This window comes from Staurois parvus, unplaced genomic scaffold (genome assembly GCF_062004578.1).
Source record: "Staurois parvus isolate SC_StPar_1 unplaced genomic scaffold, SC_StPar_1.0 ptg000951l, whole genome shotgun sequence".
In the NCBI taxonomy this organism is placed as follows: Eukaryota; Metazoa; Chordata; class Amphibia; order Anura; family Ranidae; genus Staurois; species Staurois parvus.
The window spans coordinates 529,615-601,703 of record NW_028318747.1 but is presented as its reverse complement, the minus strand read 5'-3'; positions in this window follow the sequence as shown (position 1 = coordinate 601,703).

Below are 72,089 nucleotides of genomic sequence, written 5' to 3'. Positions count from 1 at the left end.
GTCCAGGTTCCTCTGGTACTCATCTTGAATTTAACTGCTCTTCTGCTCCCCCTGCTACATCCTTCTTTGTTCCAGATTCTCCATGGTTCACAGGCACGTGTTTTAACTATCCATTTCTACCCTCAGCTGTGTTTTGTACCTGTTGGGCCATGGCCAAGTACATCCGGAGCAATGTTTCCTCCTGGATATGACCTGAGGCCTGACCCTGACCAAACTCTTTCAAGATGAATCTCATTCCTTGATGGCTTGTTCAACTGACATGGCTCCCTCAATTCTGTTTGGAATCCTCTGGTGCTCATCTTAAGTCTAACTGCTTTTCAGATTTCCCTGTTAGGTCCTCCTTTACTTCAGATTCTCCTTCATGGATCAGGTGCTCCAGCATTCCATTTCTACCCTCAAGTATGTTTTCTACCTGTAAGGGCATGACCAAGCACATCCAGAGCACTATCTCGTCCAAGATATGACCTTAGGCCTGACCCTGACCAAACTGTTTCAAGAGGAATCTCATTCCTTGATGGATTATTCTACTAACTCACCTTCCCCAATTCCTTTCAGGTTCCTCTGGTGCTCATTTTGAGGCTAACTGATCTTCAGTTTTCCCCATGAGGTCCTCCTTTGCTCCGGATTCTCCTTCATGATTCATAGGTACGTGTTTTAGCATTCTATTTCTAGCCTCAAGCGTATTTTCTACCTGTGGCCAAGTACATTCAGAGCAATGTCTCCTCCTGGATATGAACTTAGGCCTGACCCTAACTAATCTCTTTCAAGAAGAATCTCATTCCTTGATGGCTTATCCTACTGACATATTTCGCTCAATTCTGTTTGGGTTCCTCTGCTGCTCATCTTGAGTCTAACTGCTCTTTTGCTTTCCATGTTAGGTCCTCCTTTACTTCAGATTCTCTTTCACTGAGCAGGTGCTCCAGCATTCCATTTCTACACTCAGGTGTGTTTTCTACCTGTTGGGCCATGGCGAAACACATTCAGAGCAATTACTTCTCCTGACCCTGACCAAACTGTTTCAAGAGGAATCTCATTCCTCGATGGATTGTTCTACTGACACATCTTTCCCAATTCCTTTCGGGTTCCTCTGGTGCTCATCTTGAGGCTAACTAATCTTCAGTTTTTCCCATGAGGTCCTCCTTTGTTCCAGATTCTGCTTCATGATTCATAGGCGTATGCTTTAGCATTCTATTTCTACCCTCAAGTGCGTTTTCTACCTGTTGGGCCATGGCCAAGAACATCCAGAGCAATGTCTCCTCCTGGATATGACCCTGACCCTGACCAAACTGTTTCAAGAGGAATCTCATTCCTCGATGGATTATTCTACTGACACATCTTTCCAAATTCCTTTTGGGTTCCTCTGGTGCTCATCTTGAGGCTAACTAATCTTCAGTTTTTCCCATGAGGTCCTTCTTAGTTCCAGATTCTTCTTCATGATTCATAGGCGTATGCTTTAGCACAGCAATGGGCAAACTACGGCCCGCGGGCGTATACGGCCCGGCGGACCTTTTAATCCGGCCCGTGGAGCGTGATACTGTCAGGATGGCTGTTAGGATGTGTGTAGGCGGGGCAGCGTGACGAACGTGAGGGGAGCTAGGCTCCTCTCACAGTCCACCCTGAAGACCGGAACGGAGCGGGAACACGGCGAGAGGAACGCGCGGAGCAAAGGTAAGTAAATTGACACAGGGGGGACTTGGGGACTTAATATGGGGGATGAATTAATATGGGGAATGAATTACTATAGGGGGGATGAATTACTATAGGGGGGATAAATTACTATGCGGGATGAATTACTATGGGGGATGAATTACTACATGGGGGATTAATTACTATGGGGGATGAATTACTATATGGGGGATGAATTACTATATGGGGGATTAATTACTATGGGGGATGATTTACTATATGGGGGATTAATTACTATGGGGGATGAATTACTATGGGGGAAGAATTACTATGGGGGATGAATTACTATATGGGGGATGAATTACTATGGGGGATGAATTACTATATGGGGGATGAATTACTATGGGGGATGAATTACTATATGGGGGATTAATTACTATGCTTACTATGGGGGAATATTACTATACTTACTATGGATGACACATACACATCATTCATCTACTCTTGGTCCGGCCCCCGGGTCCAATATATGAACCCATTGCGGCCCTCAAGTCAAAAAGTTTGCCCACCCCTGCTTTAGCATTTCATTTCTACCCTCAAGTGTGTTTTCAACCTGTTGGGCCATGGCCAAGCACATCCAGAGCAATGTCTCCTGGATATGACCCTGACCAAACTGTTTCAAGAGGAATCTCATTCCGCGATGGATTATTCTACTGACACATCTTCCTTTTGGGTTCCTCTGGTGCTCATCTTGAGTCTGACTGATCTTCAGCTTTCCCCATTAGGTCCTCTGTTACTTCAAATTCTCCTTCATGGTCCGTAGCCACATTTTCTACCTATAGAACCATGGCCAAGGATGGCCTTAGACATGACCCCAACCGGAGACTCTTCTGGGAAGTTGATGCTGGCAGTGATGTCACCAGCACAAGACAAGAGCAGAACGGGTTCAGACTTTTTGCCATAAGCATGGTCAGGACTTTGATGGACCTACAGAGAGGGTTCGAGCTCCACCAGTGTCTGCAGGTCACTAGCTTCTGTTTAAGATGCAAAGCTGATTGTCAAATCTCTGGGTCAAGAAACAAAAAAGAGAAAAAATCCCCACCGAATCTTATGGGAAAAATTCTGTGCGCTGCTAATTAACAACCCAAATATTAATATTCAAATACTTTTCCCTACAAGAGCTAAATTTCCTTGGCCTCTATATTTTAATTTAACTTGTAGCCAACAGCAGAATAATTAAAAGATTATTATTTCCTAACAAAACCGTGACTGCTGAGGCCGATTTTCAGATTTAAAAAATTAACATGGTTAGCGGTTCGGTCATTGCGTGGCGCGCTCACGGTGGACTGACCGCCGGTTGACCTCCGATAAACAGCAAATCAATTATACGTTTCATCGTTCCAAGGTAAACCGTGACTGCTGAGGGCGACTTTTAGTTATAGAAAAGTTACATTCGTTCTAGTAGCTGCGCGGCGCGCTTGTGGCACAAAGGCCGAGGGATGACCTGCGATAAGAAGCCGATAAATTCAAAGGTTGTCACCATTGCTCTGAAAGTGAAGCAGATTTACCTGAATGCCAATACGGCTAGGAATTGGGATCATGTGACTCACTCCTGTCCTCCGGTGTTTGATGATAGGCCAACCGGCATCCATCACTGCCAGAGTGGAGGAGAGACCAGAGCAGGGGCGGACTGACAATTCATGGGGCCCCCGGGCAATAGGGGATCATGGGGCCCCTGTGTCCTTGCCCAAACTTAAAAAAGCCTATGAAAAAGGTACCAGGGGCATCTCATGGGGCCCCCTACTGACCCCGGGCCCTCGTGCAGTGCCTGAGTTTCCAAATGGTCAGTCCGCTCCTGGACTACACCTATCTAGCACCCTAACATTAGCTCTTTCTATAACCCTCCCTGTAACCCCAACACTAACCCTCCCTGTAACCCCAACACTAACCCTTCCCTGTAACCCCAACACTAACCCTCCCTGTAATCCCAACACTAACCTTCCCTGTAACCCCAACACTGACCCTTCCCTGTAACCCCAACACTAACCTTCCCTGTGACCCCAACACTAACCCTCCCTGTGACCCCAACACTAACCTTCCCTGTAACCCCAACACTAACCTTCCCTGTAACCCCAACACTAACCTTCTATGTAACCCCAACACTGACTCTCTCTGTAACCCCAACACTGACCCTCCCTGTAACCCCAACACTAACCCTCTCTGTAACCCCAACACTGACCCTCTCTGTAACCCCAACACTGACCCTCCCTGTAACCCCAACACTCACCCTCCCTGTAACCCCAACACTAACCCTCCCTGTAACCCAACACTAACCTTCCCTGTAACCCCAACACTGACCCACCCTGTAACCCCAACACTGACCCTTCCTGTAACCCCAACACTGACCCTCCCTGTAACCCCAACACTAACCCTCCCTGTAACCCAACACTAACCTTCCCTGTAACCCCAACACTGACCCTCCCTGTAACCCCAACACTAACCCTCCCTGTAACCCCAACATTAACCCTCTCTGTAACCCCAACACTGACCCTCCCTGTAACCCCAACACTGACCCTTCCTGTAACCCCAAAATTAACCCTCTCTGTAACCCCAACACTGACCCTCCCTGTAACCCCAACACTAACCCTTCCTGTAACCCCAACACTGACCCTCTCTGTAACCCCAACACTGACCCTCCCTGTAACCCCAACACTGACCCTCCCTGTAACCCCAACACTGACCCTTCCTGTAACCCCAACACTGACCCTTCCTGTAACCCCAACACTGACCCTCCCTATAACCCCAACACTGAACCTCCCTGTAACCCCAACACTAACCCTCCCTGTAACCCCAACACTGACCACCCTGTAACCCCAACACTGACCCTCCCTGTAACCCCAACACTGAACCTCCCTGTAACCCCAACACTAACCACCCTGTAACCCCAACACTGACCACCCTGTAACCCCAACACTAACCCTCCCTGTAACCCCAACACTAACCCTCCCTGTAACCCCAACACTGACCACCCTGTAACCCCAACACTGACCCTCCCTGTAACCCCAACACTGACCCTCCCTGTAACCCCAACACTAACCCTTCCCTGTAACCCCAACACTAACTCTCCCTGTAACCCCAACACTAACCTTCCCTGTAACCCCAACACTAACTCTCCCTGTAACCCCAACACTAACCCTCCCTGTAACCCCAACACTAACCCTCCCTGTAATCCCAACACTAACCTTCCCTGTAACCCTAAGACTAACCCTCCCTGTAACCCCAACAGTAACCCTCCCTGTAACCCCAACACTAACCCTCCCTGTAACCCCAACACTAACCCTTCCCTGTAACCCCAACACTAACCTTCCCTGTAACCCTAACAATAACCCTCCCTGTAACCCCAACACTAACCCTCCCTGTAACCCCAACACTAACCCTCCCTGTAACCCCAACACTGACCACCCTGTAACCCCAACACTGACCCTCCCTGTAACCCCAACACTAACCACCCTGTAACCCCAACACTGACCCTCCCTGTAACCCCAACACTAACCCTTCCCTGTAACCCCAACACTAACTCTCCCTGTAACCCCAACACTAACCTTCCCTGTAACCCCAACACTAACCCTCCCTGTAATCCCAACACTAACCTTCCCTGTAACCCTAAGACTAACCCTCCCTGTAACCCCAACAGTAACCCTCCCTGTAACCCCAACACTAACCCTCCCTGTAACCCCAACACTAACCTTCCCTGTAACCCTAACAATAACCCTCCCTGTAACCCCAACAGTAACCCTCCCTGTAACCCCAACACTAACCCTTCCCTGTAACCCCAACACTAACCTTCCCTGTAACCCTAACAATAACCCTCCCTGTAACCCCAACACTAACCTTCCCTGTAACCCCAACACTAACCCTCCCTGTAACCCCAACACTAACCCTCCCTGTAACCCCAACACTGACCCTCCCTGTAGCACCACACCTGAGCGGAATCCTGTGTGAAGAATAAACACATTTCTATTGTTCGTATTTCTCAGAATCCTTTGAATGGTTTTGTTTGTCTTCTGACAAGTCCAGTCAGGTCCCAGGAAGACAAAAGACGAACGCTTCCCCGCGCCTGATCACAATTTGCTGAGCTCAGCCTTTTTGGATCCCGCCAATCATGCACTTCCTGTCCCAGAGTGACAACGTTCACTTGCTGCACTGTGAGCGTTGTCACCCTTGGACGGCACCAGGGGTGGACTGACAACTCATGGGGCCCCCGGGCAATAGGGGATCATGGGGCCCCTGTGTCCTTGCCCAAACTCAAAAATTTCACATTCACGCATTTTATGACACGCTTATTTCACGCCATTCCGATTGTTTAAGATGTTTCTGGCGCTTTAATAAAGTTTTAAAGAATTCGCCCGTGCGTGTATCAGGGGATCGAACGACGCAAAGATAGCCGGGTAATAAATTCGAGGGAGTGGGCGGGCACATTTCAGGAATGTGTAATGAGGATTCTGTAGGCATCAGCCGTGTGCGGAGACATGATGGTGTCATTAACATGTCACTGACATGACAAGGGCTGCTGTCTTCCTACATGAAGCCAGAGGGGGGAGGGAGGGGATCTGCTTCTGTATAGACAGAATTTTTGTCTGACCGCCAACATGACTTTATAGAGGTCTTCCGGAGTCTGTTCAGGAGAGGAGGGTATGGTGTCATGCCCGGAACGCCCGCCATCCACCATTGTGTCCCCTTACTGCCTATAACTATCGCATTTGGGGGTTAGAACATACCCTAGGCCAGTGGTCTCCAAATTGCTGACTGGGGGCCGGATGTGGCCCTTTGTTTGCCTTTGCCCGGCCCTTGGGGCACTATTTCATTCACTGACACCAATAATGGGGCACAGGTCCTCCCACTGACACCAATGATGGGGCACTATTCCTTCCACTGACACCAATGATGGGGCACTATTCCTCCCACTGACACCAATGATGGGGCACTATTCCTCCCACTGACACCCATGATGGGGCACTATTCCTCCCACTGACACCAATGATGGGGCACTATTCCTCCCACTGACACCCATGATGGGGCACTATTCCTTCCACTGATACCAATGATGGGGCACTATTCCTCCCACTGACACCAATGATGGGGCAATATTCCTCCCACTGACACCAATGATGGGGCACTATTCCTCCCCCTGACACCAATGATGGGGCACTATTCCTCCCCCTGACACTAATGATGGGGCACTATTCCTTCCACTGATACCAATGATGGGGCACTATTCCTCCCACTGACACCAATGATGGGGCACTATTCCTCCCCCTGACACCAATGATGGGGCACTATTCCTCCCCCTGACACCAATGATGGGGCACTATTCCTCCCCCTGACACCAATGATGGGGCACTATTCCTCCCACTGACACCATGATGGGGCACTGTTCCTCCCACTGATACCAATGATGGGGCACTGTTCCTCCCACTGACACCATGATGGGGCACTGTTCCTCCCACTGACACTAATGATGGGGCACTATTCCTTCCACTGATACCAATGATGGGGCACTATTCCTCCCACAGACACCAGTGATGGGGCACTATTCCTCCCCCTGACACCAATGATGGGGCACTATTCCTCCCCCTGACACCAATGATGGGGCACTATTCCTCCCACTGGCACCAATGATGGGGCACTATTCCTCCCACTGACACCCATGATGGGGCACTATTCCTCCCACTGACACCAATGATGGAGCGCTATTTCTCTCATTGACACCAATGATGGGATACTGTTCTTCCCACTGACACCAGTGATGGAGTTCTTTTCCTTCCGCTAACTCCAATGATGGGGCACTATTCCTCCCACTGATACCAATGATGGGAGGAATCATTGGTGTCAGTGGGAGGAATAATGCCACATCATTGGTGTCAGTGGGAGGAATAGTGCCCCATCATTGGTATCAGTGGGAGGAATAGTGCCCCATCATTGGTGTCAGTGGGAGGAATAGTGCCCCATCATTGGTATCAGTGGGAGGAATAGTGCCCCATCATTGGTGTCAGTGGGAGGAATAGTGCCCCATCATTGGTGTCAGTGGGAAGAATAGTGCTCCATCATTGGTATCAGTGGGAGGAATAGTGCCTCATCATTGGTGTCAGTGGGAGGAATAGTGCCCCATCATTGGTGTCAGTGGGAGGAATAGTGCCCCATCATTGGTGTCAGTGGGAGGAATAGTGCCCCATCATTGGTGTCAGTGGGAGGAATAGTGCTCCATCATTGGTATCAGTGGGAGGAATAGTGCCCCATCATTGGTATCAATGGGAGGAATAGTGCCCCATCATTGGTGTCAGTGGGAGGAATAGTGCCCCATCATTGGTGTCAGTGGGAGGAATAGTGTCCCATCATTGGTGTCAGTGGGGGGAATAGTGCCCCATCATTGGTATCAGTGGGAGGAATAGTGCTCCATCATTGGTGTCAGTGGGGGGAATAGTGCCCCATCATTGGTATCAGTGGGAGGAATAGTGCCCCATCATTGGTGTCAGTGGGAGGAATAGTGCCCCATTGTTGGTGTCAGTGGGAGGAACAGTGCTCCATCATTGGTATCAGTGGGAGAAATAGTGCCCCATCATTGGTGTCAGTGGGAGAAATAGTGCCCCATCATTGGTGTCAGTGGGAGGAATAGTGCTCCATCATTGGTATCAGTGGGAGGAATAGTGCCCCATCATTGGTGTCAGTGGGAGGAATAGTGCCCCATCATTGGTGTCAGTGGGAGGAATAGTGTCCCATCATTGGTGTCAGTGGGGGGAATAGTGCCCCATCATTGGTATCAGTGGGAGGAATAGTGCCCCATCATTGGTATCAGTGGGAGGAATAGTGCCCCATCATTGGTATCAGTGGGAGGAATAGTGCCCCATCATTGGTATCAGTGGGAGGAATAGTGCTCCATCATTGGTGTCAGTGGGGGGAATAGTGCCCCATCATTGGTATCAGTGGGAGGAATAGTGCTCCATCATTGGTGTCTGTGGGAGGAATAGTGCCCCATCATTGGTGTCAGTGGGAGGAATAGTGCCCCATCATTGGTATCAGTGGGAGGAATAGTGCTCCATCATTGGTGTCAGTGGGGGGAATAGTGCCCCATCATTGGTATCAGTGGGAGGAATAGTGCCCCATCATTGGTGTCAGTGGGAGGAATAGTGCCCCATTGTTGGTGTCAGTGGGAGGAACAGTGCTCCATCATTGGTATCAGTGGGAGAAATAGTGCCCCATCATTGGTGTCAGTGGGAGAAATAGTGCCCCATCATTGGTGTCAGTGGGAGGAATAGTGCTCCATCATTGGTGTCAGTGGGAGGAATAGTGCCCCATCATTGGTGTCAGTGGGGAGGAATAGTGTCCCATCATTGGTGTCAGTGGAAGGAATAGTGCCCCATCATTGGTGTCACTGGGAGGAATAGTGCCCCATCATTGGTGTCACTGGGAGGAATATTGCCCCATCATTGGTGTCAGTGGGAGGAATATTGCCCCATCATTGGTGCTTCATTACAGAGCGGGGTGCTCTATCACAGGGACATTAGGTGCTCTATAATGGGGGGAAGGGGCGCTCTAATACAAAGTGGGGTGCTCCCACACAGAGGGAACCTCGAATAATAATCCTGTAGGGGTTGCTTGCACAAGCCATTAAATTCTCTTGTGATTGGCTGATTGGGTATAGACCGCCCCCCATCCCCCCACCCCATCACCACCTCTATGAATGTATGTAAGCAGGGCTGATAAAAGGTGTGACACCATGGAGGAGACCCAGACAAGAACCGGCACGACGGGACTGAGCAAACACAGCAGAGATCTGAGCGCCATCCACAGCGGCACGCACCCCACCGCCATGGAAAGTTCACGGTCGTGCACAGACGTGTCCGGGGCCCAGAGGTCTGCACACACCTGTACATTCCACAGGGGGAGACACTGCGGAGGACTGAGAGACGAAACATTCCGAGGGGTGGGGCACCTATAAAACTGGGGAATTATCTAAAAAAAGAAAAAAAAGTGGACACATCATCAAATATATGAATTCATCTTATGGTGTCAGTGTGCAAATTTCAGGTCCTTATAACCTTACACAGATCACCGAACCCCCCCTTCCCCCGACATTGTCTTCCCCTGATTTCTTGCCAGAAGGACGGCACCATCTTTGTCCAGGCATCCACCACCATCTATTTCCTGGACTTAGATGCTAGCACAGAGGTGACACAATTATGAAAAAACCTGGTGCCTGTGCAGTTCATGACACAGATCAGCCCCCAGCTGCAGCCTCTCTCGGCTTGTGACTCCTTACAAGGTTACAATGTACAGTCTGAGTGATCATTGTGGGACAGGAAATGCTTCCTCTTGCCTACAGCGGAATGATGACATCATCTCAGCCAAGGCAAAGTCACTGAAGGTTGACTTAAAGCGTGCTTTTTTAATGATAGAAAGGCGGAGCTTCTCTGGAAAGTCGTACTGCTGCTGTGTATGATGAGGACACGTCAGGAATGTATTCATGTCGATTTGTATAGTTAATGAAAGGTTCATTTTAGATTGAAATATGCTATTTAAATAAGTTAGAAATTTTTTAACAGGTAAATTTCTAGTAGTGCAAAAAAAAAAAAAAAAAAAAATAGAAATAAAAATAATGAAATAGTAATAATAATAAAAAAAAAAAAAAATAATAAAAAAATAAAATTTATATATATATATATATATATATATATATATATAATTTTTTATTATTTAATTTTTCATTATATATATATATATACTACTACTGTGCTGCCTATGAGGGCTGTTCAAAAATGTTAAAAAGTTTGTGCACTTTTAAAAAATAAGTAAAAAAATTATATATATATATATATATATATATATATATATGCTATTTAAAATAAGTTAGAATTTTTTAACAGGTAAATCTCTAGTAGTGCAAAAAATAATAATAAATAAAGAAATAAAAAAAAGTAAACTAATAATAGTAAAAAAATAAAAACAATAAAAAATAAATAAAATTATATATATATATATATATATATACAAATTTTATTTTTTATTATTTAAATTTTATTATATATAGACTACTACTGTGCTGCCTATGAGGGCTGTAAAAAATTGTAAAAGGTTTGTGCACTTTAAAAAAAAAAAAAAAAAAAAAAAAATATATATATATATATATATATATATATATATATATATATGCTATTTAAAATAAGTTATAATTTTTTTACCAGGTAAATTTCTAAAAAAAAATAATAAAAAAAGTAAAATAATAATAATAAAAAAAATAATAAAAAATAAATATATAAATACAAAAAGTAAAATAATAATAATAAAAAAATAAAAAATAAAATTATATATATATATATATATATATATATATATATATATATATATATATATACACAAATTTTATTTTTTATTATTTAAATTTTTATTATATATAGACTACTACTGTGCTGCCTATGAGGGCTGTTCAAAAATTTTAAAAAGTTTGTGCACTTTTGAAAAATATAAAAATTACACACATATATATATATAAAACATTTATTTTTTTTTATTTTTATATATATATATTTGTGCAGAAGAAAATGTACATGCACTTTTACTGGGCCGTTCGCTATCCTTAAATAAACCCCTGAGAAAGGGAAAGCTACCAATAGGAGCTGATTGGATGCTGCCAATTTAACAATGGGAACTTGCTGAGAGGAGGAGAGAGCAGGGTGACCCCTTCATTGAGTCTGTAGGTTGGAGGATGGTGGTAGGGAGGTGACCAAGCTGTACAGCTCAAGGAAGGTGAATGTCGTGTGGCTTGGAGCATGAAAATAACTGAAATGCGGACGGTAGTCGTCTCCCTTACACGGGTTGTCAGACAGTTCACTGATTTGTATGAATGTTTAAGGACGACTTGTGATGGGAAATGTCCGGAATTTCGAGGACCTAAAGAAACACTCCGGAAATAAAATCCGGACAGGAATGAAAGAACCGCGACATTATCCAGAGAATGGAAACATGACCGAATGTCATATCAGATACTGAACAGCCAGGAACAGAACGAACATCTCCATGAAAGGAATTACTGGAAGAGAGTCCATACATACAGAAAAAGAGGAGATACCGGGAATGACACCCGGCATCCAGGACAGGAGAAGTGGGACTGTGCAGAGTCCATACATACAGAATAGGGACAGATACCGAGAATGACACCCGGCATCCGGGACAGGAGAAGTGGGACTGTGCAGAGTCCATACATACAGAAAAAGAGGAGATACCGAGAATGACACCCGGCATCCAGGACAGGAGAAGTAGGACTGTGCAGAGTCCATACATACAGAAAAAGAGGAGATACTGAGAATGACACCCGGCATCCAGGACAGGAGAAGTGGGACTGTGCAGAGTCCATACATACAGAATAAGAGGAGATACCGAGAATGACACCCGGCATCCAGGACAGGAGAAGTGGGACTGTGCAGAGTCCATACATACAGAATAAGGGGAGATACCGAGAATGACACCCGGCATCCAGGACAGGAGAAGTGGGACTGTGCAGAGTCCATACATACAGAATGGGGACAGATACCGAGAATGACACCCGGCATCCAGGACAGGAGAAGTGGGACTGTGCAGAGTCCATACATACAGAATAATGGAGGTTCTTCCTATAGATTAGGGACCTCTCACTCTTCTGTAGTAATTGTTACATTTGCCTTCATATTAAACATATATGTCAATATTTCGGTGATATGTTCCCCCCCTGGGTGTCACCCCCCCCCCCCCCGGTGTCCCCCCCCCTTCCCCCGGAGTGGATGACACGGGTGCTTGGTCTCTATAATTGCAGTTGTGATATACAGGAGGGATCATCAAATATTCTATACATTGCAATCTGCTCCCGGGGGGGGGGGAGGGGTGACTTTCGCTGGGTCGGCCATCATGCATTATTTATGTAGGACACGCAATGCACCTCCATGGCAGCCTTGTACCTGTCCTCTCCATGAACTTCAAAGGGACCAATGTGGTCCTACACCGGCTTTGCTTGCCAAGTTGTGAAATCTCAATCCCCAGCTTTGTTCCTTTTCCACCTTTGTGTGTTCCAGATCTTCCTACATCAGGGATGGTGGGAACCCCTCATAATGGGCGCGGCGCGTGTACAGACCCGGGGAACTCAGCACAGGGATGGCGGGAACCCCTCATAATGGGCACAGCGGGTGTACAGACCCGGGAAATCGGTGCAGGGATGGTGGGAACCCCTCTTAATGGGCACAGCGGGTGTACAGCAAATTCCCATTGACTTCAATAGAGCAGTTCTAGTGACAGGTTCTCTTTCTCTCTGCCATAGACAGCAATGTATCTTCCGTCTTTCCTCTCCTTCCCAATCACTTTCTTTTTTTTCCTATCACTGGCAGCATAATAACGATGCCTGGATGTAATTTCTACTTTGTGGATTTAGGGAGAAGTCCTATAAATAGAAAGTAATAAACATCTGCGCGCACGCTCCGCACCGAGCCACGAGCGCGGCCGCCGTCCCCAGATTCCACCAAAATCCCATTCCGCATTGTGTTCCCTCCGCGTGTATCAGTAACATGTACACGGCTGTTTGTGTGGCTCCCGTGTTCCGTCTCGTGTCATCGGCGGGGCCGCAGCACTGGTGGTCTGTCGTGCGTGCGGCCCGGAGTGGGGCTCAGTACTACGCGCCATGGGTGCAGGGATGGGACGGCGGGAGTCCAACACACACTATTATCATACATTTATATAGCTCTGACATATACCACAGCGCTGTACAGAGAACACTGAGCCAGTCACCCCAGGAGCTTACACTCTAGTGTCCCCTCCCCTGCAGCCACATCAGTCTCTGTACCAAAGGAGCTTACACTCTAATGTCCCCTCCCCCACAGTCACATCAGTCACTGTACCAGAGGAGCTTACACTCTAATGTCCCCTCCCCTACAGTCCCATCAGTCTCTGTACAGAGGAGCTTACACTCTAATGTCCCCCCACAGTCACATCAGTCTCTGTTCCAGAGGAGCTTACACTCTAATGTCCCCTCCCCCCACAGTCCCATCAGTCTCTGTACCAGAGGAGCTTACACTCTAATGTCCCCTCCCCCACAGTCACATCAATCTCTGTACCAGAGGAGCTTACACTCTAATGTCCCCTCCCCCCACAGTCCCATCAGTCTCTGTACCAGAGGAGCTTACACTCTAATGTCCCCTCCCCCCACAGTCCCATCAGTCTCTGTACCAGAGGAGCTTACACTCTAATGTCCCCTCCCCCACAGTCACATCAGTCTCTGTACCAGAGGAGCTTACGCTCTAATGTCCCCTCCCCTACAGTCCCATCAGTCTCTGTACAGAGGAGCTTACACTCTAATGTCCCCCCACAGTCACATCAGTCTCTGTACCAAAGGAGCTTACACTCTAATGTCCCCTCCCCCACAGTCACATCAGTCTCTGTACCAGAGGAGCTTACACTCTAATGTCCCCTCCCCCACAGTCCCATCAGTCTCTGTACCAGAGGAGCTTACACTCTAATGTCCCCTCCCCCACAGTCACATCAGTCTCTGTACCAGAGGAGCTTACACTCTAATGTCCCCTCCCCTACAGTCCCATCAGTCTCTGTACAGAGGAGCTTACACTCTAATGTCCCCTCCCCCACAGCCACATCAGTCTCTGTACCAAAGGAGCTTACACTCTAATGTCCCCTCCCCCACAGTCACATCAGTCTCTGTACCAGAGGAGCTTACGCTCTAATGTCCCCTCCCCTACAGTCCCATCAGTCTCTGTACAGAGGAGCTTACACTCTAATGTCCCCCCACAGTCACATCAGTCTCTGTACCAAAGGAGCTTACACTCTAATGTCCCCTCCCCCACAGTCACATCAGTCTCTGTACCAGAGGAGCTTACACTCTAATGTCCCCTCCCCCACAGTCCCATCAGTCTCTGTACCAGAGGAGCTTACACTCTAATGTCCCCTCCCCCACAGTCCCATCAGTCTCTGTACCAGAGGAGCTTACACTCTAATGTCTCCTCCCCTACAGTCCCATCAGTCTCTGTACAGAGGAGCTTACACTCTAATGTCCCCTCCCCCACAGCCACATCAGTCTCTGTACCAAAGGAGCTTACACTCTAATGTCCCCTCCCCCACAGTCACATCAGTCTCTGTACCAGAGGAGCTTACACTCTAATGTCCCCTCCCCCACAGTCACATCAGTCTCTGTACAGAGGAGCTTACACTCTAATGTCCCCTCCCCCACAGTCACATCAGTCTCTGTACAGAGGAGCTTACACTCTAATGTCCCCTCCCCCACAGCCACATCAGTCTCTGTACCAAAGGAGCTTACACTCTAATGTCCCCTCCCCCACAGTCACATCAGTCTCTGTACCAGAGGAGCTTACACTCTAATGTCCCCTCCCCCACAGTCACATCAGTCCCTGTACAGAGGAGCTTACACTCTAATGTCTCCTTCCTCACAGTCACATCAGTCTCTGTGCAGAGGAGCTTACACTCTAATGTCCCCTCCCCCCACAGTCACATCAGTCTCTGTACAGAGGAGCTTACACTCTAATGTCCCCTCCCCCCACAGTCACATCAGTCTCTGTACCAGAGGAGCTTACACTCTAATGCCCCCCCCCCCCCCCAGTCACATCAGTCTCTGTACAGAGGAGCTTACACTCTAATGTCCCCTCCCCCCACAGTCACACACTATTATTATTATACATTGTTATAGCTCTGACATATTCCGTAGTGCTGTACAAGGTGCCTCTTCGTAGGGTATTGGGGTTGGCACCGTGCTGTGTAGGTGTCACCCGCCGCGTTCTGTAAAATCCATTGTTTGCTGGTAACCAGCCGCCACTTCCCAGCCTGCCCCTCACACAAGAAATCCTGACCCCCCCCCCCCCCATCCTTCCCATCTCCCGGCCTGGAGAGAAGCTGAGCGAGCTGCACGGTGACACAGCTGTTCAATTACTGCAGCTCTCCCCTCAATTCCCTTCAGTGTTTGCTCTCTGCAACAATATATGAATTTACTGCAAAGGGGGCCGCGTGTCAACGAGCCTGTCTGCGTTAACCCGTCCCTCGCCAAATCCACCGCCGATCACACAGACCAAAAGGGAGAGAACTACAACTCCTGCCAAACTTTTTTTGGACAGATTGGGGAAGGGTTGGAACCTCCGATAGATTCCTATTGGCCTTCCTCTAACTATCAGGCTGATATTTCTTCCTTGCTGTCTGGTCAACGAGACAGGAAGTGAAGAAAGTTCCTCAAATGGGGGCTCAGATAGAAATAAAATGTTGCCTCGACCACTGGGCCACCCTGGTCATATCATGCCAAGCTTTGAAGTCCTACCAGAAGTGTGGTTTGAACCCATACAGATATTCTTCCATTGGATTTTGAGTTCAGGAAGATGCTAATAGAATGTTCCCCTAACCACTGGGCCATCCTGCTCACGTTAGACCACCCTTACCAGTCCTACAAGGAGTAGGGTTTGAACCCATACACATATTTTTCCATTGGACCTTGAGTTCTGCAAGACACTGATAGAATTTTCCCCTAACCACTGGGCCATCCTGCTCACGGTAGACCACCCTTCCTAGTCCTACCAGGAGTGTGGTTTGAACCCATAGAGATATTTTTCCATTGGATTTTGAGTTCAGGAAGATGCTAATAGAACATTCCCCTAACCGCTGGGCCATCCTGCTCACATTAGACCACCCTTCCCAGTCCTACCTGGAGTAGGGTTTGAACCAATATGGATATTCATCCATTAGCTCTTAGGTAGTCTTGTAGTCCTACCAGAAGTGTGGTTTGAACCCATAGAGATATTCTTCCATTGGATTTTGAGTTCTGCAAGATGCTAATAGAACGTTCCCCTAACCACTGGGCCATCCTGCTGACGTTAGACCACCCTTCCCAGTCCTACCAAGAGTAGGGTTTGAACCTATACAGATATTTTGCCATTGGACTTTGAGTTCTGCAAGACGCTAATAGAATGTTCCCCTAACCACTGGGCCATCCTGCTCACATTAGACCACCCTTCCCAGTCCTACCAGAAGTGTGGTTTGAACCCATAGAGATATTTTTCCACTGGACCTTGAGTTCAGCAAGATGCTAATAGAATGTTCCCTTAACCACTGGACCATCCTGCTCACAGTAGAACACCCTTTCCAGTCCTATCAGGAGTAGGGTTTGAACCCAAACAGATATTTTTCCATCGGATCTTGAATTCTGCAAGATGTTAATAGAATGTTCTCCTAACCACTGGGCCGTCCTGCTCACGATAGACCACCCTTCCCAGTCCTATCAGGAGTAGGGTTTGAACCCATACAGATATTTTTACATTATATCTTGAGTTCTGCAAGATGCTAATAGAATGTTCTCCTAACCACTGGGCCATCCTGCTAACGTTAGACCACCCTTCCCAGTCCTACAAGGAGTGTGGTTTGAACCCATAGAGATATTTTTCCACTGGATCTTGAGTTCAGCAAGATGCTAATAGAACGTTCCCCTAACCGCTGGGCCATCCTGCTCACGTTAGACCACCTTTCCCAGTCCTACCAGAAGTAGGGTTTGAACCCATGTGGATATTCATCTAATGGAGTTGAAGAGTTAGGACTTCCATTGGGTTCTTATTGGAGATCCTGGCAGGGAAGAGAGTCTTTCCACTGGAAGCACAGATGGTAATATAAATGGCCCTAACAACTTGGCCGTCCTGGTCACATCATCACCAACTTTTCTAGTCCTACCAGGCGTAGGGTTTTGAACCAATACGGATATTCATCCATTAGCTCTTAGGTAGTCTTGTAGTTCTACCAGAAGTGTAGTTTGAACCCATACAGATATTCTTCCATTGGATCTTGAGTTCTGCAAGATGCTAATAGAATGTTCCCCTAACCACTGGGCCATCCTGCTCACGTTAGACCACTGTTTTTTTTTTTTTTTTAAGTCCGCAAACGTGGAACTATAACGTAAAAACCCGTAAGTGTCCGCAAAAAAGTGCAAGTGCAGAAACACACACACGAAAAACGTGCACTTAGGGGTGTGTTTGTCCTACCCCCGAAAGGGTTGGACCGTTCACCCGATCCCCCGGGGCACGAAGCTCCTGACAGGGACAAGGTTCCCATTTGGTCCTCCTGGCCAAAAGGCCTGGTGGACCACCGTTCCTTATGCCCAGCCGAAGCCGGACATCCAGTACTAGGCAAAGGGGTTCTCCCGAAGAGAAAACCCCCTAGGGATCAGGGGAGGAAGGAACCGTATGGCCACACATCCTCCCCCTAGACTTCAGGTAAGGCCCGAGGACCCACACCCTCCATCCGTGAAAAAACACACACATAAGAAAGCAAAAAGTGACAAAACGTTAGACCACTGTTTCCTGTCCTACCAGGAGTAGGGTTTGAACCCATGTGGATATTCATCTAATGGAGTTGAAGAGTTAGGTTCTTACTGTAGGCCCTGTACCTATTAGGGAGATATTCTCTTCCTTCCTGTGTGGTCACCATGACAGGAAATGAAGAAAATATTTCCAATGGAAGCACAGATGTTAATAAAAAATTGCCTTAACCATCCTGGTCACACCATACCAACATTTCCAGTCCTACCAGTAGTGGGTTTTGAACCCACACAGATATATATCCATTAGATCTTGAGTTGAAGAGTTGGGTCCTTATTGGAGTTCTTGTAACTATTAGGGACATATCCCCCCCCACCACACACACTTTCTATGTGGTCACTGAGACAGGAAGCGAAGAAAAGCTCTCTCCAGCCAGTAATAAATAAGTGCTACTGGACCAGCTTGATCACATCATACCAAGTTTTGAAATCCTACCAGAGGGGATTTGAACCCACCCACATAGATATTCATCCATTGTATGCTCTGTTTAGATCAAGAGTTGGAACCTCCAATTGACTCTTATTGGGGATTCTGTAATTATTGGGGATATATTCTCTCCCTTCCTATGTGGTCACCGAGATAGGAAGTGAAGAAAACCTCTTCGATGGGGGCGTAGACAGCAGTAAACATTGTCTTAACCATTGGGCCACCTTGATCATATCATGCCAAACTTTGTAGTCCCACCAACATTGGGGTTTGATTCCAGACAGATATTTATCCATTGGATCTTGAGTTCAAGAGTTGGAACCGCTACAAAGTTATTTTTAATGTTCCTGTAATCATTTGATATATATTGCTTCCCTTCAAAAAAGTGGTGATTGAATTTTCCCTTAATCAACGGGCCACCTTGATCACATCATACCAACCTTTACGATCCTACCAGAAGTAGGGTTTGAACCCATGCGGTTATTCATCTATGGATCCTTGAGTTGAAGAGTTAGGACCTCCCTGGGTTCTTACTGGAGCTCCTGTAACTATTAGAAAGATATTCTCCGCCTTCCTGTGTGGAAACCAAATCAGAAATGGAAGAAATTCTGTCCAATGGAATCATAAAAAGTAATAAAAAAGAGTTTTAAGCACTTGGTCATCCTGGTCACAGCATTTCTGATCTACCAGGAGTGGGGTTTGAACCCACACAGCTATTCATTGATTACATCTTGAGTTCAAGAGTTGGAACCACCATTGGGTTCTTTTTTGAGGTCATTTAACTATTATGGAGATACTACCTCCCTTCCTATGTGGTCACCAAGAAAAGTGAGGAAAACCTCTCCAAAGGGGGCACAGCCAGTATAAAAAAAATATTGCCTTTGTCATTGGACCAGACGGGTCACATCATACCAAGCTTTGGAGTCCTGCCAGGGGTAGGGTTTGAACCCATGCGGTTATTCATCTATGGATCTTGAGTTGAAGAGTTAGGACCTCCATTGGGTTCCTACTGGAGCACTTATAACTACTAGAAAGACATTCTTCCCCTTCCTGTGTGGACACCAAGACAGAAATGGAAGAAATTATCTGCAATGGAATCATAAATAGTAATAAAAAAAATAGTTTTAAGCACTTGGTCATCCTGGTCACAACATATCTGATCTTTCAGGAGTGGGGTTTGAACCCACACAGATATGTCATCAATTAGATCTTCAGTTCAAGAGTTGGACCCACCATTGGGTTCTTTTTTGAGGCTATTTAACTATTATGGAGATACTCCCTCCCTTCCTATGTGGTCACCAAGACAAGTGAGGAAAACCTCTCCAGAGGGGGAACAGCCAGTATAAAAAAAGATTGCCTTTGTCACTGGACCAGTCTAGTCACATCATTCCAAACTTTGCAGTCCCACCAGGAGTGGGGTTTGAACCTACACAGATATTTATCTATTGGATCTTTAGGGGGGATTTATACTAGGAGGCAGGATTGGGGGGATTTATACTAGGAGGGGTGATTGGGGGGATTTATACTAGGAGGGGGGATTGGGGGGATTTGTGCTAGGATGTATGATTGGGGGGATTTAAACTAGGAGGCAGGATTGGGGGGATTTGTGCTAGGAGGTATGATTGGGGGGATTTATACTAGGAGGGGGGATTGGGGGGATTTGTGCTAGGATGTATGATTGGGGGGATTTATACTAGGAGGGGGGATTGGGGGGATTTGTGCTAGGAGGCGGGATTGGGGGGATTTATACTAGGAGGGGGGATTGGGGGGATTTGTGCTAGGAGGCGGGATTGGGGGGATTTATACCAGGAGGCAGGATTGGGGGGATTTATACTAGGATGCGGGATTGGGGGGAATTGTGCTAGGAGGGAGGATTGGGGGGATTTATACTAGGAGGGGGGATTGGGGGGATTTATACTAGGAGGCAGGATTGGGGGGATTTATACTAGGAGGGAGGATTGGAGGAATTTATACTAGGAGGGGGGATTGGGGGGGATTTGTGCTACGAGGCAGGATTGGGGGGATTTATACCAGGAGGCGGGATTGGGGGGATTTGTGCTAGGAGGTATAATTGGGGGGATTTATACTAGGAGGGGATTTATACTAGGGGGGGGATTGGAAGAATTAATACTAGGAGGGGGGATTGAGGGGATTTGTGCTAGGAGGTATAATTGGGGGGATTTATACTAGGAGGGGGGATAAGGGGGAAGAGGATTTGTGCTAGGAGGAGTGAAGTAGAACTACAGGGGAAGTTTTATTTTTGGGGGGGAAGTAGCTGGTCTTGCCCGGGGCACACAACAGTCTAGCACCGGCCCTGTGTGTGGGTAGACACATAGGCTAACAAAAGACGTGCGTCTACAGGCTAAACAAAAAAAGTCCAACGCCTGTAAAAGCCCCATTTTTACGTGGTGTGTGCACAGGGCCATGGTGCATCTTTTATCCTGCGCACATAAATCGCGTTGGTGTGAATGGGCCCCGCAAAGTGCATCCACGCCAAGACCGGCGCAATGGACAGTGATGGAAGGAAGAGTTGTATGCACAAACAGTAAGGGTGGTAGCGATGATGGCGGCCATTGGAACGGCTTGGTACAGATGCAGATATTTTCTCATCTCGGTGTCTGGCTGGTTAAGCGCGCCGAGCTGAGCGAGTGTCTGGGCAACGCACGCTCACCGGGGCTGCCAAATCATTTCACTGGAGAATGTGCTCTGCTTCTACAGAGAGAGACTTAACCCCTTGCCAGCAAGATGTAAAGGGAAAACGCCATGCATTTCCAGCAAATACACGGTTTAAAGTGGCTGTAAACCCTTCCATATACCCAGTGAGGTGACCGGCTTGAGATGAAGGCAATCCTCCTATGTAAGTTGTACCTCTTTATCTGCAGTATTCTCTACTCTGCATCCATTCAAAGTGCAGAATATGCACAGGATCTCTCAGCTCTGAAAAGCAGGGGGCGGGGAGCTGTAGTTACATCAGTGAGGAGAGCTCTGAGATCTGATTGGAGGGAAGGGACACACACCCCCATCACAAAGCACTCAGGAACAGAGCAGAGGCTGTCAATTTGCAGGAGGTCCTTCCCCTGTCACCATTTTTCTCTTGGTGTCAGGAAAACTTGTCAGAAGAGACTCATCCTGATAGCAGAGGAAGCAGACACTTAGTGCTCAGGATTGAGACAAGTACACATTATAGAGCACATGTGCCAAACACAAGGCCCATGGGCCGATCCAGCCCTCCAGGCCATTTCATGTGACCCTCGCACCTCTCCTGCAGTTGAGGCAGCCCCCTCGTCTCCACCCTCACCTTGTCTCAGCCATCGGCAGCAAGGAGGCGCACGGAACTCCTCCTGCAGATCCTGCACCTCTCTGTGCAGCCGCAGCACCCCCTCGTCTCCACCACCCCTGGTCTCAGCATTCAGAAGATTCCAGCCCTCCTCTGGTCCTCCTCCAGACCCCGCACGTTCTGCTTTACAGCTTTGTCCCCGGCCCCCCAGCTTCTTCCTGTCAGCAGCACAAGGTAAGGGATGAACCGTGATGTTATGCTCCGTTCACACCAATGCATTTTTTTAGTGCTTTTTGCAGAAACGCGCTACAGTCCATTTAGCATGGTTTCCCATGGGACACATTCACATCTGCTTTTTTGAGCTGCTGCGTTTTTGGAAAGGGTCAGGGACAGGGGCAGACTGACCATTTGGAAACTCGGGCACTGCCCGAGGGCCCGGGGTCAGTAGGGGGCCCCATGAGATGCCCCTGGTACCTTTTTCATAGGCTTTTTTGAGTTTGGGCAAGGACACAGGGGCCCCATGATCTCCTATTGCTCGGGGGCCCCGTGAGTTGTCAGTCCACCCCTGGTCAGGGACATTTTTAAGGGCTAGTTCACAGTAGATGCAGTTCAGTGCGCTTTTTTTTTCTGCATCAAAAATGCATGCATAGTGTTTTCTATGTATTCCTATGGCCCCGGTTCACACTAGTGCAGTCAGTTTCCGGTGCAGATGGGCTGTTTTACTGCCCATCAGGGGCGGACTGACAACTCATGGGGCCCCTGGGCAATAGGGGATCATGGGGCCCCTGTGTCCTTGCCCAAACTCAAAAAAGCCTATGAAAAAGGTACCAGGGGCATCTCATGGGGCCCCCTACTGATCCCGGACCCTCGGGCAGTGCCTGAGTTTCCAAATGGTCAGTCTGCTCCTAGACTACACCTATCTAGCACCCTAACATTAGCTCTTTCTATAACCCTCCCTGTATCCCCAACACTGACCTTCCCTGTAACCCCAACACTGACCTTCCCTGTAACCCCAACACTAACCTTCCCTGTAACCCCAACACTAACCTTCCCTGTAACCCCAACACTCACCCTCCCTGTAACCCCAACACTCACCCTCCCTGTAACCCCAACACTAACCCTCCCTGTAACCCCAACACTAACCTTCCCTGTAACCCCAACACTGACCCTCCCTGTAACCCCAACACTAACCCTCCCTGTAACCCCAACACTCACCCTCCCTGTAACCCCAACACTGACCCTCCCTGTAACCCCAACACTGACCCTCCCTGTAACCCCAACACTAACATTCCCTGTAACCCCAACACTAACCCTCCCTGTAACCCCAACACTAACCCTCCCTGTAACCCCAACACTAACCCTCCCTGTAACCCCAACACTAATCCTCCCTGTAACCCCAACACTCACCCTCCCTGTAACCCCAACACTAACACTCCCTCTAATCCCAACACTAACCCTCCCTGTAATCCTAACACTAACCTTCCCTGTAACCCCAACACTCACCCTCCCTGTGACCCCAACACTAATCCTCCCTGTAACCCCAACACTAATCCTCCCTGTAACCCCAACACTGACCCTCCCTGTAATCCTAACACTGACCCTCCCTGTAACCCCAACATTGACCCTCCCTGTAACCCCAACACTAACCCTCCCTGTAACCCCAACACTGACCCTCCCTGTAACCCCAACACTGACCCTCCCTGTAACCCCAACACTAACCCTCCCTGTAATCCCAACACTAACCCTCCCTGTAACCCCAACACTCACCCTCCCTGTAACCCCAACACTCACCCTCCCTGTAACCCCAACACTAACCCTCCCTGTAATCCCAACACTAACCCTCCCTGTAACCCCAACACTCACCCTCCCTGTAGCCCCAACACTAACCCTCCCTGTAACCCCAACACTAACCCTCCCTGTAACCTCAACACTAACATTCCCTGTAACCTCAACACTAACCCTCCCTGTAACCCCAATACTCACCCTCCCTGTAACCCCAACACTAACCCTCCCTGTAACCCCAACACTCACCCTCCCTGTAACCCCAACACTAACCTTCCCTGTAACCCCAACACTAACCCTCCCTGTAACCCCAACACTAACCTTCCCTGTAACTCCAACACTAACCCTCCCTGTAACCCCAACACTGACCCTCCCTGTAACCCCAACACTGACCCTCCCTGTAACCCCAACACTAACCCTCCCTGTAATCCTGTGTAAACGCAAACAGTTGAGCTGCTGGGTGTAAAAGCAAACAGTTGAGCTGCTGTTTTACTGCCCATCTAAAGGCTCAGGGCTGGATCCAAGTTGCAGCAAAAATTAAGCAGCACGTCACATTTTGCAGGCAGTACCGACTGCGGCCCCTTCCAGTGAATAGCTGGCTCAGCATTTTGAGAGTTAAAGCAGACGGTGAGGAAGTGACATATCGATCCACCGCGGATCGCTCTCCAGAGAGGGGCGGCAGTAAGGCCACATGTATGATCGAGCCCTAAGAGCGAGTAATGACTGCTCCGTGATAAGTAGGTAGTCCGGCTTAATTGCCCACAACTGCAGCACTTTGTATGACCTTGCTGCTGATCGATCTCAGCTCTTAGAAGGATACTTCACCTTTGTATTAAAATTTACAGGGCAATAAGGTGTCCCCGGGATTTAAAAAATAAAACATTGTTCAGTGAAGAGAAATGAGACTCCTGTAGGCATAGGGTGGCTTAGTTGAAGCTCGGCCAGAAAACGACCATCGAGAGGGATCTGCAGCGTCCTGCGCAGAATGGAGGACATGAGAGCCGCTGACCATGCCCAGAGCATCTGAGGAACGCAGTGAGCTCTTCCTCACACATTGCACAACAACTTTCTCATCTTGGCTGCTGAAGAAACGTGTCCTGATATTGCTCATAGGAGAAGAGAAAAGAAAAAGGTACGGTACAGGTAAAGGGGGGAACAATAGGAAAAACAAGAAAAAGGAAAAAGAAAAGAAAAAGGAAAAAGAAAAGAAAGAGGAAAAAGAAAAGGAAAAAGAAAAGGTACCAGTAAAGGGGGAAAAAATTGGAAAGACAAGAAAAAGGAAAAAGAAAAGGAAAAGAAAAAGGAAAAAGAAAGGGGAAAAAGAAAGTAAAAAGAAAAGGTACCGGTAAAGGGGGAAAAAATAGAAAAGACAAGAAAAAGAAAAAATAAAAGGAAAAGGAAAAGAAAAAGGAAAAAGAAAGAGGAAAAAGAAAAGGAAAAAGAAAACGTACCGGTAAAGGGGGAAAAAATAGGAAAGACAAGAAAAGGAAATAGAAAAGGAAAGGAAAAGAAAAAGGAAAAGGAAAAAGAAAAGGAAAAGAAGAAAGGGAAAAGAAAATAGAAAAAGGAAAAGGAAAGGAAAAGAAAAGAAAAAGGAAAAAGATAGAAAAGGAAAAAGAGAAAAAGACAATAAAAAGAAGAAGGAAAAAGAAAACATACAGGTAAAGAGGGAAAAAATAGGAAAGACAAGAAAAAGGAAAAAGAAAAAGGAAAGATAAAGGGAAAAGAAAATAGAAAAGAAAAAGGAAAAAGAAAAGAAAATAGAAAAAGAAAAGAAAATAGAAAAGGAAAAGAAAAGGAAAAAAAAGGAAAAAGAAAAAGAGAAAAAGACAATAAAAAGAAAAAGGAAAAAGAAAAGAAAAGGAAATAGAAAAGAAAAAGGAGAAAGAAAAATTAACAAGAAAAGGGAAAAAGAAAACAAAAAGGAAAGAGAAGGAGAAAAAAAGAAAAGGAAAAAACAATAAAAGAAAAAGAAAGGAAAAGACAAGAAAAAGGAAAAAGAAAAGAAAAAGGAAAAAGAAAAGGAAAAGAAAAAAGGAAAAGAAAAGAAATTAGAAAAAAAAGGAAAAGGAAAAAGAAAATAAAATAGAAAAGAAAAAAGGAAACAGAAAAAAAGAAAAGGAAATAGAATAAGAGAAAAAAACAAGAATAAAAAAAGAGAAAAGAAAAAGGAAAAAGAAAAGGAAACAGAAGCAAAAAGGAAAAAGAAAAAAAAAGGAGAAAGAAAAAGGTAAATGAAAAAGAAAAGGGAAAAAGAAAAGAAAAAAAGGAAAAAGCAAAAAGAAAACAAAAAGGAAAGAAAAGGAGAAAAAAAAATGAAAAGACAAGAAAAAGGAAAAAAAAGACAAAAAAAAAGAAAAAGGAAAAAGGAGAAAGAAAGAAAGAATGCCGGCCCTTAAAGAGAGGAGACGCAGGTTACTCCCAAGAAGAGGAGATGCAGGTTACCCCCAGGGAGAAGATGCAGGTTACCCCCAGGGAGAAGACGCAGGTTACTCCCCAAAAGAGGAGACGCAGGTTACCCCCAGGGATGGGACGTAGGTTACTCCCAGGGAGCTGACACAGGTTACCCCCAGGGAGCTGACACAGGTTACTTCCCAAAAGAGGAGATGCAGGTTACACCCAGAGAGGAGATGCAGGTTACCCCCAGGGAGGGGACATAGGTTACCCCAAGAGAGGAGATGCAGGTTACCCCAGGGAGGAGATGCAGGTTACCCCAAGGAGGAGACGCAGGTTACCCCCAGGGAGGGGACATAGGTTACCCCCAGGGAGCGGACGTAGGTTACCCCCAGGGAGGAGACGCAGGTTACCCCCATGGAGGAGACGCAGGTTACCCCCAGGGAGGAGACGTAGGTTACCCCCAGGGAGGAGATGCAGGTTACCCCCAGGGAGGGGACGTAGGTTACCCCCCCAGGTAACAAAATAAATCATCCCCATCCATCTAACACAGACAAGGACAAGACACGGGCGGGCCAACTCTCAGGCTACCATCGTACTGCGACGCACGTTGCGCGGCGATTTCACAATCAAGCATTCTTCTGCGTCACCTGAGGGCAAAAAAAGGTGAGCGACGGAGGAAAAGAAAGACGATAAATAACGTGAACGTCCCCTCTGAGGAGGAATGCGCAGAACGGCGAGCGGAAAGAAGCTCCTCTTTGATGTTCGCCGATAAACCACTTTAAGAATCATCTCCCGGCTGGATTTCCAATTTGAGGCTGGAAGGAGGAAAACGACTCTACAAATGGTAACCTCACAGGAGGAAGGATTGGTCCCCTGAGCCCACACACACACAGATAGAATGACATGCGTCCGCCACGTCTGTGCGTGTTTAGGTGTCGTATAAAGTGCCCGTCTGCCCCGACACCCACCTCCTCATCTTCCATATACCGATGACTTTCCTTTCAATGCTGGAAAGCGACGGAGAACCCAACGTCTTGCCAATCGGTGACGCCTGACAGTAATCACGGGACGCAGGGCTTAGACAGTACATCTGGTAGTATTACTGTCGGGGATTACGGGACAGGAAGCCGGATTTGCATTCGCAAAAACATCGCTCCCCCCTCCGTCATTCTACATATCTTCGGTCCTAACGTTCTTGCGAAATGTTCAAATATTTATCCGCGGATGTTATTAAAACCTCCTTTCCATAAACTAAAAGAGGAGACGCAGGTTACCCCCAGAGAGGAGACGCAGGTTACCCCCAGAGAGGAGACGCAGGTTACCCCCAGAGAGGAGACGCAGGTTACCCCCAGAGAGGAGACGCAGGTTACCCCCAGAGAGGAGACGCAGGTTACCCCCAGAGAGGAGACGCAGGTTACCCCCCAAAAGAGGAGATGCAGGTTACCCCCAGAGAGGAGACGCAGGTTACCCCCAGAGAGGAGACGTAGGTTACCCCCAGAGAGGAGACGCAGGTAACCCCCAGAGAGGAGACGTAGGTTACCCCCAGAGAGGAGACGTAGGTTACCCCCAGAGAGGAGACGCAGGTTACCCCCAGAGAGGAGACGTAGGTTACCCCCAGAGAGGAGACGCAGGTTACCCCCAGAGAGGAGACGAAGGTTACCACCCAAGAGAGGAGACGTAGGTTACCCCCAGAGAGGAGACGCAGGTTACCCCCAGAGAGGAGACGTAGGTTACCCCCAGAGAGGAGACGCAGGTTACCCCCCAAAAGAGGAGACGCAGGTTACCCCCAGAGAGGAGACGCAGGTTACCCCCAGAGAGGAGACGCAGGTTACCCCCAGAGAGGAGACGCAGGTTACCCCCAGAGAGGAGACGAAGGTTACCACCCAAGAGAGGAGACGCAGGTTACCCCCAGAGAGGAGACGCAGGTTACCTCCAGAGAGGAGACGCAGGTTACCCCCAGGGAGGAGATGCAGGTTACCCCCAGGGAGGAGACGCAGGTTATTCCCCAGAGAGAAGATGCAGGTTACCCCCAGAGAGAAGATGCAGGTTACCCCCAGAGAGGAGATGCAGGTTACCCCCAGAGAGGAGACACAGGTTACCCCCCAAAAGAGGAGACGCAGGTTAACCCCAGAGAGGAGATGCAGGTTACCCCCAGGGAGGAGATGCAGGTTACCCCCAGGGAGGAGACGCAGGTTACCCCCAGAGAGAAGATGCAGGTTACCCCCAGAGAGAAGATGCAGGTTACCCCCAGAGAGGAGATGCAGGTTACCCCCAGAGAGGAGATGCAGGTTACCCCCAGAGAGGAGACGCAGGTTACCCCCCAAAAGAGGAGACGCAGGTTACCCCCAGGGAGCTGACACAGGTTACCCCCAGAGAGGAGACGCAGGTTACCCCCAGAGAGGAGACGCAGGTTACCCCCAGAGAGGAGACGCAGGTTACCCCCAGAGAGGAGACGCAGGTTACCCCCAGGGAGGAGACGCAGGTTACCCCCAGGGAGGAGATGCAGGTTACCCCCAGAGAGGAGACGCAGATTACCCCCAGAGAGGAGACGCAGATTACCCCCAGAGAGGAGACGCAGGTTACTCCCCAAAGGAGGAGATGCAGGTTACCCCCAGAGAGAAGACGCAGGTTACTCCCAGAGAGCTGACACAGGTTACTCCCCAAAAGAGGAGATGCAGGTTACCCCCAGAGAGGAGATGCAGGTTACTCCCCAAAAGAGGAGATGCAGGTTACCCCCAGGGAGGGGACGTAGGTTACCCCCCAGGGAGAAGACGCAGGTTATTCCCAGGGAGGGGACGTAGGTTACCCTCCAGAAAGCCGGACTTGCTTTCGCGAAAACATCGCTCCCCCCTCCTCCATTCTAGACATCTTCAGTCCTAACGTTCTTGCGAAACGTTCAAATATTTATCCTCGGATGTTATTAAAACCTCCTTTCCATAACCCATCTCCTCGTTTACGTTCGGTGACCCTTTCAGCAAACAGTAAACAAACCGTCAAATCCTCCCACCAGATTAAAACGCGTCCTCGGCTCCCCCACCCCCCGCGCCGGCCCGCCGCCGTGCCTCGTTGCCATCTTTGGCTGATCATTATGCAGGAACTCGCAGCCGGGCGCGCACAGACGTGAGAAATTAAACTTACGGGCCCGTTTTTTTTTTGATTTCCCAACGAACATAAATTCAATTCCGGGATAAGCTCCCCGAGATATAAGTGTAAGCAGTCGAAATCCTTTTTTTATTCCACGAGATTAGCGAGAAAATTATTTTCCGCCTGGCGTTATATAAATTGAATTAACTGCCGACCCACAAAGGGAGAGCGCTGGGAAGTATCGGCTCGTGATACTTCTTCGGTTTTGACGAAAGTCGTAGAAAGTCGTATTTTTGTTCGTGACATGGCGGCCGGTTACACGGCGGGGAGACCGACGCTGTTTGATTAATGGCTGGATACGGGTCGGGTGGATTTTATATCAGAATTCAGTTTTTAGATTATTGAAGGAGGAATCGGTTGCTGATAATCTTTGTTGACTTTGAGGGACGATTACCAGCTTCGGTTTTGCAAAAATGTTGGGAAAGTTTGCTTCTAATTCAGCCAAGAGCTATGGCCAAGAGATCCCAGCGCCATTGGGAACCGTGTCGGCGGATGGGGGTCTTGATGGGTTGATGATCCTACTTTGGCCATAAAGAAAGTGTTAGGGTTCGGGTCAAGGTCAGCATTGGGATAGGGCTAGTGTTAGGGATAGGGTTAGTGTTAGGGTTAGTGTTAGGGATAGGGTTAGTGTTAGGGTTAGTGTTAGGGATAGGGTTAGTGTTAGAGATAGGGTTAGTGTTAGGGATAGTGTTAGGGTTAGTGTTAGAGATAGGGTTAGTGTTAGAGATAGGGTTAGTGTTAGGGATAGGATTAGTGTTAGAGATAGAGCTAGTGTTAGGGATAGGGCTAGTGTTAGGGATAGGGCTAGTGTTAGGGATAGGGCTAGTGTTAGGGCTAGTGTTAGGGATAGGGCTAGTGTTAGGGATAGGGCTAGTGTTAGGGATAGGGCTAGTGTTAGGGATAGGGCTAGTGTTAGGGATAGGGCTAGTGTTAGGGATAGGGCTAGTGTTAGGAATAGGGATAGTGTTAGGGATAGGGTTAGTGTTAGGGATAGGGTTAGTGTTAGGAATAGGGCTAGTGTTAGGGATAGGGCTAGTGTTAGGGATAGGGTTAGTGTTAGGAATAGGGCTAGTGTTAGGGATAGGGTTAGTGTTAGGGATAGGGTTAGTGTTAGGGATAGGGCTAGTGTTAGGGATAGGGCTAGTGTTAGGAATAGGGCTAGTGTTAGGAATAGGGCTAGTGTTAGGAATAGGGCTAGTGTTAGGAATAGGGCTAGTGTTAGGGATAGGGCTAGTGTTAGGGATAGGGTTAGTTTTAGGGATAGGGTTAGGGATAGAGATAGTGTTAGATATAGGGTTAGTGTTAGTATTAAGAATGGGGTTAGTGTTAGGATAGGTGTAGCACTTCACCCCCCACCAGGAGCTGATGGGTAAGATTCTTCTGCCTCGAGAACAACCTCACTTCCCCTGACACACCAGGTTCAGCAAATGGATCATTTGTCAACCTCAATCAATGGCAATGGAAGAAAAAGTTCTCCATTGTTGGTGTCAGTAGGATTCGTGATATTTCAGTACTGGTGTCGTTGGAAGGAATGCTGCTCCATCGTTGGTATCAGTGGGAGGAATAGTGCCCCATCATTGGTATCAGTGGGAGGAATAGTGCCCCATCATTGGTGTCAGTGGGAGGAATAGTGCCCCATCATTGGTGTCATTGGGAGGAATAGTGCCCCATCATTGGTGTCGTTGGAAGGAATGCTGCTCCATCATTGGTATCAGTGGGAGGAATAGTGCCCCATCATTGGTGTCAGTGGGAGGAATAGTGCCCCATCATTGGTGTCATTGGGAGGAATAGTGCCCCATCTTTGGTGTCAGTGGGAGGAATAGTGCCCCATCATTGGTGTCATTGGGAGGAATAGTGCCCCATCACTGGTGTCAGTGGAAGGAATAGTGCCCCATCATTGGTGTCAGTGGGAGGAATAGTGTCCCATCATTGGTATCAGTGGAAGGAATAGTGCCCCATCATTGGTGTCAGTGAGAGGAATGGTGCATCATCATTGGTGTCAGTGGAAGGAATAGTGCCCCATCATTGGTATCAGTGGAAAGAATAGTGCCCCATCATTGGTATCAGTGGGAGGAATAGTGCCCCATCATTGGTATCAGTGGTAGGAATAGTGCCCCATCATTGGTGTCAGTGGGAGGAATAGTGCCCCATCACTGATGTCAGTGGGAGAAATAGTGCCCCATCATTGGTATCAGTGGAAGGAATAGTGCCCCATCATTGGTATCAGTGGTAGGAATAGTGCCCCATCATTGGTGTCAGTGGGAGGAATAGTGCCCCATCATTGGTGTCAGTGGGAGGAATAGTGCCCTTATCATTGGTGTCAGTGGGAGGAATAGTGCCCCATCATTGGTGTCATTGGGAGGAATAGTGCCCCATCTTTGGTGTCAGTGGGAGGAATAGTGCCCCATCATTGGTGTCATTGGGAGGAATAGTGCCCCATCACTGGTGTCAGTGGAAGGAATAGTGCCCCATCATTGGTGTCAGTGGGAGGAATAGTGTCCCATCATTGGTATCAGTGGAAGGAATAGTGCCCCATCATTGGTGTCAGTGAGAGGAATGGTGCCTCATCATTGGTGTCAGTGGAAGGAATAGTGCCCCATCATTGGTATCAGTGGAAAGAATAGTGCCCCATCATTGGTATCAGTGGGAGGAATAGTGCCCCATCATTGGTATCAGTGGTAGGAATAGTGCCCCATCATTGGTGTCAGTGGGAGGAATAGTGCTCCATCATTGGTATCAGTGGGAGAAATAGTGCCCCATCATTGGTATCAGTGGAAGGAATAGTGCCCCATCATTGGTATCAGTGGTAGGAATAGTGCCCCATCATTGGTGTCAGTGGGAGGAATAGTGCCCTTATCATTGGTATCAGTGGAAGGAATAGTGCCCCATCATTGGTGTCAGTGGGAGGAATAGTGCCCCATCATTAGTATCAGTGGAAGGAATAGTGCTTCATCATTGGTATCAGTGAGAAAAATAATGCCCCATCATTGGTGTCAAAAGAATCAACAGTGCTCCATGGATGGCATTGTCGTTCGGTTAAGGAATAGTGCTCCATTGTTGGTGTCAGTGGCAGGAATGGGGCCCCATTGCTGGTGTCAGTGGGAGGAATAGTGCCCCATCATTGGTATCAATGGAAGAAATAGCACCCCATTGTTGGTGTTAGTGGAAGGAATAGTGCCCCATTGCTGGTGTCAGTGGAAGGAACAGTGCCCCATTGTTGGTATCCATGAGAGTAATGGTGTCCCTTCCTTCCTGTCAGTAGGTTCAATAGTGCCCTATTGATATCATTGGAAGAAAAAGTCCTCCGTTATTGGCATCAGTAGGCTCCATGGTGCCCTATCGTCGGTGTCACTGGAAGGAATAATGTTCCATCGTTGGTGTCAGTAGGACTAAAAAGTGCCCTAAGTGCCAGTTTAAAGGCCAACATAGGGCCACATCCAGCGCATGGGCTGCCATTCAGCAAACCAGTTCTCTAGAGGGTCTCGTACCATCGGCGATGACTATGCCAAGACCATTGGGAGGCTGAATGCATGCTGTTTGCAGCGCCGGCCATAAACATCGCATTGTGACTCAATCTTTCATCAAGAATCAAATAAATAATCCACTTTTATAATCGACCAGCAGAAAATCCAATCGCTTTCAAACTGCCGCTTTCGCTAGTTGATCAAATGTATTAATTGCCTTCACTTGCAATCACTTAGCAGACAGAAGATGTTTCAAAGTGGCTGAAATTGCTTGAAAATTGCTACTTCAAGTAATATATCTGCTGCTTCATGTAATGGAACCACGGATAGAACCACGGCGTGTCGGTTGGGGCAGAGAGGGGACGGCGTGGAAAGACTTATGCAGGCCATAGACGGGTCAATGGCCAAAATCGGCCGATGTTTGGGCTGAATAAAACAAATCTGCCGGGTTAATTGGTCTGCTGTTTTTCAGGGTTTTGGCACATTTTTTTTTATTGGTAAAGTTGGAAAATTCGCGGCCAATTTTGATGACCGGACGATTTTCCCGGCAATGATGGGCAAATTGGGCGATCGTTTTACCAATAAAAAATCTGCGCATGAGCCGTGACCTGCAAGAAGAAGAAAAAGAAGAAGAATAAGAAGAAAAAAAGAATAAGAAGAAAAAGAAAAATAAGAAGAAAAGAAGTAGAAGAAGCAGAAAAAGAAGAAGAGAAAAAGAAGAAAATGAAGAAGTAAAAAAGAAGAAGAAAAAAATAAGAAGAAAAAGAAGTAGAAAAAGAAAAAGTAAAAGAAGAAGAAAAAGAAGAAGAAAAAGAAGAGGAAGAAGAAGAAAAAGAAGAAGAAAAGAAGAAAAGAAGAAGAAAAAGAAGACAAGAAGGAGAAAAAGAAGACAAAGAAGAGGAAGAGAAAATAAGTAGAAAAAGAAGAAAAGAAAAAGAAGAAGAAGAAAAAGAAGAAAATGAAAATAAGAAAAAGAAAAAGAAGAAAAAAAGAAGAAAATGAAGAAGAAGAAAAAGAAGAAAATGAAAATAAGAAAAAGAAAAAGAAGAAAAAAAGAAGAAAATAAGAAGAAAAAGAAGACAAAGAAAAAGAATAAGGAAAAGAAGAAAAAGAAGAAAAAAGAAGAAAAAGAAGAAAAAAGAAGACAAAGAAAAAGAAGAAAAAGGAGAAGAAAAAGAAGAAGAAAAGAAAAAGGAGAAAAAGAAGATGAAGAAGAATTCCAGTCCGCTATTATATTTTATATGAAAAGTCTTGCGGTTGCAACAATGTATCCATTTGTATCCGAATAAAACCATCTCTATCTGAAATGGATACATTGTTGCAACCACAAGACTTTTTCATATCAAATATAATAGCGGAGCTCTCTGCAGGGACAGAAGTAATTAAATGCCGGCTGTAGACGGGGCGAAAATCGGCCGATTTTTTTACCGTTGGTGGTAACGTCGGCCGATCGAACGACCGATTTTTCATTTTTTTAATAAAAAATGGCCAGTTTTCGACCCGGATTAGACGGTGAAAGAATCCTTCGTCCACGTAGACGGCAAGTCGTGGTCATGTGGGCTCTCAGAGGAATGCAGTCCGGTCCGTTCCTCGGTCTATGGCTACCTTCAGTGAACAGTTCTGGGTGGGCACATGGTGCTAAAGACCCCCCTACTCTAACCAGGGCTAGGGTCACTTTAACAACACATCGACTAATGCAGGCCATACACGGGTCGAATTCTGAATGAATTTTTTTTAGAAAATCTGAAATTTCGTACATTTTGTAACCCGATGGTGCCACCATTGATTTCAAAATTCGACCAACCAAGCCTTCAACTTCCCCCCATGTTGCTACAGAAAAGAATTTTCCTGGCCAAGAATTTTCTTTTCTTTCCAGGTCACGGCTCACACTCGTTTCTTTTTCGATTATATTTCTCGCATGATTCTCCCATCGTTGATTAGAAATTTGTTCGTTTTTAAAAAAATTTCCAACATGTCCGCTCATTCAAATTTGATGGCCACACGAAAATGTGACCCACTAATGGTGCGAAATTCGAAGGAAAATTCTTAGAAAATATTTTCAAAAGAACATTTGTTCGGAATTCGACCCGTGTATGGCCGGGCTGATTTGGTTCCAAGGTTCTTTCCCGAACAGGTGCTCCAGAAGCCCAACACACAGTCTCAGCCACTCCTCAATGATCAGTCTCGGGGTATTTAAAAAAATATTTTTCATATATTTTTTAATATATAAAAAATGTATTTCAACATACAGTATATATACAGTGAAGGAAATGCGTATTTGCTCCCCTGCTGATGTTGAATGTTCGCCCCTCACACAGAAATGATAGGTCTAAAAATCGAATGTTCGGTGTATTGTAACACTGAGAGACAGAATACAACAACAAATTCAGCAGAAATGCGTCTAACAAATGATGACTGATCTGCATGTTCATGAGGGAAAGAAGGATTTGATCCCCTATCATTCAGCAGGATTTCTGGCTACCAGGTGTCTTTCATACAGGTAACAAGCTGAGATTAGAAGCCGTCTCTTAAAGGGAGTGCTGCTAATCTCATTGTGTTACCTGTATAACAGACACCTGTCCACAGGAGCCATCAAACCATCAGATTCCAAACTCTCCACCATGGCAAAGACCAAAGAGCTGTCCAAGGATGTCAGGGACAAGATGGTAGACCTACACAAGGCTGGACTGGGCTACCAAACTATGGCCAAGCAGCTTGGTGAGAAGGTGACAACAGTTGGTGCAATCATTCACAAATGGAAGAAACACAAAACAAGTGTCAGTCTCCCTAGGTCTGGTGCACCATGCAAGATCTCACCTCGTGGAGTGTCAATGATCATGAGAACAGTGAGGAATCATCCCAGAACTACACCTGAGGATCTTGTCAATGATCTCCAGGCAGCTGGGACCACAGTCACCAAGAAAACAATTGGTAACACACTACGCCGACAAGGACTGAAATCCTGCAGTGCCCGCAAGGTCCCTCTGCTCAAGAAAGCACATGTCCAGCCCGTCTGAAGTCTGCCACTGAACATCTGAATGATGCAGAGGAGGACTGGTGGAATGTGTTGTGGTCAGATGAGACAAAAATCCAGCTCTTTGGCATCAACTCAACTTTGGAGGAGGAGGAATGCTGCCTATGACCCCAAGAACACCATCCCAACTGTGAAACATGGTGGTGGAAACATTCTGCTTTGGTGTTGTTTTTCTGCTAAGGGGACAGGACAACTGCACCGCATCAAAGGGACAATGGATGGGGCAATGTACCGTCAAATCTTGGGTGAGAACCTTCTTCCCTCAGCCAGGGCATTGAAATTGGGTCGTGGATGGGTGTTCCAGCATGACAATGACCCAAAACACACGGCCAAGGCAACAAAGGAGCGGCTCAAGAAGAAGCACATTAAGGTCCTGGAGTGGCCTAGCCAGTCTCCAGACCTTAATCCGATTGAAAATCTGTAGAGGGAGCTGAAAGTTCGAGTTGCCAAACGTCAGCCACCAAACCTTAATGACTTGGAGAGGATCTGCCAAGAGGAGTGGGCCAAAATCCCTCCTGAGATGTGTGCAAACCTGGGGGCCAACTCCAGGAAACATCTGACCTCTGTGATGGCCAACAAGGGATTTGCCACCAAGTACTAAGTCATGTTTTGTGAAGGGGATCAAATCCTTCTTTCCCTCATGAACATGCAGATCAGTCATCATTTGTTAGACGCATTTCTGCTGAATTTGTTGTTGCTATTCTGTCTCTCAGTGTTACACCGAACATTCGATTTTTAGACCGATCATTTCTTTGCGAGTGGGCGAACATTCAAAACCAGCAGGGGAAATTCCTTCACTATATATATATACAGTTGCAAGAAAAAGTATGTGAACCCTTTCCAGCTTCATGCAAGTCAACAATTCTTGATCGTAGGTCTTCTGAGAGGTCTTTTCTGCGAGGCATGGTTCACATCAGACAGTGCTTCTTGAAACCAGTAAACCCAAAACAGGTGTGTGTTTTTTAAGGGCAGGACAGCTGTCAGCAACACATCCAATATCATCACACTGATTGGAGTCAAGGTTGGCTCACTCCTGGCTCCAATTAGCTCTGGGAGAAGTCATTAAGCTAGGGCCTCACATACTTTTTCCTCCCTGCACTGTGAATGTTTACATGTTATGTGCAATTAAACCATGGCAACATCTAATGTTTGTGTAGTATTATGTTCAGCAGACTGTGTTCTTCTATTGTTATGACTTAGATGACGTTCAGAGCACATTTTATGCCCAATTCATGCAAAACTCCACGTAATCCCAAGGGGTTCACATACTTTTTCTTGCAACTGTATATATATATTTATATATATTTATAAATATATATATATCTATCTATATATATATATATATATATATATATATATATATATATATATATTTTATATATATATATATATTTTTATATATATATATATATATATATATATATATATATATATATATATATATTTATATATATATATATATATATATATATATTTATATATATATATATATATTTATATATATATATATATATATATTTATATTTATATATATATATATATATCTTTATATATATATTTATTTATTTTTAAATATATTGAATATGGCCAAAATTGTGGTATTTCAAATAGATGTCAATGTATTTGGAAGAATATTTTTTTTAATATTTAAAATATATTTTTCTTCCACGTAGGAACTGATTACAGTAGGAGGATGGAGCTGCATCAGTAGATTTTTTTTTCCCTGGTTCAGACCCGATAAGCTATCACTACCCAAAGCACAAGACCCAACGTTCCGGCACAGGGCTTTGTTTTCCCTCCTAGATGACATATCCAGAATCTGAAGTTCTTGGGGGTAAACGGCCCATGATTAGTCTCTCTCCTCCCACTGTGACGGCAATAAAGGAACGGCGCCTCCAAAAGGCCACTTAAGTCGTTTTCCAAAAGACCGTGTCGGGTTGTAATACCGTCCACGGTAGGCGGTGGAGAAGGGTGGCAGATGAGGTCCAGCATCCCTCTGTGTCCTTAATACGTCTTTTATGTCCGTTGCACCTTCCTTCGCCGCGACGTCGAAAAAGAAGAGCGGATGGCGCCGGGCAAAATGAAAGCTCCCGCCGCGTCTATAATCTGCACGAGGCCGCCACATAAAGCGTGCAGATGATCTGCTATTCAGCCCGCGGCGTTGTAGATCTTTTTAACCCTCTAGCTGTACCTCCAGCCGCGAATTTTTGTTTCGTGCGCCGAAATCAAAGCCGCTGCTCTTCCCGCTGTCCAATAATGCGTGAAATGAAAGGGCATCGCTGGTGACAATCGGGAGTTGCTCAAGTCAGCCCGTCAGACCGCGGAAACGGCGACAAAAGACCGAATTAATGAACTTCTGCATTCATCAACACGTCATAAACCACGGAAGGTGTAGAACCCCTTCATGACCAGGACTTTTTTTTTGCTATTCAGCACTGCACTACTTTAATTGGTAATTGCAGTCATGCAACTCTGTATCCAAATAAAATGTATATCTTTTTTTTTTCCACACAAATTGAGCTTTCTTGGTGTTTTTTTTAATTTTTGATCTGATCTGGGGGTGCATTAAAAAAAAAGGCAGGGTGCGCAATCTCAACACTGTGTGTCACAGTCTGTCACATGGGGTCACAACTTGGGAAACACTGGGATGTATTAGGCTGTTTTAGATTAGGGTGAATAAAAAAAAACCCTGTGCCTCTTTATATCAGATGGCCCTATTAGAGTCCCCCTTTATATCAGGAGTCCTCATCAGAGTCCCCCTTTATATTAGGTTCCCATCAGATTGGCCCTTTACATTAGATTTGCCCATCAGATTGGCCCTTTATAACAATTGTCCCCATTAGAGTCCTTCTTACATCAGGTGTCCCCATCCCCATCAGAGTTTCCTCTTACATAGGGTGTCCCCGTCTGAGCCCAATTTACATCCAAGTCCCCATCAGAGTGCCCCCTTACATCAGGTGTCCTCAGAGTTCCCCCTTACATCAGGTGTCCCCATCTGAGCCCACCTTACATCCAGGTCCCCACCAGAGTCCCCCTTTACATCAGGTGTTCCCATCAGAGTTCCCCCTTACATCAGATGTTCCCATCTGAGCCCACCTTACATCCAGATCCCCATCAGAGTCCCCCTTTACATCAGGTGTCCCCATCAGAGTCCCCCTTTACATCAGGTATCCCCATCAGAGTGCCCCATTACATCATCTATTCCCATTAGAGTTCCCTCTTACATCAGGTGTCCCCATCAGAGTGCCCCCTACATCAGATGTCCCCATCAGAGTGCTCCCTACATCAGGTGTCCCCATTAGAATTCTCCTTTACATTATGTTCCCATCAGAGCCCCCCTTATATCTGATGTCGTCATCAGAGTCCCCTTTACATCAGATGTCGCAATCAGAGTCCCTCTCTCTTTCCAGGGGTGGGCAGGAGGGGCGGCTGCCCTGGGAGCAGCGATTTACTGTATGGATGGGGGCTCAATCTGATACAAGGCATTTTGACAAGCGGATGGCTGCTGGGGGTAGCATCCCCTAAGCTCATACATAATAAAAGGGGGGGGGGGCGCAGTTGAGCTTCTTTGCCCCGGGTGCTGATTGATATCTCAGCATTTCCTGTTTGTGCCGCCTGACAGCAGTAATGCTACTGCAGGCAGTCGGTAAGAGAATAATGTACTTTTTAATACAAGCAGCGAAAATACCTGAATTTCACCTGGTTTCCGCCTCTCGCAATCCCCGAGAGCAGAGCTTAGACTTGGGGACGGAGAAGCAGCACAAGGAGCCAATCAATTCAAGGAGAAAGCTGATAGGAGGAGAGAGCGGAGTGACAGAGATGTGAGCTCACCAGCCTGCTGCTTCTCCTTTCATTGTCCAATTACATGCTGGGGGAGGGACAAGACCTGTAAGCGTTCATTAACTGCAACAGAGACAAAATCAGGTCTCCTACCCTGACAGAAGGACCTGTGCTGGGGGGGGGGGGCGGTGGAGCTGTGTAAATATCAGGACTGGATGCACAATACAAATCCTCTAGCAGGAAAAACTGCCCAATTATACGGACTTCCACTATCCTTGTGAGCAATCCAGGAGCGGTGAAACGCGTCGAGGAAGGTTGGTTTTTGGGTTGGAGACACCACCGTGCACAGTCTACTCACTGAGTATTATTATTATACAGGATTTATATGGCGCCAATAGTTTGCTCAGCACTTTACAATATAACGGGGGACAATACAGCAACAATACAGTTCAATACAAGAGGGATAGGAGGGCCCTGATCCTGGGAGCTTACAATCTAAGAGGGAGGGGCTACTTTTACAAAAGGTAATAACTGTGGGGGAAGAACTGGTAGGAGGAGTAGAAGATTCCATTATTAGCTGAGGGCAGGATAGGCTTCACTGAAGAAAGAGGTTTTCAGAGATCACCTAAAAGTGAGCAGAGTAGGCTATAATCTGATAAATTGGGGTAGAGAGTTCCAGAGGATGGGAAAAGCTCTGGAGAAGTCCTGGAGATGAGCATGGGAAGAGGAGACGAGGGAACTAGAGAGCAGGAGGTCATGGGAGAAACGGAGAGGACGGTTTGGGTGATATTTGGAGACAAGATTGGTGATGTAATCGGGGGCGGAGTTATATATATAGCTTTCTATGTGATTGTTAATGTTTTGAATTTTATCCATTGGCCAATGGGAAGCCAGTGGAGGGATTGACAGAGAGGGGTGGAGGACGCTGAGTGGAGGACAGTGGAGGGATTGGGAGAGAGGGGTGGAGGACACTGAGTGGAGGTTAGTGGAGGGATGGAGGACACTGAGTGGAGGTTAGGGGAGGGATGGAGGAAACTGAGTGGAGGTTAGTGGAGGGATTGGCAGAGAGGGGTGGAGGACACTGAGTGGAGACCAGTGGAGGGATTGGAAGAGAGGGCTGGAGGACACTGAGTGGAAGCCAGTGGTGGGATTGGCAGAGAGGGGTGGAGCACACTGATTGGAGGTTAGTGGAGGGACTGGCAGAGAGGAGTGGAGGACACTGAGTGGAGGCCAGTGGAGGGATTGGCAGAGAGGAGTGGAGGACACTGAGTGGAGGTTAGTGGAGGGATGGAGGACACTGAGTGGAGGTTAGTGGAGGGATTGGCAGAGAGGGATGGAGGAGACTGAGTGGAGGTTAGTGGAGGAATTGGCAGAGAGGGGTGGAGGACACTGAGCGGAGGTTAGTGGAGGGATTGGCAGAGAGGGGTGGAGGACACTGAGTGGAGACCAGTGGAGGGATTGGCAGAGAGGGGTGGAGGACACTGAGTGGAAGCCAGTGGTGGGATTGGCAGAGAGGAGTGGAGGGCACTGAGTGGAGACCAGTGGAGGGATTGGCAGAGAGGGGTGGAGGACACTGAGTGGAGGTTAGTGGAGGGACTGGCAGAAAGGAGTGGAGGACACTGAGTGGGGGCCAGTGGAGGGATTGGCAGAGAGGGGTGGAGGACACTGATTGGAGGCCAGTGGAGGGATTGGCAGAGAGGGGTGGAGGATACTAAGTGGAGGACAGTGGAGGGATTGGCAGAGAGGGATGGCAGATACGGAAAGGTTAGTAAGGTGGATGAGTCTGGCAGCCGCATTCATGATAGACTGAAGAGGGGATAGCCTGCGATGAGGTCGGCCAATGAGGAGGGAGTTACAATAGTCAAGGTGAGAGATAACCAGGGAGGGAATAAGTTGCTTAGTGGTTTCCGAGGTTAGGAACGGACGTATCTTGGACATGTTGGAGGTTGGAAATGTTGTGGAGGTTGGAGATGTTGTGGAGGTGAAGTCTACATGATTTGAACAGTGATTGGATTTGGGGGTGAAAGGACAGATGGGAGTCTAGGAGTACACCTAGTACCCTGGCATGAGGGGAGGGACTGATGGTTGTATTATTGGTCTTGATGGAGAAGTCAGGGGAGGGGGCACGGGCCGGAAGGAATACTAAGAGCTCAGTTTAGGAAAGATTGAGTTTGAGGAAGTGGAGTGACATCCATGCCGATATGTCACTGATTAATAAAAATACTGCAAGAAGAGCTAATTGAAGTGCGGCTGAATTTTTCCAAGCATCATTATACGTGTTTATTCTTTGTATTTAACTGTTTGCATGGAGTCCAGCTTATATTTCGAAGATTGGAAGTATGATGAGTAGGGCTCCTTGCAGACAGCAGAGATGTCTTCCGGTCGTGAAAGGTGCCCAAGTTCAATTCCACGCAAAGAAAAAGCAATAAAACGACTCCTGTTTGTGTGTGTGGTCCTGTTTATGGCCATTAAGCTAATTGCTGGTGTCAGTGTCCAGCGATTCGTCCCTGGAGATGGACACAGATACATTAGATCAAATGACGCTGGCTCCATCGATTCGGTGTCATGGTTTGTAGGCCTCTGGAGAGCTCAGCAAATAGATGCGTCCATTTTGCTCAGTGGTCGATTCCATCACAGTTTCATTGTGAGATTTGGCAGCTCAAGAAGGGGGGTGGGGGGGGGGGGACTCTGATTTCCTGGAGTCTAGTGACCTTTAAATGACCAAAAAAAAAGTATCTGCTGTGGCCAGCTATTTCCACGCCGTTAACGACGTTGATGGAAGAATTGTGAGGGCACTTTTCCAGGATAGGCAAAAAAAAAGATTGGCTTTTGGATTGAGGTCAGTCATAGTAAATATTGTACGTAAATATCAAAGCACTTCTGTCTCCACAATTATAGAATAGATAGTAGACATGATGGTTTAACAGTTTCATCCTTCTGAACTATCCGGCAGGAAGAGAAGTGTTCCTTTACCTGCCAGCTAGCCTGACTATTGGCCTTGAGGTTGGTCATAGTTCATTGGTCCATACCAAAGCATTTCTTTCTCCACATTCATAAAATAGATAGCAGCCATGGTTCATAGAATAGATAGCAGTCATGATGGTTTAACAGTTTCATCCTCCTGGATATCCTCCAAGGAGAACACTTGCTAGCTTGACCGTTGGCCTTGAGGTGGGTCATAGTTCATTGGTCCATACCAAAGCATTTCTTTCTCCACTTTCATAAAATAGATAGCAGCCATGGTTCATAGAATAGATAGCAGCCATGATGGTTTAACAGTTTCATCCTCCAAGGAACACTTGCTAGCTTGACCATTGGCCTTGAGGTTGGTCATTCTTCATCGGTCCATACCAAAGCATTTCTTTCTCCACTTTCATAAATTAGACAGCAGCCATGGTTCATAGAATAGATAGCAGCCATGATGGTTTAGCACAACAGTTTTATCCTCCTAAGCTTCCCAGAATAAAGTGAGACTCATCTTGGATTTTGGCCTTGGAGTTGGTCATAGTTTATTGGTCAATGCCAAAGCATGACTGTCTTCAATTTTATGGAGTAGATAGCAACTATGGTGGTAGAACACAACCGTTTTTTCCTCCTGGACTGTCCAGAGGAAGAGGGACTCTCGTAAGCTTGACCATTGGCCTTGAGGTTGGTCATTCTTCATCGGTCCATACCAAAGCATTTCTTTCTCCACTTTCATAAATTAGATAGCAGCCATGGTTCATAGAATAGATAGCAGCCATGATGGTTTAGCACAACAGTTTTATCCTCCTAAACTTCCCAGAATAAAGCAAGACACTGTCAACTTGAATTTTGGCCTTGGAGTTGGTCATAGTTTATTGGTCAATGCCAAAGCACGACTGTCTTCAATTTTATGGAGTAGATAGCAACTATGGTGGTAGAACACAACAGTTTTTTCCTCCTGGACTGTCCAGAAGAAAGAGGGACACTCGTAAGCTTGACCGTTGGCCTTGAGGTTGGTCATTCTTCTTTGGTGCATACCAAAGCATTTCTTTCTCCACTTTCATAAATTAGATAGCAGCCATGGTTCATAGAATAGATAGCAGTCATGATGGTTTAGCACAACAGTTTTATCCTCCTAAACTTCCCAGAATAAAGAGAGACACCATCATCCTGGATATTGGCCTTGGAGTTGGTCATAGTTTATTGGTCAATGCCAAAGCACGACTGTCTTCAATTTTATGGAGTAGACAGCAACTATGGTGGTAGAACACAACAGTTTTTTACTCCTGGACAGTCCAGCAGAAAGAGGGACACTCGTAAGCTGGTGTAAGGGACCGCCTGACAGCACCTCTATCAGTAGAGCCTCCCCAGCGTGCGGAGTCTAAGCACCGGAGCACTTGTTCACCAGGGCCCCTGATGGTGGGGATGGACTTGGAGCACTCCGGTACCAGGTCGCAACTACCAGGTATCTCCAACAGGGGTAGAGGATACTGACAGGGGCTCCAGAGAGCTAGGAGTCTGATGTAAGGGAGCCTAGTGATCCCTGCGGGGTGGATGGATGGATGAGCTAAATCAGAGTCATGCAGGCCGGGATGATAACTAGAGGATCGGTAAGGTACAAAACGGTAGGCAAAGGATAGTCGGGTCACACGCAGGGTCAATACCAGGAGGTCAGATCTAAACGGGAACATCCGGGAGCAGAGTCAGGCAAGCCAAGGGGTCAGGACGGGAGAAGGCAACAAGGTCAAAACAATCCAGATCAGAAGTACTCACACACAGGTAACAGGATACAAAGACCATTCGGCAACAAGTGTCTGTGCAGGGCTAGCTTAAATAGGCCGCCCTGCACCTGACAGGCGTAGCCTGGGTCCTAGTGCCTGTCTAGTACTGTCCAGACGACAGGTACGCCTGGGTCCTAGTGCCCTGCCACCTATACGTCTCAGCAGACACCTACGCATGTGTAGACCCATGCGTAGCGATGGTTCCTGACAGCTGGACTGTTGGCCTTGAGGTTGGTCATACTTCATCAGTCCATACCAAAGCATTCTTTCTCCACTTTCTTAAAGTAGATAGCAGCCATGGTTCATAGGATAGATAGTAGCCATGATGGTTTAACGCAACAGTTTTATCCTCCTGGACTACCTATAAAACAGAGGAACATTTGCTAGCTTAGGTTTTGGTCTTGGGGTTGGACATAGTTCATTGGTCCATACCAAAGCATCTCTGTCTCCACTTTTATAGAATATATAGCAGCTGTGGTGAATTAACACAACAGTTTCAATCCTCCTGGACTATCCAGCAGAAAGAGGAACACTTGCTAGCTTGGATGTTGGCCTTGAGGTTGGTCATAGTTCATTGGTCCACCAAAGTGTTGCTGTCTCTACTTGTACATTACAGGGATCTGCCAAGATGGTTTGACACAACAATTTTATCCTCCTGCAGGACATTCAAGTAAATACACATCACCAGAAATTCCTATAACATGAGATTATAAGGAGGACTGCAACGGTATCAGCTATGATGTTTCAACACCATCATTCTTCCATACACAGTGATATAATCATCGAGTATCAGTTCCATGCTTCCAATAATAGAGGATTATGGAACCAAGATTCTCATTACTAGGTGTTTGAAATGGATCAAATGTTTCTTCTAATATAGATAGTCTCTCAGGAGGTTCTATAAAGTTCATTTAAGAAGCCTTGCTATTTTGCTCAAGCCCTGATGAAGGGGGATCTCTTAGCTACTGTATTCTTCCAGTTCATATATTGCTATCAACAATAATGGATTATGGACTCTTGAGATAATTGTTTGATGCTCTTTAGACTTCTCAGTTTGAGCGGCCTTCTTTCTATGGGGGACATCCTGTTTTTGTGTGCTTTGAGTGGCTGAAGTCAAGCCATTACGTTCTACCACCATCTTCTATTTGACAAAATTTAGATTTGTGTCTAGTGCCTCACATTTATTCTGTTCTTGCCCACTCATATAAATAGCAGAGATGGTTTAACACAACAGTTTTAACCTCCTGCAGGACAGTCAAGTCAATGCACATCACCAATGCCACATTTCCTACAACAAGGGATCATGAGAAGGGTTGCAACTTTGTCAGCCATGATGATATAGCACCATTATCCTTCTGTAGATAGTGGCATAATCATCTAGTATTAATTACATTCTTCCAATAATAGAGGATTATAGAACCAAGATTCACATTACTAGAGGAGTGAGCGAATACTTCTTCCAGTAGAGATTGCCTATAGAGACCATTTAGAAAAACCTTGCCATTTGCCCAGGTGAAGGGGACTCTTTTGACCCTGAAACATGTTGGCTACCATTTTCTTCCTGATTCCATCTTGCTATCAACAAAAGACAATCATGTTCTGTTGAGATGATCTTTTGGGGCTCGTTTTTTTTTAAGTTTCACTTAGACATCTCGATTCAGATGGCCGCCATCTGTGGTGGACCCCCTGTTTTTGTGCTTTTGGTCATCTAAAGTCAAGCCATCAAGTTCTGCCACCATATTTTATTAGGCAAGAGTAAGATTAAGAGTAAAATCTATGTCCAGCACCTTGTGTTTGTTCTGTTCTTGTCCACTTGTATGGATAGCAGCCAAGATGGTTTAACGCAACCATTTTATCATCCTGCAGGACAGTCAAGTCAATACACATCACAGGCTACACAATTCCTTACAAACAAGGGATCATGAGAAGGATTGCAGCTGTATCAGCCATGATGATACAGCACCAATACCCTTCTGTAGATAGTGGCATAACCACCTAGTATCAGTTCTATGCTTCCTATAAAAAGATTATGAAACCAAGATTCTCATTACTAGATCTTTGAGATGGTTGCTTCTCCTAATAAAGATTGTTATATAGAGTCCATTTAGGAAACCTGCCATTTTTCCCAAGCCTTGATGAAGGGGAATCTCTTGGTCCCCTAAATGTGTTGGCTACTCTAATCTTCCAGATGTCACATTGCTATCATTTATAAAAGATTTAATTCATAAGAGGATCGTTTGGTTCTCTGTTTTTTTTTTCACTTGGACTTCTTGATTCAAGGGTTCACCCTGTTTCTTTAAGAAGCCAAAATCAAGCCATCAAGATCTATCATCTGTTATTTGAAGAAAGTAAGATTGAGATTGTTACACAGAGCTCATTGATGAAGGCCCTAATGAAGGAAGATCTCTTGGCCCTCCCAAACATGTTGGCTATCATGTTCTTCCTAACCACCGAGTATCAGTTCCATGCTTCCTATAAAAAGATTATGAAACCAAGATTCTCATTACTAGATCTTTGAGATGGATGCTTCTCCTAATAAAGATTGTTATATAGAGTCCATTTAGGAAACTTGCCATTTTGCCCAAGCCTTGATGAAGGGGAATCTCTTGGCCCCCCAAATGTGTTGGCTACTCTGATCTTCCAGATGTCACATTGCTATCATTTATAAAGATTTAATTCATCAGAGGATCGTTTGGTTCTCTGTTTTTTTTTTCACTTGGACTTCTTGATTCGAGTGTCCACCCTCTGTTTCTTTAAGAAGCCAAAATCAAGCCATCAAGATCTACCATCATTTATTTGAAGAAAGTAAGATTGAGATTGTTACACAGAGCTCATTCATGAAGGCCCTAATGAAGGAAGATCTCTTGGCCTTCCCAAACATGTTGGCTATCATGTTCTTCCTGATGTGGGAACAAGGGATCATGAGATAGATTATGAATGTATCAGCCGTGATGGTTCAACACCCTTATTCTTCTGTAGATAACATCCATATAGTATCACTTCCATGCTACCCATAATAAAGTGTTATGGGAAAATGAACCCTAATGCAGTGGTGTATTTAGGTTTTGTGCTGCCCTAGGCAACAAAAAAATCAGATGCCCCCCCCCTACCTGGCAGAGAGAAAGCCTGACACCGACCAACACCAGACCCCCCACCCTTCCCCACACACACCCGAGAGAGCCTTCCACTAACACCCCTCCATGGCGACAGAGAGAAAGATGCTCACCTTCACAGCTCTGGACATCCCTGGGAATGACAGTTGGGCTCTGCATACACCATCAAGCAGCCTGCAGCCTCTCTCGGATCCCACCTTGTCCCCATGCCACATATGTCCCTTTTTCCAGGGGGCATTGCTGCCCCCCTAATAAATGCTGCCCTAGGCAAATGCCTTGTTTGCCTTGTGGTAAATACACCCCCCCTGCCCTAATGCTGTCACAAAATTTGGAAATTTGGCAACCTTACAAAGGGAAGACGGTCCTCTATAGCAGAGCCTGGTGACTGTCACCATTGTTGGCCACCATTGTGCGTTTGAGACTCCATTTTCAATCCTTCTCTAAGTATGACAGAGAAGCTCTGTGAGGAACAAGAAGGCCCAGGAGCCACTGTCATATATATCACAAAGAAAGTGACAGGCAAGTAACCCTGGGGCGTCAGGGGCCATGGCGGGTCTGTAAAACCACAGCCTGGAGTCTACAGTCTGCTGGGTGCTGACATCTTTACAGCCACATAGCCTGATTTATAGGACGATAATGAACATAACGGAAGCTTCAACCATTAATAAGCTCGGAAGGTCTGGGGGTTTATTCTTCAGCAACTTTCCCGTTGTAAATAAATAATTAGCATTCAGTGTGTCTAGGGGTTCAGATGAAAAGGAGAGCGCAAATGTTACAAAAATTAACACTGTGGCTGCCGATGCAAAGTTGGAGACCCATCTGCCTGGTTCTTTAAAGTGGGCTTGTCATCAGATCTATTTTATCATGATAATTGCATGGAAGCAAAGTCATATGCCAATGTAACACTTCCAGGTATTAACCTCTTGCCGACCGCGCATAGCCGAATGACGGCTTCACCGCGGCCGGCTAGTTCTGAGTGGACGTCATATGACGTCCTCCCAGAACGCGCTCTCCTGCGCGCCCCAGGGGGCGCGCACCCGGCGATCTCCGTGATCGCTGTGTCCTACGGACACAGCTGATCACGTGATGTGGTGAAAGGCCGATCCCACCGGCCTTTTACCACGTGATCAGCGGTGTCCAATGACACGCTGATCACAGGGAAATGCAAGTGCCGGTTCTCGGCTGCACTTTCCTCACGCTGTCAGATCGTGAGGAAAGTACTGCCGAGAACCGGCAGTTGTCAGAGCGGGGATCGGCACCGATCATCAGGGCACTGATGATCAGTGCCCTGATGATCGGTGCCCAGCAGTGACACCCGCAAGTTCCGCCCAGCAGTGCGCCCACTAGCCCCGCCCACCCGTTCCCAGCAGTGCCCCCACCTGTGCCCAGCAGTGCCCCCACCTGTGCCCAGCAGTGCACCCACCTGTGCCACTCTGCAGTGCCACCTACCTGTGCCCAGAAGTGCCACCTACATGTGCCCAGCAGTGCCACCCACCTGTGCCCACCCACCTGTGCCCACCAGTGCCACCCACCTGTGCCCACCCACCAGTGCTGCCCACCAGTGCCACCCACCAGTGCAGCCCAGCAGTGCTGCCAGTCAGTGCCACCAGTCAGTGCCCAGGGGTTGTGCCAGCCAGTGCCGCCAGTCAGTGCCCAGAAGTGATGCCAGTCAGTGCCGTCTATCAGTACCCATCATCAGTGTCACCTATCAGTGCCGCCTATCAGTGCTGCATATCAGTGCCGCCTATCCGTGACCCCTAATTAGTGCTGTCTATCAGTGCCGCCTATCCGTGCCACCTCATTAGTACTGCCTATCAGTGCCCTTTAGTGCTGCCTATCAGTGCCCATCAGTGCCGCCTATCAGTGCCCATCAGTGCCGCCTCATCAACGCAAATCAGTGAAGGAGAAAAAATACCTGTTTGAAAAATTTTATAAAAGAAACAAATAAACTTTTTTTTTTTTTCAAATTTTTTGCACTTTTTAAATTTATAGCGCAAAAAGTAAAGCGCCCAGTGGCAATTAAATACCACCAAAAGAAAGCTCTATTTGTGAGAAAAAAATGATCAAAATTTCATATGGGTACAATGTTGCATGACCGCGCAATTGTCAATCAAATTGCGGCAGCGCTGAAAGCTGAAAATTGGCCTGGTAAGGAAGGGGGTATAAGTGCCTGGTAGGCAAGTGGTTAATTACTCCCTCACAGAGATCACAGTACTGTCTCTGGCAATGCCATCATCTGCTTTTCTCTTCAGAAGGAAGGCGCCATCTACGTAGGTTCAGGCATCATTGAAGACCACCATCCACTTGGATTGGAATGGCACAATCATACAAATCCCGATGCCTATACTCTATACTCTATGTGGGTTATATTTTTCTCTCAAAGCAAATACAAAAAGTAAACCTGTTAGTCACCCATGGTAGGAAGAGGGAAGGTTTTTCCAAGGAGTCCCATAGAGCAGGTACAGAGGAGCTTTGATGTTGTCCATGACATTCCTTGTTTATGACTCGGAGGAAGAGCACTGGATGGAGACTTGTAATTCTGTTACCTCCCAGGAATTTCTCAGCCTGACTACAAAAAGGCCCCATGCAAGATTGCAGCTCCATGTAGGAGTTTGTAAATATGTTTAAGTCATCTCCGCAATCTGCTCCAGAGTTTTCTGCCCAGGTTTTGTTTTGTTTTTTTCTTTGAAATTGAAAAAAAAAATTGTCATTTCTTGAAAATGGTGGGAATATGTGCCCTATCTATGGCCAATCTAAAAAAAAAAAATACTGGCAAGCAACACAACATTGTGGCTTCTATATCTTTTGCAGGAAAGAGTTACAGGGAAGGTTAGTGTTGGGGTTACAGGAGGGTTAATGTTAAGGTTACAAGTAAGGTTGGTGTTGAGGTTATAGAGAGGATTGGTGTTGGGGTTACAAGGAGGTTAGTGTTGGGGTTACAGGGAGGGTTAGTGCTGGGGTTACAGGGAGGGTTGGTGTTGGGGTTACAGAGAGGGTTAGTGTTGGGGTTACGGGTTTTAGGATTAAAGGAAGGGTTAATGTTAAGGTTAGAGGGAGGAATAATGTTAAGGTTACAGGGAGGGTCAGTGTTGGGGTTATAAGGGTGGTTAGTGTTAGGGTTACAGGGAGGGTTAGTGTTGGGGTTATAAGGGTGGTTAGTGTTGAGGTTACAGGGAGGGTTAGTGTTGGGGTTGCAGGAAGGGTTAGTGTTATAGGGAGGGTTAGTGTTGGGGTTACAGGGAGGGTTAGTGTTGGTGTTACAGGGATGGCTAGTGCTAGGGTTACATGAAGGGTCAGTGTTGGGCTTACAGGAAGGGTCAGTGTTGGGGTTACAGAGAGGGTCAATGTTAGAATTGCAGGGAGGGTTAGTGTTGGGGTTACAGGGATGGCTAGTGTTAGGGTTACAGGTAGGGTTTGTATTGGGGTTATGGGGGGGGGTAGTTTTCGGGTTGCAGGGAGGGTTAGTGTTGGGGTTATAGGGAAGGTTAGTGTTAGGGTTACAGTGAAGATTACTATTGGGGTTACAGGGAGGATTAGTGTTAGGGTTACAGGGAGGATTAGTGTTAGGGTTACAGGGAGGATTAGTGTTGGGGTTGCAGGGATGGATAGTGTTGGGGCAACAGGGAGGGTTAGTGTTAGAGTTACAGAGATGGTTAGTGTTAGGGTTACAGGGAGTGTTAATGTGAAGGTTTCAGGCAAGGCTAGTGTTAGGGTTACAGAGATGGTTAGTGTTAGGGTTACAGGGAGTGTTAATGTGAGGGTTATTCAGAAGGTTAGTGTTAGGGTAACAGATATGTTTAGTGTTAGGGTTACAGGGAGCGTTAATGTGAAGGTTTCAGGCAAGGCTAGTGTTAGGGTTACAGGGAAGGTTAGTGTTAGGATTATAGGGGAGGTTTCGTGTTAGCATTTAGGTAAGGTTAAGGTTACATGGATGGATAACTGAAGGACAACATGGATGGGTATTGGTATGGTTACATGTGCGGGGGTTAAAAATGAAGATAGGGTTAGTGTTGGGGTTACAGGGAAGGTTAATATTAGGATTACGTGCAGAGTTAGGGTTGCCTTAGCTTATGGTGTTTCTGCACCTCAAACGTCCACCGGTTTCCCAGGACTAAAATCTAAAGTATATAAAAAAAAATGTTTGGAGAACAACGAGGGGAACAAATAAGAACAATGAGAACCAACACCTAGGACACCACTGAAGACCTGGATGGAAACCATTTTGTATGCCTGAGGCGTATTCACCAGCCGGCAACATCTGAGACTCACAAACACATACATGAAAGCTTTCCTTTAAAAATAACCCTCCATCCTTCCAAATAACCTGAGCTCGGCACTTTCCTGCCTCATGCTGCCATTATTATGTTGCCATCCTCTCCAATCGTTACTCATTTAGTGATTCTGTTTACGGGTCACGTAAACTCTGAGAAGACAGTGACACGAGCCGAATGTGGAATAAACCATGCGTCCGTCTCCTGTTCCCCTCCAGGCCTTTCTTGTCGCCATCCTTACAGATTTCCCTGTGACCCTCTCCAGGATGAGAACAATATATAAATATATATGATTCGGTTTTTTCTCCGTGGCCGGTGCTAGGCCTCGTTGCCATGGAGACGACGTGAACTTTTTTACTTCTTATTAAGTCCTTAGAAAAGATAGAATTCTGTCATGCCAAACTTCCATCGGCAATCTTTGAGAAGATCGAGGACTGGACTTACAATGATGGAGGGCCACTGCGTTTTCACAATATGAACACTGGCCTTCGATAGGTCCAATGACATGGACATGACTCACATCAGTGTAAGGACCTTTCTTTTTTTTTCTTGTGAAATTGTTATCTTCTGCAACAGAGAAGAAAGAACCTATTTATGTGTGTCTAGGTCCTTTATTCAAGGTTGGGCTAAAAGAACATCCTTCAGAGTTGAAGTCATATCAGATATTCTGAACTCTGCAGAGGCTACTAACTGCACCTCTAGTCCATGACACACACGTTCCACCACTACCTGAGCAGCCATGCAAACCCCTACCATTACCATCATTCCAAAGAACTGAGAACTTATTATTTTACATCTTTTGCCTAAAATAGCTGCCAACATTGAACAATAGCATTTAATGAGGGTTCTACTCCATATCCTTGTTCAACACAAGCTTGTTGGACATCACATTCCAAAACCATGTCCATTAATATGGAGTTGGCCTACTATTTTGTGGCTATAACAGCCTCCACTCTTCTGGGAAGGCTTCCCCAAGATCTTGGAGGGTGTCTGGGAGAATTTGTACCTATTCAGCTGAAAAAGCATTTGTGAGATCAAGTACTGATGTTGGATGAGAAATCCTGCTTGATGTTCCAAAATATCCTAACAGCTTGTATCGATGATCTGTTCTTCACTCTGTGATGGGTTTTGTGTACCAATACAAGTCTATTGAAGGCAGATCAAATACAGGTCAGAAGAAGGTCTACTGCATGTCAGAAGAAGGATGACTGCAGGTCAGAGAGAGGTCAACTTCAGATCAAATACACCTGGAAATGAATTCTGAATGATCCTAGAAGTATCTCTGAAAGGCAGCCAACCAAGAACAACAGTATTTATTGGTGTCCTCTGCTATGACTATATCCCCTGACCACCTCACCTATATGAGCTTGTTGACCATCCCATTCCAAAACCATGACTGTTAATATGGAGTTGCTCCCTTTTGTGGCTATAACAGCTTGCACACTTCTGGGAAGGCTTCCCCAAGATCTTGGAGGGTGTCTGGGGGAATTTGTGACTATTCAGCCAAAAAGCATTTGTGAGATCAAGTACTGATGTTGGATGAGAAGTCCTGCTTGATGTTCCAAAATATCCTAACAGCTTGTGTCGATGGTCTGTTCTTCACTTTGTGACGGGTTTTGCATAACAATACAAGTCTATTGAAGGCAGGTCAAATGCAGGTCAGAAGAAGGTCAACTGCAGGCCAGAGAGAGGACAACTGCAGATCTAATACACCTGGAAATGAATTCTGAATGATCCTAGAAGTATCTCTGAAAGGCAGCCAACCAAGAACAACAGTATTTATTGGTGTCCTCTGCTATGACTATATCCCCTGACCACCTCACCTATATGAGCTTGTTGACCATCCCATTCCAAAACCATGGCTGTTAATATGGAGTTGCTCCCTTTTGTGGCTATAACAGCCTCCACTCTTCTGGGAAGGCTTCCTCAAGATCTTGGAGGGTGTCTGGGCGAATTTGTGACTATTCAGCCAAAAAAGCATTTGTGAGATCAAGTACTGATGTTGGATGAGAAGTCCTGCTTGATGTTCCAAAATATCTTAACAGCTTGTATCGATGGGCTGTTCTTCACTTCGTGACGGGGTTTGCGTACCAATACAAGTCTATTGAAGGCAGGTCAACTGCAGGTCAGAAGGACGTCAACTGCAGGTCAAAAGAAGGATGACTGCAGGTCAGAGAGAGGACAACTACAGATCAAATACATCTGGAAATGAATTCTGAATGATCCTAGAAGCATCTCCGAAAGGCAGCCAACCAAGAACAACAGTATTTAATGGTGTCCTCTGCTATGACTATATCCCCTGACCATCTCACCTGTATGAGCTTGTTGACTATTCCATTCCAAAACCATGGCTGTTAATATGGGGTTGCTCCCTTTTGTAGCGATAACAGCCTCCAGTCTTCTGGGAAGGCTTTCCCAAGATCTTGGAGGGTGTCTGGAGGAATTTGTGCCTATTCAGCCGAAAAAAAAAATTGTGAGATCAAATACTGATGTTGGATGAGAAGTCCTGCTTGATGTTCCAAAATATCCTAACAGCTTGCATCGATGGGCTGTTCTTCACTTCGTGACGGGGTTTGCGTACCAATACAAGTCTATTGAAGGCAGGTCAACTGCAGGTTAGAAGGAGGTCAACTACAGGTCAGAAGAAGGATGACTGCAGGTAATAGAGAGGTCAACTTCAGATCAAATACACGTGGAAATTAATTCTGAATGATCCTAGAAGCATCTCCGAAAGGCAGCCAACCTAGAACAACAGTATTTATTGGTGTCCTCTGCTATGAGTATATTCCCTGACCATCTCACCTATATGAGCTTGTTGACCATCCCATTCCAAAACCATGGCTGCTAATATGGAGTTGCTCCCTTTTGTGGCTATAACAGCCTCCACCTTTCCGGGAGTGTGCTTGTGGGAATTTGTATCCATTCAGCCAAAAGTCAAGTACTGATGTTGAACAAGAAGACCTGCTTGATGTTCCAAAAAATCCCAAGAATCTGTAACGATTGGCTTTTGTTCACTTCAGGCTGGCTTAGCATCCTCATACAAGTCTATGGGAATTCAATACCCGCATGAAGCAGGTAAAACCTAGGTCAGAAGAATGTCAACTGTAGGTCAAGTGCACCTAGCAATAGATTCAAATAGATCTCAGAAGCATCTCGAACTGATGCCATCAACACAAGCCCAAAGCCTCTCAACAAAGGGTGGTCAAGTGCACCTGGCAATAGGTTCAAATAGATCTCAGAAGCATCTCGAACTGATGCCACCGACACAAGCCCAAAGCCTCTCAACAAAGGGTGGTCAAGTGCACCTGGCAATAGATTCAAATAGATCTCAGAAACATCTCGAACTGATACCATCGACACAAGCCCAAAGCCTCTCAACAAAGGGTGGTCATGTGCACCTGGCAATAGATTCAAATAGATCTCAGAAGCATCTCGAACTGATGCCATCCACACAAGCCCAAAGCCTCTCAACAAAGGGTGGTCATGTGCACCTGGCAATAGATTCAAATAGATCTCACAAGCATCTCGAACTGATGCCATCCACACAAGCCCAAAGCCTCTCAACAAAGGGTGGTCATGTGCACCTGGCAATAGATTCAAATAGATCTCAGAAGCATCTCGAACTGATCCCATCGACACAAGCCCAAAGCCTCTCAACAAAGGGTGGTCAAGTGCTCCTGGCAATAGATTCAAATTGATCTCAGAAGCATCTCGAACTGATCCCATCGACACAAGCCCAAAGCCTCTCAACAAAGGGTGGTCATGTGCACCTGGCAATAGATTCAAATAGATCTCAGAAGCATCTCGAACTGATACCACCGACACAAGCCCAAAGCTTCTCAACAAAGGGTGGTCATGTGCACCTGGCAATAGATTCAAATAGATCTCAGAAGCATCTCGAACTGATACCACCGACACAAGCCCAAAGCTTCTCAACAAAGGGTGGTCAAGTGCACCTGGCAATAGATTCAAATAGATCTCACAAGCATCTCGAACTGATGCCACCGACACAAGCCCAAAGCTTCTCAACAAAGGGTGGTCATGTGCACCTGGCAATAGATTCAAATAGATCTCACAAGCATCTCGAACTGATGCCACCGACACAAGCCCAACGCCTCTCAACAAAGGGTCCAAAGGTGTTCAGTAGGGTTGAGGACAGGCCAAAGCCCTAAGCCATGTCATACACTATATAACCAAACTTTTATGGACACTTTACTATCACACCTACTGCATGAGCCCACGAAATTGCCACCCATTTCCACAACAAGATTGACGCTATCCGTAAGGACATCGTCAACTTGCAATCTACCTCCCCACCTAGCCTCTTCGCCCCCGTCACCCCTTCATCTCCCCCCTCCTCTGCCCTCACAACCGCACTGCCCCCCTCCTCTCCCAATGCCCCGCCCACCATAACCCCCCCCGCACTGCACTCCCTCAGCCCTGTCACTACTGAGGAAGTCGCCAAAGTCCTCTCAAAAGCCCGCCTCACTACCTGCCCCCTGGACCCTATCCCCTCTCAACTCCTCCGGTCACCCCCCTCTTCCCTCATCCGCTCCCTCACCCACATCTTCAATCTCTCCCTCTCTACTGGCGTATTCCCCTCCCCCCTAAAGCACGCGCATATCACCCCCATCCTCAAAAAGCCCTCCCTGGATCCCGCGGACCCCAACAACCTCAGACCCATCTCCCTGCTGCCACTCACCTCCAAGCTCCTTGAACGCTTAGTCTACGATCGCCTAAGCTCCCACCTTACTGACAATAACCTCCTTGACCCTCTACAGTCCGGCTTCCGTCCCCTACACTCCACTGAAACCGCCCTCCTCAAAATCACTAACGACCTACTCAACGCCAAAGCCAAGGGCGACTACTCTGTCCTCCTTCTCCTGGACCTCTCTGCGGCCTTCGACACAGTTGACCACCCCCTCCTTCTTAATAAACTACTCTCCCTTGGCATCGGAGATGCTGCTCTTTCTTGGTTCTCATCCTACCTATCCCGACGCTCCTTCAGTGTCACCTACAATGGTGCCATCTCCCCCTCCCTCCCCCTCTCTGTTGGGGTCCCCCAAGGCTCTGTCCTTGGACCCCTTCTCTTCTCCATCTACACCTCCTCCCTGGGCAAACTCATACAATCTCACGGCTTCAACTATCACCTCTATGCTGACGACACCCAAATCTACCTCTCCACCCCTCACCTCACCCCCACTATCTCCGCCCGCATTCACCTCCTAAATGACATCTCAGACTGGATGTCGCTACATTTCCTCAAGATTAACCTCTCCAAAACCGAGCTTCTCGTCTTTCCCCCTGCCCACACCCCCCCCCCATCCTATCCATCATCACCAACAACTCCACTATCACTTCCGCCCCGCAAGCCAAAGTCCTTGGCGTCATTCTTGACGCGAACCTCTCCCTCCAACCGCATGTCAAATCACTCACAAACACATGCAGGCTCCATCTTCGCAACATTGCCAAGATCCGCTCCTTCCTCACCCCAGACACCACCAAACTTCTAGTACACTCCCTCATCATCTCACGCCTTGACTACTGCAACTCCCTCCTCACTGGCCTACCCAAGTGCAGGCTCTCCCCGCTCCAGACCATCCTGAACTCAGCTGCCAGACTCATCCACCTTACCACCCGCTCCACCTCTGCCACCCCCCTCTGCCTCTCCCTCCACTGGCTCCCGATTGCCCAACGCATCAAATTTAAACTCCTTACCCTGACCTACAAAGCCGTTCACAACACTGCCCCTGACTACCTCACCAATCTGATCACCAGGTACCACCCTACCCGTACCCTTCGCTCCTCACAGGACCTCCTTCTATCCTGCTCCCTGGTCTCCTCCTCCCATGCACGACTGCAGGACTTCTCCAGGTCCTCCCCCATCCTCTGGAACTCACTGCCCCAATCCATCAGACTGTCGCCTTCTCTATTCACATTCAGGCGCTCCCTCAAAACCCATCTCTTCAGGGAAGCCTACCCCACCCTCACCTAACGGCCATCCTCCCTCATTCCTCCTACCACTTCATCCCCCCCAGCCACTTCCTACTGTACCTTTACCCCCTCCCTCCTAGATTGTAAGCTCGTAAGAGTAGGGCCCTCTTACCCCTCGTACGCTGTCTGTCTTTGTTGTACTGTGCCATGTATTGTCCCCCCCTATTGTACAGCGCTGAGCAAACCCTTTGGCGCTATATAAACTCGTAGTAATAATAATAATAATAATGAGCTTGATGGGCATCCCTTTCTAAACCCATGGCCATTAATATGGAGTTCCCCCCTTTGTGGCTAAAACATCTTCCACCCTTCTGAGAAAGCTTTCAATATGATTTTGAAGTGTTTGTAGGGGAATTTGTGTCTATTTGTGAGGTCAGGTACTAATGTTGGATGAGAAGACCTGTCCAATGTGTCCCAAAGGTGTTTAGTAGTGTTGAGGTCATGGCTTTGTGCAAGCACTCAACTTCCTCCACCCCAAACTGGTCAAACCATGATGCCTTCACAGATCAGGATTTCATGTTGCAACACAAAAGTGTCCCCACCAAAGATTTTTATCAAGGTTGGAATTGTCTAAAATTGTCTTTATATTTTGTAACAATGCACTTTATTGGAAAGACTGAACTCAGTCATTTTGAGGGGCTCCTCGTTCTTCTTCCTTACACCTTCAGGTGTAATAGTCAGATGTCTGCATGGCTTCGTCTCAATGGTGAATCAATATCCAGCATCTGATTATCTCATTTTGTACACGTGTGGGAAACGTATACGTAATGGTTTGTCTTGGGGTTACTGGTCCTTTAAATTCATATGAGCTGAGCGGAAACCGAGGATGAAAAATTTGGCACAATGTTTACTACGTCTCCACAAAGACCAGCATGTCGGGTCCCGGCTGGGGTATCTTTGTTTGGCGTGGGAAACAAAGTTTCGGACGAAGCTTGGCCGAAGTTTACTCAGCTGTAACGTCGTACTACCGTGCTGTTGTCACCCCTCGGGGCCCAGCTTGGGGCCCGTTTCATCAATACAGGCAGATCGGTCTTGCATATGTTGCACGATGTTTAGAAAGTTGAAGGAGAAGGGTCAGAGGCACCGTTTCATCTCCAGATTGCTTCTGGGGTGGTTGGATTTGTGCGCGGAGAGAGCAGAGGCATCTGGGGAGGAAGAAGGGTTAAGAAAATGCATTAGAAAGGACATAAGAGGCAATCTGCGGCCAAGTTATGAGGCAACTTCCCATGTGTTTGTTTCATTACGCATTGCCTGCCAAGTCTACATCTGACAAAAAACAGATTTATCTTCGGTTCTAAGACGATGCGGCCGAGAGAGACCTGAGAGCTGTGTTCTGTGCCTGAATAAATGCTGAGACCTATGGATTCTACTAGACAGGGCTGTCTGTACCAAAATGGACATTTGGGGGCCGGTGCCTAGGGCAACAGGGTATGGGGGTAGCAGGACCAAGTCTCAAAATATACAATCTGTCATAACTCTGTCTTTCTCTCTCCTGCCCGCATCTGGACATTTGTGGTTATCTTCAACAAGAGAACAATGAGAAGAAGGCTACAGGGGAGGGTAGGAGGAGTCACAAGACTCTTCACAGTTCAGGAAAAATGAAAGCCTACCTGTAACTCTAAAATGAACCCTCCCTGTGAACCTAAATTCTAACTTTCTCTGTCCCCCTAACACTGGCCTTCCCTGCAACCCAACACTAACCCTCCCTGTAACCCCAACACTGACCCTCCCTGTAACCCCAACACTGACCCTCCCTGTAACCCCAACACTGACCCTCCCTGTAACTCCAACACTAACCTTCCCTGTAACCCCAACACTAATCCTCCCTGTAACCCCAACACTAACCCTCAGTGTAACCCCAACACTTACCCTCCTTGTAACCCCAAAACTAACCCTCCTTGTAACCCCAACACTAATCCTCCCGGTAACCCCAACACTAACCCTCCCTGTAACCCTAACACTAACCCTCCCTGCAACCCTAACACTAAACCTCCCTGCAACCCCAACATTAACCTTCCCTGTAACCCCAACACTAACCCTCCCTGTAACCCCAACACAAACCTTCTCTGTAATCCCAACACTAACCTTCTATGTAACCCTAACACTAACCTTCCCTGTAACCCCAACACTTACCCTCCCTGTAACCCCAAAACTAACCCTCCTTGTAACCCAACACTAACCCTCCCTGTAACCCCAACACTTACCCTCCTTGTAACCCCAAAACTAACCCTCCTTGTAACCCCAACACTAATCCTCCCTGTAACCCCAACACTAACCCTCCCTGTAACCCCAACACTAACTCTCCCTGTAACCCCAACACTAACCTTCCCTGTAACCCCAACACTAACCTTCCCTGTAATCCCAACACTAACCCTGCCTGTAACCCTAACACAAACCTTCTCTGTAATCCCAACACTAACCTTCTATGTAACCCTAACACTAACCTTCCCTGTGACTCCAACATTAACCCTTTCTGCAACCCCCACACTAACCCTCCCTGTAACCCTAACACAAACCTTCCTTGTAACCCCAACACTAACCCTCCCAGTAACCCCAACACTAACCTTCCCTGTAACCCCAACACTAACCCTCCCTGTAACCCCAACACTAACCTTCCCTGTAACCCCAACACTAACTCTTCCTGCTACCCCAACACTAACCTTCCCTGTAACCCCAACACTAACCCTCAGTGTAACCCCAACACTTACCCTCCTTGTAACCCCAAAACTAACCCTCCTTGTAACCCCAACACTAATCCTCTCGGTAACCCCAACACTAACCCTCCCTGTAACCCCAACACTAACCCTCCCTGCAACCCTAACACTAAACCTCCCTGCAACCCCAACATTAACCTTCCCTGTAACCCCAACACTAACCCTCCCTGTAACCCCAACACAAACCTTCTCTGTAATCCCAACACTAACCTTCTATGTAACCCTAACACTAACCTTCCCTGTAACCCCAACACTTACCCTCCCTGTAACCCCAAAACTAACCCTCCTTGTAACCCAACACTAACCCTCCCTGTAACCCCAACACTTACCCTCCTTGTAACCCCAAAACTAACCCTCCTTGTAACCCCAACACTAATCCTCCCTGTAACCCCAACACTAACTCTCCCTGTAACCCCAACACTAACCTTCCCTGTAACCCCAACACTAACCTTCCCTGTAATCCCAACACTAACCCTGCCTGTAACCCTAACACAAACCTTCTCTGTAATCCCAACACTAACCTTCTATGTAACCCTAACACTAACCTTCCCTGTGACTCCAACATTAACCCTTTCTGCAACCCCCACACTAACCCTCCCTGTAACCCTAACACAAACCTTCCTTGTAACCCCAACACTAACCCTCCCAGTAACCCCAACACTAACCTTCCCTGTAACCCCAACACTAACCCTCCCTGTAACCCCAACACTAACCTTCCCTGTAACCCCAACACTAACTCTTCCTGCTACCCCAACACTAACCTTCCCTGTAACCCCAACACTAACCCTCCCTGTAACCCCAACACTAACCCTCCCTGTAACCCCAACACTAACTCTTCCTGCTACCCCAACACTAACCTTCCCTGTAACCCCAACACTAACCCTGTCTGTAACCCCAACACTAACCTTCCCTGTAACCCCAACACTAACTCTTCCTGCTACCCCAACACTAACCTTCCCTGTAACCCCAACACTAACCTTCCCTGTAACCCCAACACTAACCCTCCCTGTAACCCCAACATTAACCTTCCCTGTAACCCCAACACTAACTCTTCCTGTAACCCCAACACTAACCTTCCCTGTAACCCCAACACTAACCTTCCCTGTAACCCCAACACTAACCCTCCCTGTAACCCCAACATTAACCTTCCCTGTAACCCCAACACTAACCCTCCCTGTAACCCCAACATTAACCTTCCCTGTAACCCCAACACTAACCCTCCCTGTAACCCCAACACTAACCTTCCCTGTAACCCCAACACTAACCCTCCCTGTAACCCCAACATTAACCTTCCCTGTAACCCCAACACTAACCCTCCCTGTAACCCCAACATTAACCCTCCCTTTAACACTAATGCCCACCCTCACATTAACCCTTTCTGTAACCATCCCAATAGCTTTCCCTGTAACCCCAACACTAATCCTCCCTGTAACCCCAACACTAATCCTCCCTGTAACCCCAACACTAACCCTCCCTGTAACCCCAACACTACCCTTCCCTGTAACCCCAACACTAACCCTCCCTGTAACCCCAACATTAACCTTCCCTGTAACCCCAACACTAACCCTCCCTGTAACCCCAACACTAACCCTCCCTGTAACCCCAACACTAACCTTCCCTGTAACCCCAACTCTAACCCTCCCTGTAACCCCAACATTAACCTTCCCTGTAACCCCAACACTAACCCTCCCTGTAACCCCAACATTAACCCTCCCTTTAACACTAATGCCCACCCTCACATTAACCCTTTCTGTAACCATCCCAATAGCTTTCCCTGTAACCCCAACACTAATCCTCCCTGTAACCCCAACACTAATCCTCCCTGTAACCCCAACACTAATCCTCCCTGTAACCCCAACACTAATCCTCCCTGTAACCCCAGCACTAATGCTCCCTGCAGCAAAGTCCTTCTTTTATTTCCCACAACATTCCATGTAAACTCCGGAGCCTGTATCCACCATGTCTGCCACCCACACCGGTCCCTTAGATCACGCATCTTGCGCATTCTCATGTTTGGTCAACAACTGGACCCCATGGCCATGCCATGGCATTCTGCATTGACCCGAAGACCAGAAAGTGAGCTGCAGTACCTGATTGCACAGCCGCTGGGCGCCTACACAAACCAACTCTGCAGCCCTGCGACTCGTCACGCCATTTGAATTCCACCCAGCTGGGGAAATATTAAATGCCCATTTCGGTTCAGATCTCAGATAGACCAAATCAGACATAACAAACCGGCAGCGCTGATAGCTCCACTCAGAATCTCACATGGTGTCAGACATCTGGAAGCCCCCCCTCCGCCTGCTGGCGGTACCACGGCCAGACACAATATGCGCAGCGAGTGATTGATAAAAGGTCGCTAATCGCATTCGGATAAATGGAGATGTCCTTCGTCTATGAGATGCTGATAAGTGCCTTCAGCTCCTGGGCCGGCAATGACAGATGGCCATGCCATTGAGATCCTTCCATTTGGAGGCCACTGTCATAGGTTTGCTGTTCCGTATTTGCATTTCACCCAAAGATCAGGGACTGCGGCCAGTGTTCCTTCCGACTGAGATGAAGTCGATCGGCCCCGTGGGGTAAAGTTGACCACTGTGTGGCAAAATGAAACACTTATGCAGGCCATAGATGGGTCGAAAACTGGACATTTAAAAAAAAAAAAAATCAATCGTTGGATCGGCCAACGTTACCACCAACGGTAAAAAAATCGGTCGATTTTCGTCCCATCCACGGCCGGCATTTTTACTTCTGTCCCTTGCTGAGAGCTCCGCTATTATATTTGACATGAAAAAGTCTTGCAGTTGCAACAATGTATCCATTTGTATCCATTTGTATCCATTTGTATCCATTTGTATCCATTTGTATCCATTTGTATACATTTCGGATACAGATGGTTTTATTCGGAAACAAATAGATACATTGTTGCAACTGCAAGACTTTTCATATAAAATATAATAGCGGACTGGAATTCTTCTTCTTTTGCTTCTTCTTTTTCTTTTACTTCTTTTTCTTCTTCTTTTTCATCTTCTTTTTCTTCTTCTTTTTCTTCTTCTTTTTCTGCTTCTACTTCTTCTACTGCTTCTACTTCTTTTTCTTTATCTGCTGCTTCTTCTTCTTCTTTTTCTTCTTCTTTTTACTCTTCTTTTTCTTCCGCTTTTCTTTTTCCTCTTCTTCTTCTTCTTCTTTTTCTTCTTCTTCTTTTTCTTCCTCTTCTTCTACTTCTTCTTTTTCCTCTCTTCTTTTTCTTCTTCTTTTCTTCCTCTTCTTCTTTTTCTTTTTCTTCTTCTGCTTCTTTTCCTCTTCTACGTCTTCTTTTTCTACTTCTTTTTCTTTTGCTTCTTTTTTTTCTTCTTCTTTTTCTTCTTCTTCTTTTTCTTCTTCTTCTTCTTCTTCCTCTTCTTCCTCTTCTTTTTCTCCTTCTTCTTCTGCTTCTTCTTTTTCTTCTTCTTCTTTTTCTTCTTCTACTTCTTTTCTGCTTCCTCTTTTTTTTCTTCTTCTTCTTCTTTTTCTTCTTTTTGCAGGTCACAGCTCATGCGCAGATATTTTATTGGTATAACGATCGGCCGATTTGCCCATCATTGCCGGGAAAATCGGGCGATCATCAAAATCGTCCGTGAAATTTCCAACTTTACCGACAAAAAAAAATGGACCAAAACCCCGAAAAGCGGCCGACCAATTAACCCACTAACGGTGCGAAAATTGGCTGATTTTTTTTTCGGCCGCAAAATCGGTTTATTTTTGACCCGTCTATGGCCTGCATTAGTCCCCGGCAGGGGAGGACTGACAACTCATGGGGCCCCCCGGGCAATAGGGGATCATGGGGCCCCTGTGTCCTCACCCACACTCAAAACCACACCCATAAAGCCTATGAAAGGTACCAGGGACATCTCATGGGGCCCCCTACTGACCCCGGGCCCTCGGGCGGTGCCCGAGTTCCCAAATGGGTGTGACTTGGCATGCAATTTGTATGCCATACTTGCAAGTCGTACCTATTGTCTGCAATTACGGCGGTCATTTCGGTGCGCTTCTGAGCCGCAACGATTTCTAAAGTAGTACATAGAGATCAAATCGCACCTCAATTCGGCATGTCACCCGACTTTGAAATCGTGCGACTTCACTGTAACATATGATTTCAAAGTCAGGAATGGTGTGACCGAGGTGTAATTTGCGAATTGTACCTGAAATCGCAGCGGTATGACCAGGCACTTACGCCCCGGTGACACCAATCCCGACCTTGAAATCGCTCGACTTCACGGTAAGTCGAGATCGGTGTGATTTTAGGTACGACTTGCAAATTACACCCTGGTCCCACCAATCCCGACTGTGAAGTCATGCGAGTTACAGTGAAGTTGAGCGATTTCAAGGTCGGGATTGGTGTCACCGGGGTGTAAGTGCCTGTTCATACCACTGCGATTTCAGGTACAATTCGCAAATGACACCCCGGTCACACCGATCTCGACTTTGAAATTGTGCGACTTCACTGTAACTCGCATGATTTCAAAGTTGGGATTGGTGTCACCGGGGTGTAAGTGTCTGGTCATACCGCTGCGATTTCAGATATAATTTGCAAATTACACCCCAGTCACACTTATCCTGACTTTGAAATCGTGAGACTTCACTGTAAATCGCATGATTTCAAAGTCGGGATCGGTGTGAACGGGGTGTAATTTGCAAGTCGTACCTAAAATCGCAGCGGTATGAACAGGCACTTACACCCCAGTGACACCAATCCTGACTGTGAAATCATGCAAGTTACAGTGAAGTCGCACGATTTCAAAGTCGGGACCGGTGTGACCGAGGTGTAATTTGCGAATTGTACCTGAAATCGCAGTGGTATGAACAGGCACTTACACCCCGGTGACACCATTCCCGACCTTGAAATCGCTCGACTTCACTGTAACTCGCACGATTTCACAGTCGGGATTGGTGGGACCGGGGTGTAATTTGCAAGTCGTACCTAAAATCACACCGATCTCGACTTTGAAATCATGCAACTAACCGTGGAGTCGAGTGATTTCAAGGTCGGGATTGGTGTCACCGGGGCGTAAGTGCCTGGTCATACCACTGCGATTTCAGGTACAATTCGCAAATTACACCTCGGTCACACCGTTCCCGACTTTGAAATCATATGTTACAGTGAAGTCGCACGATTTCAAAGTCGGGTGACATGCCGAATTGAGGTGCGATTCGATGTCTATGTACTACTTTAGAAATCGTTGCGGCTCAGAAGCGCACCCAAATGACCGCCATAATTGCAGACAATAGGTACGACTTGCAAGTATGGCATACAAATCGCATGCCAAGTCGCACCCAGTGTGACCGGGGAACATAAAATTGGACCTGAAATCGCATCTAATGAATGTCGGTGTCTTAAAATGTGCGATTTGCTGCGACTCGATTCCTCGAGTAGTTCTTGCGTGACTTTTTCTGCAGTTTTTTGCGATTTTACATACATAGAATACAATGGAAATTGCAAAGCAAATCACGAGAAATTGTCGAAAGCCTTCAAAAGGCTTCAGAAATTGCTGAAATCGCACATAAATCGCAGCGGTGTGACTGGTGACTAAGGTGTGTTCTGCCTTCCACCGAGCCGCGTGTTTCCTCCGCTGGGGTTAGAGGTCGCAGCGTCAGAGGAATCCGGCACTCTCTCAAGAATCGCCAAAGTGCGTCCCGAGACCGAGGAATCCTCCTGCGTTCCGTCTCCATACAATCCCCCCCCCCCCCCAGGGAGAGGGAAAATTATTCTCCTTAATCTCCCGGGGGCAGTTCAGCTTGTTTCCATGGCAGAGATCAGCGCAGGGAGCGAATTTCTTCTCTTTTCCTCCAGGAAGCCGCGCTCACAATATCGCCAAACAGCGACTTCAATGTCATCCTCATTTCTACATGATTGGAAGAAAAATGCTCCACTGAGTCTAGACTGTGCGACTCTTAAAGGGCCGGTCCACCCCCAAATTGGTATACCCTGTGCTGAGTTCCCGGGTCTGTACGCCCACTGTGCCCATTATGAGGGGTTCTCACCATCCCTGTGCTGAGTTCCCGGGTCTGTACGCCCGCTGTGCCCATTATGAGGGGTTCTCACCATCCCTGTGCTGAGTTCCCGGGTCTGTACGCCCGCTGCGCCCATTATGAGGGGTTCCCGCCATCCCTGTGCTGAGTTCCCGGGTCTGCACAAACGCTGCGCCCATTATGGGGGGTTCCCGCCATCCCTGTGCTGAGTTCCTGGGTCTCTACGCCCGCTGCGCCCATTATGAGGGGTTCCCGCCATCCCTGTGCTGAGTTCTCGGGTCTGTACGCCCGCTGCGCCCATTATGAGGGGTTCCCGCCATCCCTGTGCTGAGTTCTCGGGTCTGCACGCCCGCTGTGCCCATTATGAGGGGTTCCCGCCATCCCTGTGCTGAGTTCCCGGGTCTGCACGCCCGCTGTGCCCATTATGAGGGGTTCCCGCCATCCCTGTGCTGTGTTCCCGGGTCTGCACGCCCGCTGTGCCCATTATGAGGGGTTCCCGCCATCCCTGTGCTGAGTTCCTGGGTCTGTACGCCCGCTGCGCCCATTATGAGGGGTTCCCGCCATCCCTGTGCTGAGTTCCCGGGTCTGTACACCCACTGTGCTCATTATGAGTGATTCCCACCATCCCTGTGCTGAGTTCCCGGGTCTGTACACCCGCTGTGCCCATTATGAGGGGTTCCCACCATCCCTGTGCTGAGTTCCCGGGTCCGTACCCCCGCTGTGCTCATTATGAGTGGTTCCCACCATCCCTGTGCTGAGTTCCCGGGTCCGTACCCCCGCTGTGCCTGTTATGAGGGGTTCCCGCCATCCCTAAAAATTAGCAAAATGTCAACCAATGAATGCAGCTCTGTATTCAACAATAATTTATATAAATATATATATATATATTTTTTTTTTTAAATACTAGTAGTGTAAGTACCCAGAACATGGCCTGCCATCACCATCTTACAGCACCTATACAGCAGAACTTAAACCCAGAGAAGGAGAAGCAGCACAAGAAGACAGTCAGCCATACTGCAGTGCTCACATGATAACAAGGAGAATTCTGATAGGAGAGTGCAGAGTGACAAAGGGATGAGCTCATCAGTTTGTCGCTTCTCCCTTCCCTGTCCAATCGCAGGCTTGGGGGGGGGGGGGGCGGAACGAGACCTGTAAGCGTCTCCTAACTTCTTCAGCAGAGAAAAATCCGATCTCTCGCCCCGCCAGACTGGACTGGACTGCGCGGCTGAGCAGCGTAAATCTCAAGACTGGATAGACAGAGAGACCAAAAAAAACCTCCTGGGTGTTGCCACTGGAAGAACTGAAACGGTAGGCAAGACTTTCCCTGTGAAACGCCAAGATAAGTGAAAACGAACCATCTGGCCACAACCCAGAGGAACAAAAACTAACTAACCCCACCCCAGAGGCAGAGTCAGCCACACCCAGAGGCAGCTCAGCCACACCCCAGAGGAACGGTTTTGCCTTTGTAAGATGAAAGGGCATTTTCCTTTTGGCAAGGGCAGGTTGGTATAGTGAATTTTTTGCAAGTTGACTTAGATACAGGGGCGGACTGACCATTTGGAAATTCGGGCACTGCCTGAGGGCCCGGGGTCAGTAGGGGGCCCCATGAGATGCCCCTGCTACTTTTCTCATAGGCTTTTTTGAGTTTGGGCAAGGACACAGGGGCCCCATGTTCCCCTATTGCCCGGGGGCCCCATGAGTTGTCAGTCCGCCCCTGCTTAGATACATCAACTTCCACCAGAAAGCTTTAGGTCTCCTGGTATGTTGTCTGTAACATTTAAGAACTGCGTTGCATTTGGCTAACTGAAGAGCGTTTGAAGCTTTTTTTAAGGTATTGCTCCATTGTGTTATACAAAATCTACTTTTGTAGATCAAAGGACAATCCCTTTAAGAAAGGATCTTTATTCCCTTTAGGAAATGACCCACCTCCATGTCTGAGCTGGCTGTCTTGGCAGGTCAGCCATCCTTGAATAAAGACATCCGACTTGCCCCCTTTTCATTAAACTTGAAATTAGAGGAAATCAAACAAATAGATTTGCCGTCTCCGCCCCAAATTATTTCTCAAATTATCTCTAAAGTGGCACATGGTGAGGAGGGAACCGCTGAGTTTCCACCAACAGACCAGGTCTCAACTATTGCTGATAATCTTGGATGAAGACATCTTGTGAGCTATTCACTCAAGACACTCCCTATGAACCACCAAGAAAAGTCAGAACAAGTCATCTGGCCTTATCTTCTCAGGGTAACAAAGACCAACTAACCCCACCCCAGAGGAACAGAGGCATTGTAACCACAGGGGTGGGGAGGTGGGACGGGAGTGTCCTCCATCTAGGCGAGAGGTTTTTTCGTGGATCCCTGTGGGAGTTTTGGGGGGTTGGTAGGGCTGGTGGGGTGGGTTGTGTCAGGGGTTGTGTGAAATTAGAAGAAATCAAGCAATCCAATAGATTTGCAGTCTCCGCCCCGGCAAGCTGTTCCCAAATTGTCTCTAAAGTGGCACATGGTGATGAGGGAACCGCTGAGTTACCTCCAACAGACCAGGTCTCAACTATTGCTGATAATCTTGGATGAAGACAAGTCATCTGGCCTTATCTCAGAGTAACAAAGACCAACTAACCCCACCCCAGAGGAACCGCTGAGTTACCTCCAACAGACCAGGTCTCAACTATTGCTGATAATCTTGGATGAAGACAACTTGTGAGATATTCACTCAAGACACTACCTCTGAACCACCAAGATAAGTCAGAACAAGCCATCTGGCCTTATCTCAGAGTAACAAGGGCCAACTAACCCCACCCCAGAGGAACCGCTGAGTTACCTCCAACAGACCAGGTCTCAACTATTGCTGATAATCTTGGATGAAGACATCTTGTGAGCTATTCACTCAAGACACTCCCTATGAACCACCAAGAAAAGTCAGAACAAGTCATCTGGCCTTATCTTCTCAGGGTAACAAAGACCAACTAACCCCACCCCAGAGGAACAGAGGCATTGTAACCACAGGGGTGGGGAGGTGGGACGGGAGTGTCCTCCATCTAGGCGAGAGGTTTTTTCGTGGATCCCTGTGGGAGTTTTGGGGGGTTGGTAGGGCTGGTGGGGTGGGTTGTGTCAGGGGTTGTGTGAAATTAGAAGAAATCAAGCAATCCAATAGATTTGCAGTCTCCGCCCCGGCAAGCTGTTCCCAAATTATCTCTAAAGTGGCACATGGTGATGAGGGAACCGCTGAGTTACCTCCAACAGACCAGGTCTCAACTATTGCTGATAATCTTGGATGAAGACAAGTCATCTGGCCTTATCTCAGAGTAACAAAGACCAACTAACCCCACCCCAGAGGAACCGCTGAGTTACCTCCAACAGACCAGGTCTCAACTATTGCTGATAATCTTGGATGAAGACAACTTGTGAGATATTCACTCAAGACACTCCCTCTGAACCACCAAGATAAGTCAGAACAAGCCATCTGGCCTTATCTCAGAGTAACAAGGGCCAACTAACCCCACCCCAGAGGAACCGCTGAGTTACCTCCAACAGACCAGGTCTCAACTATTGCTGATAATCTTGGATGAAGACATCTTGTGAGCTATTCACTCAAGACACTCCCTATGAACCACCAAGAAAAGTCAGAACAAGTCATCTGGCCTTATCTTCTCAGGGTAACAAAGACCAACTAACCCCACCCCAGAGGAACAGAGGCGTTGTAACCACAGGGGTGGGGTGGCGGGACGGGAGTGTCCTCCATCTAGGGGAAAGGTTTTTTCGTGGATCCCTGTGGGGGTTTTGGGGGGTTGGTAGGGCTGGTGGGGTGGGTTGTGTCAGGGGTTGTGCGAAATTAGAAGATATCAAGCAATCAAATAGATTTTCCGTCTCCGCCCCTGCAAGCTGTTCCCAAATTATCTCTAAAGGGGGGCATGGTGAGGAGGGAACCGCTGAGTTACCTCCAACAGACCAGGTCTCAACTATTGCTGATAATCTTGGATGAAGACAACTTGTGAGCTATTCACTCAAGACACTCCCTATGAACCACCAAGATAAGTCAGAACAAGTCATCTGGCCTTATCTTTTTTTACAGTAACAAAGACCAACTAACCCCACCCCAGAGGAACAGAGGCATTGTAACCACAGGGGTGGGGTGGTGGGACGGGAGTGTCCTCCATCTAGGGGAAAGGTTTTTTCGTGGATCCCTGTGGGGGTTTTGGGGGGTTGGTAGGGCTGGTGGGGTGGGTTGTGTCAGGGGTTGTGTGAAATTAGAAGAAATCAAGCAATCAAATAGATTTGCAGTCTCCGCCCCTGCAAGCTGTTCCCAAATTATCTCTAAAGTGGCACATGGTGATGAGGGAACCGCTGAGTTACCTGCAACAGACAAGGTCTCAACTATTGCTGATAATCTTGGATGAAGACAACTTGTGAGATATTCACTCAAGACACTACCTCTGAACCACCAAGATAAGTCAGAACAAGCCATCTGGCCTTATCTCAGAGTAACAAGGGCCAACTAACCCCACCCCAGAGGAACCGCTGAGTTACCTCCAACAGACCAGGTCTCAACTATTGCTGATAATCTTGGATGAAGACATCTTGTGAGCTATTCACTCAAGACACTCCCTATGAACCACCAAGATAAGTCAGAACAAGTCATCTGGCCTTATCTCAGAGTAGCAAAGACCAACTAACCCCACCCCAGAGGAACAGAGGCATTGCAACCACAGGGGTGGGGTGGCGGGACGGGAGGGTCCTTCATCTAGGGGAAAGGTTTTTTTCATGGATCCCTGTGGGGGTTTTGGGGGGTTGGTAGGGCTGATGGGGTTAGTTGTGTCAGGGGTTGGGTGCTGGAGGGTTGGGTCAGGTCGGTCCCAGTGGAACAATTCCATCCTTGGCCCATTTTTGAGGATGTCCACTTGATATCTCGGGGGGGGGGGGGGTAGAGTCCTCTATCATGCAGGATTATCATGTCCCCGATGGTTTATAACTGTTATGGTGCATAATAAAATTCTCTTGAGGTTAGCCTTTTAGGTGTGCAGCCTTTTGTCTTCCTCTTTTTTTGTTTTTGTATATTGATTAGGTAGCACCCTTCCAGACATTCTGGTGGCACCTCCACGTCCAGATACTTAGGTGGATTCCCCAGCGTTTCCCAATCCCCTTTCCCTTATTTTTGGTATTTTAGCCACACCCAAGAGGAATGGTTTTGCCTTTGTAAGATGAAAGGACATTTTCCTTTTGGCAAGCCCAGGGTTCAACCATGAACCATTTGCAAGTTGACTTTTTACTAATTAATTTACACATTGTTTTAATATTTTTATCTTCCACCAGAAAACTCTAGGCTTGTTGGTGTGATGTTTGTGACAACATTTAAGAACTGAATCTTGCTTGGCTGTCTGCTTTTGCAAACCAAAGGACAATCCCTTTAAGAAAGAATCTTTATTCCCTTTAAGAAATGACCCACCTCTACGTCCAAGCTGGCTGCCTTGGCAGGACAGAGCCGGTCTGCCGTCCTCAAGTAAAGACACTTGATTGCCCTCTTTTCATTAATCTTGAAATTAGAAGGAACCAAGCCAGGCAAATAGATTTCAGTCTCTGCCCCCCCCCCCCACCCCCCAAACAAGCTGTGCCTATACTGCCTCTAAAGTGGCACATGCTGAGGAGGTGACTGCCAAGTTCCCCCCACAGCCCAGGTCTCAACTGTTGCCAATAATCTTGGATGAAGACAATTTGTAAGCTATTCATGCAAGACTCTCCCCATGAACCACCAAAACAAGTCATCTGGCCAAAACCCAGAGGAATAAAGAGCAACTAACCCCACCCCAGAAGAACAGAGGCATTATAGCCACACCCCAGAGGAACAGTTTTGCTTTTGGAAGATGAAAGGATATTTATCTTTTGGCAAGACCAGAGCTTGACTGTAATCTGTTTTACTGGTTAAAGATGAAGAGCATT